A 72,089-nucleotide genomic window follows, 5' to 3' on the forward strand; every position below is an offset into this window, starting at 1 on the left:
TCAAGGAAAAGTCCGGCCTCCTCCCCTCAGAGGCTCCGGCCCTTCACCAGGGTCAGAGGCCAGAAGCTTAAAGTCAGAGCCAGGCAGGATGGGGCAGCTGCTCCTCTAGGTAGTGCAATGATGCAGGCTGCCAAAATGTTCCCCCATCTTGTCCTTGTACTGGCTGGGGGTTCCGGGGCTGTGGCTGCTCCTCAGTTCCCTGCCGCCCTTCGACAACTCACAGACCTTAAGAGCCGCTCAGGTGCGGGTCCTGCTCCAGCTAGATTCAGAGGCCTTTCCTCGGGGGCCGACCCCGTACTGACAAATTCTCTCCACCGACAAGAGTCTTTGCAGCCCTCCCTCAATACTTAACTTAAGCACATTTCCATTTGCTCTTACTCTGCAGATCACTGTCTGGCTTCAATCCCTAGTGATGGGCTCAGAGTGGCTGCTCCTTCTTAGGTCTCTGCCACAGATTGGCCATTCTCTCATCTACCCAATCTCATTAGGAACTGAAAAGAGAAAGAGAGAACACTTTTAAGCTAGGCCACCACTGGTGCATGTGTCTTCTGCTCATTGGAGCCCCGTTCTTTATTCCTCTCCAGCCCACCCAGGGCCTAAAACGCTCATCACTCCCAAGGAACTACAGACCTCCAGGAAAGGGACAATCCCAGACAATTACCAGCCACAGGCAGAGCTGTACCTTCCCCAGGACACATCCCATAGAAATGAGAAGCATCTCTCTGTTCTCAAGGAGGCACCTCACTATGTAGATATTGGAGAGAGATATTTCACAAACACACACCTCCTCCTCCAACATCACAAGAGACCTCCTCAGCTCCACTGCCAAGTGAAATGTCTAGATTGTGCAGGTCCACTTCCTCCAGATGCTCCTCCTCTGTCTGGGGCTGCTGCACGGGCCTGGAGCAGGCCTCTGCAAGAACAGCAAACCACCTATGGAAGAGCCATCGCTGCCAGAAAGGCTATAGGTGCATGAGATCTTCCAATACCTGCCTCCCTCTCCCATCCGTACTACATCACCTCCATTGCAGTAAAAGACACGGACTGAACACTGATGGGTCAAATGGCCATTTACGCCCCCCTTTTGCCAGCTCTAACATGCTTTCCCGCCCCCATCCTGCCGGCTCTTGACTCCAAGACTGTGAGGATACACAAACAGCACCCGTGCCCAATTTCTGTGAAGGGAAACAGAACCAGAAGAGGCAAGAAGAGGGAGCATGCATGTCTGTGTTGGTCACAGAAGACAGAGAGAGCGAGAAACATGGGAGGAAGAAAAGCATCTCACTGTCTGGACTGACCTCCTGAATCCAACCTTCTGCTGGGGAGAACACTCCACTCCTGGTCAGAGAAAAAAGCAGCCCCTGAAAATAAGAGCCTTGTCTCCCTCATAACCAGAGCTAATCTTGAATCTCTTCCTACACACCAAGCGCCAGCTAACGAAAAGTCCCAGCCCGGAGCCAGGTGGACCGTGGCAGAGTCCTCACAGCTTGCCTTCGCTTTCCCTCCCATGAGGGGAGTGGACTCTGACCCGCCACTTTTCCCTTGGTACTAAACCCAACACAAGAAGGGGACAGTAAAATTAGCATCTCAGTTGGCAACACTGCTCTTCTTGCATCTCCCACACTCCAGGGTTCTGCCCTCAACCCCCCTTGCACTATGCCTTTATAACTACAAATAGAAAACACCTGTTGCAACGGCACCTGAAATAGTGACTTTGCGGAGGAGACTTGCCTCTTCCTCAGCCTTAGTCCCACAGATTCCCAAGCCCAATGAGGAAGCTCACGGCCTGTGAAGAAAACTAGAGTGAGTACAGAATGAGGAATTCAAAGCATTGACTGCTTACTCACAGTCAGTTATGCGGAAGGCAGAAAGCGGAGGACTGATAATCTTCGCTTACAAGAATGTCCAGGCTGCTCAGGTCCACCTCTGCCAGCGTCTCCTTCAGCTGCTGCTCGACGATTCCTCTGCAAGCACCACAATTAAGCCAAGCAGGAGCCATCACTCCACAAAACTCAATTGGTGTGCAAAACCTTGCCCTCATCCCTCCCATCCCATCTACATCGGCCCCGCTTGATGAACAGAGACTCAGTCAACGCTGACAGCGACGCTCCACTCTCCAGCGCACTCCGCCGAATGATTTTTGTACCCTCCTACTTCTTCATGGCTCCCGAGACCTAGCCAATGGGGATACACACTGAGCATGTCTGCCCGTGTTCTATGAAGGGAGACCAAACAAGGAGAGACAAACACAGACAGACAAAGTGTGTCAGCCGACACACTACAGTAGCGAAGAGAGAGAGAAACATGGAAAACATGGAAGGAAGGCAAGAAACTCACCAGCTACAGTCATCCTCCTGGATCCAACCTTTTGGTGCAGTGGACACACCTCTCCTGGCCAGACAGATGAGCAGCCCCTGATAATGGGAGCCTTGTCTCCCCCGTAGCCACAGTTAGTCAGGAACCTTTTCTTACAAACACAGATCTAGCGAATGGCATGTCCCTGCCTGGAGCCAGGTGCGCCGTGACCAGACTCCTCACCAAAGCAGACACTTATCTTACTGACAGTGATGGCTGCTCTGCTTCCAACTAGACGGCATCATAATAGCCTGGCATCAACAATGCTCACTGTCTCATGGCTCTTGTACACTTTCCATCTCACAAGGGGGGTTGGCTCTTACCCTTGACACTAAGCACAACACAAGAGGGAAAAACAAAAGTTATCATCAGAATCTGCAATGTTGTGTCAGTTCTTCTTCTCCCTGTCCCATTACACCTTCACAGATACAATTAAAAAGCACATAACATACACTCAACCTGTGGAATTGCTGGCCAGAGAATGCTGTGAAAGCCAAGATTATAATAGGGTTCAAAAAAGAACTAGGTAAATTCATGGAGAAAAGGTACATCAATGGCTATTAGTCAGGATGGGCAGGGATGGTGTCCCTAGCCTCTGTTTGCCAGAATCTGGGAATGGGCGACACAGGATGGATCACTTCTCGATTACCTGTTCCATTCATTCCCTCTGAAGCACTTGGTATTAGCCAGTCAGAAAACAAGATAGTGGGCTAGATGGACCTTTGGTCTGACCCCGTATTGCCATTCTTACGTAAACCCACACTTACTCACAAAATAGGGAAATTCTCCTCCCACACCCAGAACAAGGAGGAAAACTTTTATGAGAAACCAAGCCTCACCTAAAGGGAAGCAGCCGTCTGTACTCAGGCTCTACCATGCATTTATCTAAGCCCTGGTCTACACTGGGGCATGGGGGGGGAGATCAACCTCAGATATGCAACTTCAGCTACGAGAATAGCGTAGCTGAAGTCGACGTATCTTAGGTCAACTTACCTCGGCGTCTTCACGGCATGGGGTCGACTGCCACCACTCCTCCGTCGACTCCGCTTGCACCTCTCGCCATTGATTTATCGTGTCTAGACTAAAATTGACCCCCGATAGATCGATCACTACCCGGTGATCCGGCGGGTAGTGTAGACATACCCTTAGGCTTCAGCCGTGCTGCTAAAAGTCGTGAAGTGTAGCCGCTGTTTGTCATCTCTCCTGCCAACAAAAAACTTCTACTTCCAACGAGCAGCATTTGCATTGTGAGCAGGAGAGCGCTCCTGCCAACAATGTGTGGTTCACACTGGTACTTGTAGTGGCAAAACTTTTGTCTTTCGGGGGAAGGTGGGGGGGATTAACACCTCTGAAAGACAAAAGTTTTGTCCTTCAATGCCAGCATAGACATACCCTTACAGGCAACTCAGCCTGCAGCTGCCCTGGAACAACAGTAACACCGGGTGGAAGGGCGGGATTTTCCCCATAGAGCAACAGTGACACTGCGTGACCACGGCGTAATCCAAAAAACATTTCCCTCATGGAGAAACAGAGACACCGGATGGCCACTCCGGTTAATACACACAGCACTTATCTCATGGAGCAACAGTGACACTGGGTGGCTAATCCAGGTAATGCACAAAGCATTTCCTTCATGGAGCAACTGTGGATTACCCTGAGTGATCACCCACTGTCACTGTTGCTCCATGAGGGAAATGCTGTGTGCATTACCTCGAGTGGCCACCTGGCGTCACTAAAATATTTCCCTCATGGAGCAAGAGTGAAACCAGGTGGCCAATCCAGGTAATGCACAAACCATTTCCCTCATCAAGGGAGAGAGACAACAAGGGGCCACTCGGGCTAATGCACAACGCATTTCCCTTATGGAGCAACAGTGACAATCATAGAATAGCAGGGTTGGAAGAGACCTCAGGAGGTCATCTAGTCCGACCCTCTGCTCAAAGCAGGACCAATCCCCAACTAAATCCAGGGCTTTGTCAAGTCCGACCTTAAAAACTTTTAAGGGAGGAGATTCCACCAGCACCACCTCCCTAGATAACGCATCCCAGTGTTTCACCACCCTCCTAGTGAAAAAGTTTTTCCTAATATCCAACCTAAACCTCCCGCACTGCAACTTGAGACCATTACTCCTCGTTCTGTCATCCGCTACCACTGAGAACAGTCTAGATCCATCCTCTTTGGAACACCCTTTCAGGTAGTTGAAAGCAGCTATCAAATCCCCCCCTCATTCTTCTCTTCCGCAGACTAAACAATCCCAGTTCCCACAGCCTCTCCTCGTACATCATGTGCCCCAGCCCCCTGATCATTTTTGTTGCCCTCTGCTGGATGTTTTCCCATTTTTCCACATCCTTCTTGTAGCATGGGGCCCAAAACTGGACTCAGTACTCCAGATGAGGCCTCACCGATGTCAAATAGAGGGGAACGATCACGTCCCTCGATCTGCTGGCAATGCCCCTACTTGTACATCCCCAAATGCCATTGGCCTTCTTGGCACCAAGGGCACACTGCTGACTCATATCCAGCTTCTCGTCCACTGTAACCCCTAGGTCCTTTTCTGCAGAACTGCTGCCAAGCCATTCGGTCCCTAGTCTGTAGCGGTGCATGGAATTCTTCCGTCTTAAGCGCAGGACTCTGCACTTGTCCTTGTTGAACCGCATCAGGATTTCTTTTGGCCCAAACCTCTAATTTGATTAGAGCCCTCTGTATCCTATCCCTATCCTCCAGTGTATCTACCTCTCCTCCCAGTTTAGTGTCATCTGCAAACTTGCTGAGGGTGCAATCCACACCATCCTCCAGATCATTAATGAAGATATTGAACAAAAACGGCCCGAGGACCGACCCTTGGGGCACTCTGCTTGATACCGACTGCCAACTAGACACAGAGCCGTTGATCGCTACCCATTGAGCCCGACGATCTAGCCAGCTTTCTATCCACCTTCTAGTCCATTCATCCAGCCTATACTTCTTTAACTTGCTGACAAGAATACTGTGGGAGACCGTGTCAAAAGCTTTGCTCAAGTCAAGGAACAACACGTCCACTGCTTTCTCCGCATCCACAGAGCCAGTTATCTCGTCATAGAAGGCAATTAAATTAGTCAGGCATGACTTGCCCTTGGTGAATCCATGCTGACTGTTCCTGATCACTTTCCTCTCCTCTAAGTGCTTCAGAATTGATTCCTTGAGGACCTGCTCCATGATTTTTCCAGGGACTGAGGTGAGGCCGACTGGCCTGTAGTTTCCCGGGTCCTCCTTCTTTCCTTTTTTAAAGATGGGCACTACATTAGCCTTTTTCCAGTCGTCCAGGACCTCCCCCGATCGCCATGAGTTTTCAAAGATAATGGCCAATGGCTCTGCAATCACATCCACCAACTCCTTTAGCACTCTCAGATGCAGCGCATCTGGCCCCATGGACTTGTGCTCATCCAGCTTTTCTAAATAGTCCCGAACCACTTCTTTCTCCACAGAGGGCTGGTCACCTCCTCCCCATGCTGCGCTGCTCAGTGCAGCAGTCTGGAAGCTGACCTTGTTCGTGAAGACAGAGGCAAAAAAAAGCACTGAGTACATTAGCTTTTTCCACATCCTCTGTCACTAGGTTGCCTCCCTCATTCAGTAAGGGGCCCACACTTTCCTTGACTTTCTTCTTATTGCTAACACATCTGAAGAAACCCTTCTGGTTACTCTTAACATCTCTTGCTAGCTGCACCTCCAGGTGTGATTTGGCCTTCCTGATTTCACTCCTGCATGCCCGAGCAATATTTTTATACTTTTCCCTGGTCATTTGTCCAATCTCCACTTCTTATAAGCTTCGTTTCTGTGTCTAAGATCAGCAAGGATTTCACTGTTAAGCCAAGCTGGTCGCCTGCCATATTTACTATTCTTTCTACACATCGGGATGGTTTGTCCCTGTAACCTCAATAAGGATTCTTTAAAATACAGCCAGCTCTCCTGGACTCCTTTCCCCCTCATGTTATTCTCCCAGGGGATCTTGCCCATCAGTTCCCTGAGGTTGTCAAAGTCTGCTTTTCTGAAGTCCAGGGTCCGTATTCTGCTGCTCTCCTTTCTTCCTTGTGTCAGGATCCTGAACTTGACCATCTCATGGTCACTGCCTCCCAGGTTCCCGTCCACTTTTGCTTCCCCTACTAATTCTTCCTCGCTTGTGAGCAGCCGGCCAAGAAGAGCTCTGCCCCTAGTTGGTTCCTCCAGCACTTGCACCAGGAAATTGTCCCCTACACTTCCTGGATTGTCTGTGCACCGCTGTATTGCTCTCCCAGCAGATATCAGGGTGATTGAAGACTCCCATTAGAACCAGGGCCTGCGGTCTAGTAACTTCCGTTAGTTGCCGGAAGAAAGCCCCGTCCACCTCATCCCCCTGGTCTGGTGGTCTATAGCAGACTCCCACCACGACATCACCTTTGTTGCTCACGCTTCTAAACTTAATCAGAGACTGTCAGGTTTTTCTGCAGTTTCATACTGGAGCTCTGAGCAGTCATACTGCTCCCTTACATACAATACTACTCCCCCACCTTTTCTGCCCTGCCTGTCCTTCCTGAACACTTTATATCCATCCATGACAGTACTCCAGTCATGTGAGTTATCCCACCAATGGGCAGCCTCTTGGGAGAATGCACAAAGCATTTCCCTAATGGAACAACAGTGACACTGGGTGGTCACTCGGGGTAATGCACAGAGCATTTCCTGCAAGTACATTACTTGAACAAGAAAACTTCAGAAACAGACTTCAAAGAGAAACAGCAGAACTAAAATTCATTTGCAAATTTAACACCATTAATTTGGGCTTGAGTAGGGACTGGTTGGCTCACTACAAAAGCAGCTTTGCCTCTCCTGGAATTGACACCTCCTATCAATTATTGGGAGTGGACTACATCCACCCTGATCGAATTGGCCGTCAACACTGGTTCTCCACTTGTGAGGTAACTCCCTTCTCTTCATGTGTCAGTATATAATGCCTGCATCTGTAATTTTCACTCCATGCATCTGAAGAAGTGGTTTTTTACCCACAAAAGCTTATGCCCAAATAAATCTGTTCATCTTTAAGATACAGCTGGATTCCTTGTTGTTTTTGTGGATACAGACTAACACGGCTACCCCCTGATACTTGACACCCAGTGTCACTGTTCCTCCAGGAGGGAAATACTGTATGCATTACCCCAAGTGGCCATTTGGTATCACAAAGCATTTTCCTCATGGAGCAAGATTGACACTGGGTGGCCACTCGGGTTAATGCACGAAGTATTTCCCTCATGGAGGAACAGTGACACCAGGTGGCCAGTTGGGGTAATGCACAAACCATTTTCCTTATGAAGTGACAGTGATAATGGGTGGCCAGTCTGAGTCATGCACAAAGCATTTCCCTCAGAGCAACAGTGACCTGTCAGAGTAATGCACAAAGCGTTTCTCCCACAGCGTTACAATGACATCCGCTGGCCAGTTAGGGCAACGTACAGAGAGAGCCCTCGAGTAGCAGCGAGCACAGGGGTTAGGACCCAGGAGCCTGAGCTGGAGCAAGTCAGTCCAGAGTGCTGTGCATAGCCCTGGACCCTCCACATGCCCTGGGTGATGCAACCTGGTGAGTGGAGACACAGGCCGAGGGCTACTCTCAGCCCCCTGCTCACATCTTCTACTGAATATGGCCTGCTTCAGAGAGGAGGACGAGACTGGCATGACCACTGATGTAGAAGGAAGACTCCTGAGGACGAAGCATCTCTTGTTACAGTCAAGTTGCTCTCCACGAAGTTACTGGACTTCAGGAAGATTCCATAGCACCTGACAACTCCTTGGGAGGGCACAAAGGATTCCCCCACGCTTATCGTGCCCCAGTTAGATGCAGAGGTCTTTTCTGAGGGGCCCACCCTGTGACGGGTTTGACCCCCATTCTGGGATGCCACCTGATGTACTGGGATTTCACTGAGCCTGCCTGCTGCACTAGCCTGGCCTCCCTCTCCCTGTTTTGCTGACTTAGGCTCTCCAGCCTCTGGTAGCACACACACACAAGCTGTAGAATCACACAGAGTCTGTCAACAGCTCTCTATGAGAAGACTCAGCTAGGAAATCACCCAGCACTCAAGTGCAGTTCCCCTCTGGAAAGTACACCCAAAATAATATTGTCTTGGGCTGTAGAGAAATCTATACAACATAAGCTCATAAATTCACCCCCTCCCTCAATGTGGAGGAAGATATGTACAACTGTTGCCCCCCAGTTAGAAGTTGCACAAACTGGGTTTAATAAACTTGTTTTTGTTTATTATTAACTATAGGGAAGATTTTAAGTGATTATAAGGGATAGCAAACAGAAGAAGGCAGATTACTAAGAAAATAAAACAAACATGCATACTAAACCTAAAATCTTAAAGAGACTGGATTCAAGAAGTAATTTCTCACCCTAAATGTTGTTTTTAGGCAAGTTGCAGGGTTTCTGGAGCTGAGATTTCCAGTTATTTCTCTTTACAGACCAGACTCCTGTCTTAGTCTGGACTCAGCCCTGGACTTTCCCCCACTCAGTTCCTTTGTCCCTTCAGGAACTTTTAGCAAGCTTTCTACTTGGACAGGAAAGCAATGGAGAAGAGACCTGTTTGCGTTACTCCCCAGCCTTAGGTAAGATTTACATAAGGCGGGAATCTTTTGTTTCCCAGTCTTGACCTCCCCCTCCTTTCAGTGGAAAATTACTACAAGTCCAAGATAGTGTTTAGTACCAGGTGACAGGACCACCTGACCTAGTAGCGTCACAGCTACATCCCAGCACGCATCTCAGGAAGGAGAGAGATTAGTGTCTTCAAAGTCTTATTGTTTCTTCCTAATGGCCCAGCAAGGCTGATGGCATGCTGTCTGGTGGGAGTTTCCCAAGTATACACCTGGTTTTAATTGTTACATAGTCAATATTTCCAACTTTAGATACAGAAATGATACATGCATACAAATTGGATAATCACATGCAGTAAATTATAACCTTTCCAATGATACCTTAAAAGACTATCTTGCATAAAATATATCACTTATCTCACTGACAGTGGCAGCTGCTCCACTCCTAAATGTATGGCTCCTGCCCCATTTCAACAAGGCTCACAGTCTCCCTGCCCTCGCTCGCTTTCCATTGCATGAGTGGAGTAAACTCTGTCATTTGACTTCTTTCCCCTTGGTACCAAACCCAGCACAAGGGAGAAAAACAAAGAAGTTAGCATCTCAGTCAGCAATGTGGCATAAGCTCTTCTTCTTGCATCTAACACACCCCAGGGCTCTGCCCTCAACCCCCCTCCCATTACACTACAAGTAGAAAGCACCCCGGCAATGATACCCGAAACAGTCACTCTGCATAGCAGACTCTGGTCAAACACACCAAACCTGTAGGGAAAATGCAGACATTGGGCTTGTTTTTTGCTTAACTGGCTTGAGAGTTGCTTCTTGGTGAGTTTTTGGCTGCTGGCTTGTTGCTTGTTTACCTTGCAGCTTGTTACTTTTTTTTTTAAAAATCGGCTCCTGGCAAGCAGGGGCAAGCAAGGGCACGGGGCAAGGAGAGGCAAAGTAGGGGAGAGAGTCAGGGGTGCACAGTGGGCCCACCACACTCCCAGACTGCACGCCGGGGGGATCTAGTCACAGAGTGTTCAGGTTCTTACAGATTCCTTGTTTTGAAATGGGATTAGCTTGATTTTTGGTTTATTGTGAAAGTCGGGGTGCTTATTTACCCCGTGAAAGATGGCAGCTGTGAGTGTGATACCTTCCCCAGCCTTAAATACCAGAGAGCCACGTATCCAATAAGCAAGCACACTGCCTGTGACGAAAACAACTACAGAGGAGGAATTCCAATCACTGACAGCTTACGCAGAGGCAGAAAGGGGAGGACTGTTCATGTCTCCTTAGAAGGATGCCCAAGCTGCTCAGCTACACCTCTGCCACGGCTCCTGGACAATTCCTCTGCAAGAGCAGCTGCAAAAGCCAAGTATGAGCCATCACTACACAAAGCTCTATCGGTGCTTGACATCTTTCCCTCAGCCCTGCCTCCCTTTCCAAACCCATCTACACTGGCCCCACTTGACAACCAAGTCAACACCGACTACCACGCATGATTTTCATCTGCTCCAACTTCTCCAGGGCTCCCGAGACCTCACCTGTCGGGATGCAAACCTAGTATCCCGCCTGCGTCCTAAGAAAGGAGACAACACGAGGAGAGGAGAGAGAGAGTTGGCCAACACACGAGAGTAGAGAGAAAGAAAGACAAAAACATGGGAGGAAGGCAAGCAACTCAACACCTGAAGTCATCCTCCTAGATGCAACCTTCTGCTACGGAGGACACACTGCTCCTGGCCAGAGAAAATGAGCAGCCCCTGAAAATGGGGACCTTGTCTCCCTCATAACCACAGCTAGTCAGGAACATTTTCTTACAAACCCAGCCTTAGCTAAAGGAGCATCCATACCTGGAACCAGGTGGGCCCTGAGCAGAGCAATCACCAGAACAGACACTTATCTCACAGAGTGGCAGCGGTTCTGCTCCCAGTTGGACGGCTTTTGCGTGGCATCAACAATACTTGTGGTCTTGTCACTGTCGCTCGCTTTCCATCGCATGAGGGCAGTAGACTCCGGCACGCGACTTCTTTTCCCTTGGGACTAAACCCAGCACAAGGGAGAAAAACAAATCAGTTACCATCTCAATCGGCAACATCTCGTTGGCCCTTCTTTTCCCCTCTCCTGCATGGCGGGGCTCCGCTCTCAACCCTCTTCCCATTACACCTTTAGCATTACAACCAAAAAACACCCCTTGCAATGGCACCCCACATAGTCACTCTGCACAGCAGACATGGCCCCTCCTCAGCCTTAATACCACAGAGCCTCGTACTCAACAAGGAAGCACACGGCCTGTGAAGAATACTACAGAGAGGACAGATGAGGAATTCCAAGCACTGACCACTTACTCACAGCCAGTTAAGCGGGAGGCAGAAAGCAGAGGACTGTTCATGTCTGCTTAGAACAATGTCCAAGCTGCTCAGGTCCATCTCTACCACTTTCTCCTCCGGCTAGGGCTCCTCAGCAATTCCCCTGCAAGAGCAGCAGCAGAAGCCATCGCTACACAAAGCTCTATTGGTGCCTGAAATCTTCCTCTCATTCCTGCCTCCCTCTTCCATTCCATCTACATTGGCCCCACTTGATGAACAGAGACCAAGTTAATACCGACAGTCACCGCTCCACTCTCGCACCCACTGCCCTGCATGATTTTCGTCCCTTCCTACTTCTTCATGGCTCCCAAGACACAGCCTGTGGGGATGCACACCTTACACACCTCCCAGTATCCTATGAAGGGAGAAGGCACAAGGAAAGGTAAGGACAGAAAGGTAAGGGGGAGGGTGTGTGTTGGCCAACATATTAGAGAAGAGAGAGACACACAGAGAAAAAACATGGAAGGAAGGCAAGCGACTCACCACCTGGAGTCATCCTTCTGGATCGAACCTTCTGCTGCAGAGGACACACCGCTCTTGGCCAGAGAAATGACCAGCCCCTGAAAATGGGGACCTTGTCTCCCTCGTAACCACAGCTAGTCAAGAACATTTTCTTACAAGCCCAGCCCCAGCTAAAGGGGCGTCCCTACCAGGAGCGAGGTGGGCCGTGAGCAAACCAATCACCAAAACAAACACTTACCTCACCGAGGGTGGCGGCTGTTCTGCTCCCAGTTGGACGACTTTTCCGTGGCATCAACAACGCTCACAGTCTCGTTGCTCTCTTTCCATCGCATAAGGGCAGTAGACTCCGACGCTTGACTTCTTTTCCCTTGGGACTAAACCCAGCAGAAGAGGGAACAACAACAAAAATTAGTATCTCCGTCTGCAATGTCGCGTTGTCTCTTCATTCTATGTCTGCCGTATCCCAGGGCTCTGCCCTTAACTCATCTCCCATTACTACTTTAGAACTGCAACTGGAAGATACCCATTGTAACGGCACCCAAAATAGTCACTTTGCTCAGGAGACTCTTGTCCCTTCCCCAGCCATAATCCCAGAGCCTCGTACCCAACGAGGAATCACATGGCCTGTGAAGAAAACTACAGGGAGTACAGATGAGGAATTCAAAGCACTGATCTCTTACTCACAACCAGTTATGCAGAAGGCAGAAACATGAGGACTATTCATGTCTCCTTAGAAGGATGTCCAGGCTGCTCAGGTCCACTTCTGCCACCTTCTCCTCTGGCTAGGGCTTCTGGACGATTCCTCTGCAAACTAATAAAGCTAAGCAAGAACCATCACTACACAGAGCTCTATCGGTGTGTTTAATCTTGCCCTCATCCCTGCCTCCCTCTCCCATCCCATCTACACTGGCTCCACTCAATGTACATAGACAGTCACCGCTCCATTCACACACCCACTGCCCTGCATGATTTTCGTCCCCTCCTACTTCTTCATGGCTCCTGAGACCTAGCCTGTGGGGATGCACACCTACCCATGTCCTGTGAAGGGAAATGGCACAAGGAGAGGAAAGGAGAGAGTCAGTCCATGGGGCTGATTCATGAACAAGTTCAGTAGGCAATTTGAGGTATGCACATCAGTGGCTTAGTCGTATGAATGACTGTCTATCATAAAATATCAGGGTTGGAAGGGACCTCAGGAGATCATCTAGTCCAACTCTCTGCTCAAAGCAGGACCAATCCCCAACTAAATCACCCCAGCCAGGGCTTTGTCAAGCCTGACCTTAAAAACTTCTAAGGAAGGGGATTCTACCACCTCCCTAGGTAACACATTCCAGTGTTTCACCACCCTCATAGTGAAAAAGTTTTTCCTAATATCCAACCTAAACCTCCCCCACTGCAACTTGAGACCATTACTCCTCGTTCTGTCATCTGCTACCACTGAGAACAGTCTAGATCCATCCTCTTTGGAACCCCCTTTCAGGTAGTTGAAAGCAGCTATCAAATCCCCCCTCATTCTTCTCTTCCGCAGACTAAACAATCCCAGTTCCCACAGCCTCTCCTCGTACGTCATGTGCCCCAGCCCCCTGATCATTTTTGTTGCCCTCCGCTGGATGTTTTCCAATTTTTCCACATCCTTCTTGTAGCGTGGGGCCCAAAACTGGACTCAGTACTCCAGATGAGGCCTCACCGATGTCAAATAGAGGGGAACGATCACGATCCTCGATCTGCTGGCAATGCCCCTACTTATACGTCCCCAAATGCCATTGGCCTTCTTGGCACCAAGGGCACACTGCTGACTCATATCCAGCTTCTCATCCACTGTAACCCCTATGTCCTTTTCTGCAGAACTGCTGCCAAGCCTTTCGGTCCCTAGTCTGTAGCCGTGCATGGGATTCTTCCGTCCTAAGTGCAGGACTCTGCACTTGTCCTTGTTGAACCTCATCAGACTTCTTTCGGCCCACTCCTCTAATTTGTCGAGCGCCCTCTGTATCCTATCCCTACCCTCCAGCGTATCTACCTCTCCTCCCAGTTTAGTATCATCTGCAAACTTGCTGAGGGTGCAATCCACACCATCCCCCAGATCATTTATGAAGATATTGAACAAAACCAGCCCGAGGACCGACCCTTGGGGCACTCCACTTGATACCGGCTGCCAACTAGACATGGAGCCATTGATCACTACCCGTTGAGAAGCCCCAGAGAGGAAGGCAGGGGAGGGAAAACTTTTTGGCCTGAGGGCCACATTGGATTTCCAAAATTGTATGGAGGGCTGGTTCGGGGAGGCTGTGTCTCCCCAAACAGCTAGGCGTGGCCTGGCCCCTGCCTCCTATCCAACCCCCCTTCTTCTTGCCCCTGATGCCCGCCCCCCCGCCCCCTCCAGGACTCCTGCCCCATCCAACCCCCCCGTCCCCTGACCACCCCTGAACCCCACACCCCTGACTGCTGCCTGCCACCCTATCCAACACCCCTCCCATTCCTGACTTGCCCCCGCAGGACCCCTGATCCCCGACTGCCCCCCGCTGCCCCATCCAACCCCCTCTCTCCATCCTGACTGCCCCCCCAGGACCCTTGCCCCCATTCAACCCCCCCATTCCCCACCCTCTGACCACCCCGACCCCTATCCACACCCCTGCCCCTGACCACCACCCCCAAATCCCCTACCCTCTGTCCAACCGCCCCTGCTCCCTGCCCCCTTACCGCACTGCCTGGAGCACCAGTGGCCACCCAGAGTGTCGCACCGGAGTGCACTAAGGCTGCGGGGGAAGGGGAACAGCAGGGGAGGGGCCGGGGACTAGCCTACCAGGCCAGGAGCCAGGCAGGAGGGTCCCTCAGGCCTGATGTGGCTCACGGGCCGTAGTTTGCCCACCTCTGGAGTAAGGGCAGGGTGGACGGGGGTTGGAGGTCCCCACGGTGGCTGGGAAGGGGAACCCGGCAGATTTGAGAGGGAACAGGAATTGGAGAGGGAAACCTGGCAGGCTGTGGATGGCGTGGTGGAGTGCGGAGCTGGGAAAGTGGGGCCCAGCAATGGAGAACTAGGTTGGAGGGGGTTGGGGTGTAGGGATGGGGTGTCATGGAGGATGTTGGGGTGCCCTGAGATGGAGAAGCAGATGGGGTGGATCAGGAGGGCCAAGGGAAAGTCCAGGTAAAGGGGTCAGCTTGAGGTGGGGTGAGCGGAGTGTTGGCAAGCCTGGGGATGCGGGAGCAGGTTGGAAGATGTGGAATGGGTCCTGGTGGGGAGCACTGAAGGAGATGCTGTGTGCATCCCACCTGGGGTCACTAAGCATTTCTCGCTTGGAGCAAGAGTGAAGCCAATCCAGGTAACGCGCAAACCATTTCCCTCATCAAGGGACAGTGAAACCAGGTGGCCACTTGCTGTAATGCACAAAGCATTTCCCTTATGGAGCAACAGTGACATTGGGTGGCCATTCCGGGGAATGCACAAGTGTTTCCCTCATGTTGCAAGAGTGACACTGGGAGAGGCGAGTGAGGGAGTTGGCCAACACATTACAGGAGAGAGAGGGAGGGAGGGAGGAAGTAAAACATTGGAGGAAGGTAAGTCGTCCTACTAGATCCAACCTTTTGCTGCGGAGGACACATGACTCCTGGTCAGAGAAATGAGCAACCCCTGAAGTTGGGGACCTCGTCTCCCTCGTAACCACAGCTCGTCAGGATCCTTTTCTTACAAACCCAGCCCCAGTCAATGTGGCTTCCCTACCTGGACCCAGACTGGTTTGGTGATTGCTCTGCTCACAACCTGACACTTATCTCACAGAGTGGCGGCTGTTCTGCTCCCAGATGGACGGCTTTTGCCCGGCATCAACAATTCTTGCGGTCTTGTCGCTCTGGCTCCCTTCCCATCGCATGAGGGCAGTAGACTCTGATGCGTGACTTCTTCTCCCTAAACCCAGCACATGGGGAAAAACATTTAAGTTACCATCTTGGCAACTGGGGTTGGGGTGTAGGGATGCAGTGGCACCCCTAGTGGCCTCAGCTGGGCACAAGGCAATGGGTGTGCTGTGGCTTGGGGGGGGAAGGGGACCGGGGGATGAGCAGAGGGATTAGGGCTCCCTGCACTGCTGGGAGGGGGAGTTGGGGTGAGGCCCAGCTGGGGTGAAGTGGGGGCAGGTCGGTTTAGTACCCGCCGAGGGGACCTGGGCAGGGGCAGGAGGGTTGCAGGGGCAAGGGTAGATGAGGGGATTTTGGATGAGGAGGATGGGGGGTGCAAGATGGGGGGTGCAGGTGTCCCGGGGAGAGGGAATGAGAGGGGTCAGGGGTCTTTATCTAGTGCCTGGGGTGGGGTAGGAGCAGGAGGTGACATGGTTTCAGAGGAGGAAACTGAGACACATAAGCCAAGGGGGAGAATGGCTAAGGCTGCCCCCCTGTAACCGACTGTCCCCAGTCCTGGGGGGAGGGTCACCCATCCCCCTCATCGAGAGGTTGGCTGCACCCCCGGGCAGCACAGCTCAGGGATGCTCCCTCGGTGACGTGCTGTTGCACACACTGGGGGCACTTCTCAGAGCAGCTTGTGCTTCCCCCCACCCCTGAGCAGCTAGAAATTTCTGGCTCCTCACTCCACGGTGGAAGACAGCACAAAACGCTCCATCTCCACACCACCTCCAAAGTCCAAGAAGCGAGGTAGGCGAAGACACCCTACATCTCTCACAGTGCACCCCTGGACCCCTTTCCCCTCGATCCAACCCCCTGCTTAGTGCCTTGCCCCTGCTGTGACATCTCAGTAAAGAGCTGGGGCAAAAGGGGACCTGCAGAAGTCCTGGGCTATCTCCCCTCCAGCACGGTACAGGTGGTTCAGAGTGAAGGGAAAGGGGAGGAACCTGCCCCCTCTTCCCACATGTTTAGTAGTTTGTGATGTAACAATCCTGCTGTGAAGATACACATGGAGAAACAGATCTTTCTATACATGATCACAGAGATTCAATGCCCATGACCTGTCCATGACTTTTATTAAAATAACCATGACAAAATCTTAGCTTAACAATGATGGGTCAACTTGCCACCCCTTCTCCAACACTTTAGTCCCCTGTAGCAAACATGAACCTACCCCTCCCTAGGGTCCTACTGACACTAAAATGACCTAAAAACCCCTACTTATAAATCACTATTGGTTGGCACTCCATTGCCACCCGCACTTCTATGCTGCTGCTGGCCAAACTCTCCCCCCAAAATATAAACCCCAACTCCACCCCCTACCCAGAACCCAAATGGAACCAAACTGGAACCCTTACCCTATAACCTGGTCACCAACCCTAAACCCCTTAACCAACCATAGCCCAATCCTCACCCTAACCCTAAACTCTAGCTCTGAACCCAGCCCCTCTAAGCCTGACACCGCTTTAAGCCAGAGGCCAGTTCCCCATTCCCACCCTGTGCAACAACAGTGCAAACACCCCAGGAATCGTGCTTCTTACGACCACTGGTTTTGAAATGAACCTTTTCTTCCTTTGCATTCCAAAAACCTTCATTGGCGTTGGATGGGTTATTTAGTGACAGGGGTTTACACAATGTAACTGTTTGCTATTAACTTACTGTATCCTGTTATAGTGTTTCAGGACATTTAAGCACCCAATACACTTCTACATTTAACAATCGCTTTGATCTATACTAATACACACATCAATTGGCCTGAATACACTGACATAACCTGCCCTGCCAGCGTCACACCTTGTACAAACATTACTGCAATAGTGTGTAGGGCAGCGTGACCCCCGGGGGTCTGTGAGCTGGTTTCAGGAGGTCTTCAGGGCCTTGCGGATGAAGCCCAGAGCCCACACGCCTCCCGCAGGAAAGAAGCCTGGAGTCCCAATGCTCTCCACAGGGCAAAAGCCCCGAGCCTCCACGACCCAGCAGCTGTAGCTCAGAGACCCGAGCTGCCTGCCTACCCCAGCTGGGCCTTGGAGTTTTTATAGCACGTTGGGGGGGGGCTCAGAAAGAAAGAGGTTGAGAACCCCTGGTGTAGGGTGTGAACATGGGTGTTAGTCTGTCACGAGAGCCTCTTTCAAAACTACCTTGGGAAACAAATACATGGGCCTTTTGCCCAGTTCTTTGTTACTTACTGTGGAATTCTCTCCCCAGATCATGAGACAATACTGACCTAAAACAAATCGAGCAGCAGTGTGATTGTGTGCAGTCACTTCAGTTAGTTGCACAAGCTGGGGTGTGGTCTAGTTCGCCATTTCAGACTGGAGATTTCAAAACAGTTGGTAGCACGTCCAATAGCTTGGAGTAGTCTCTCCTGTTGATTGAACTGCACTTGAAGTTTCTCCATGTCACCATGGAGGGAGCAGAGAAAAAGCAAAAATAAAATAAGAAATGACTATTTCAGTAAATAGTCACTTTCGCAAAGTCCCCAGGAAATCTGAGCTACAGTCTGCCAAATAAAATAAACATCTGATTTTGTGACCAAATGTCCTGGAAGAGGAAAAACCCACATCACACAAGATACATCCAGTTTCATATAACTAGAAATTCCAGAGCAGGTTAAACATGATGACTGTGGCCTGATTTAGGGTATGCTAATATAAAATAAATTAATTAAATTAATGTTATTTTATCTTATTAATTAACAATATTAACAGTATTGGTTTTAGGCTTGCCAATTTGTTTGAATAGAAGATAAAAGTTTTTGTTCCAAATTAGGCTTCACGGAATTTACTAAGGACACTCGGGGGTATGACAGAAAGCTCACACTGAGACAGATATAGGCTTAAAGAGCTTTTATTAAAATTTATGATAGTAAGTAACTGGTAAAATACCCAGAGTTACAAAGTTACAATTGCATTACTGCTATTCAAAAGATACATATGATAATATAGTACTATATGCTACAAATCTTTGGTCAATACACTCACACCCTTCCTTGATAACCTGGGGGTAAGAGACACAGGTCCAGCCTTGCAGTTCAGGTTTCTCAATTCTTGATGCAGAACTTAGAAAAACTAATGCTAAGAGCTAACTTAGGGTTTACTTGACTAACTTAAACCCTAATAAAAGAAAACTAAGAATAAAAGCTTAGGGAAACCAAGCTTAGCCTAGTTCCTTTGAAACTTAAAAGTTTAAAAAGAACAAGTATAGCCTACCAATAGTAGTAGCCATTGTAGATAGAATAGATAGAGTGAGTGTAAGACAGAGTAAGTGAAAATGATGAAGTGGAGTGGAGTGAAGTGCTCTAGCGAGGTGGGTGACCTCTTTTACAGGGCACAAATGCCGGAAATCCTCCCTCCTATGCCCAAATTTTATTCCTCACCCACAAATATTAGGGTACACTTACCCCATAGGCTAGTAGGTTTGTGCGTATTGATGACACGTATATACGCATGTTAAGTTTCCTTGTGATGTACCTGTTAAGTCTGTGGGTACATTAAAAAAAACCCTATGCCATTCTTCATTATCTGTTGGTCTAGATAGAAGGTTATAGACATATGTGTGAATACTTATTTATTTAGGTAACAAGATATAGGTTAACTTTATTTTTCTGGGTAAATGATCTTAATATAGATGTGTTAACTGTCCTTAGCTTAACATACAGGATACGGCCTTTACGTCTCTTGCGTTACAGCCAAGCTTACTTTAATATAAATCTCTAAACCTATTACAATAAACCAAATACTTAAACATATACGAAAAAAAATATATCTATGCAAGCAAGCAGGTTAGTCCTATTGGCTACACGACTCAGAATCAGGACAAGAGATTCTCCCATTGCATTCTCCTGAGCCATTCAAACCTCCTTCACTCATTAGTTTTGAGTCATATTATTTACAAAAGTTCTAGTATTGTCGTAATGGAAAAAAACAAAAAAACAAACAAACCAGCCAGCCTCTCCATCTGCAAACAATCCCATCTCAGTAGGAAAAGTCCTACAACAGGCTTTGCAAACAGTTGGAAACTGGGATTTAAACTCCAAATGATCTCACTGTATTTCAGATCCATTCAAATTCCCCATCCAGGTCTGAATGTATCCGATGAAGTGAGCTGTAGCTCACGAAAGCTTATGCTCAAATAAATTTGTTAGTCGCTAAGGTGCCACAAGTACTCCTTTTCTTTTTGAGAATATAGATTAACACGGCTGCTATTCCATCGAGGTCTGTGATACTTCCATCTCAGGCCCTAAATTACTGTTTTAGGAGCAAAGAAAACAAACTGTGATCCACAAACAGAGGGCTGAGAACCCTGGATCATAGGACACATTGAGCGGTGGAACTGTAGAGAGTGGAGATCAGTTCTACATGGCTCAGAAAGAGGAAACGCTGCTGGGCTAATTCGGAAGGTGGGAATCCCTCCGACTCCCCACTTCAGGTGTCACAGAGCTTGAAAACACACACTCTCCCCTCAAGTCAGAGTCACCAGGCGATGCTCTGGAACTACTCCATATGAAGCCAATCAGGACTTTGGGGGAGCATGTCTCCTCTCTCTCAGCACACTGTCACCAGGGCAAGAAGCTGACACAACTTCGACCTTCCTAGGTCTGACCGCGAAGTATTCAGCATCCCCTTCCACACCATGTGCTTCCCGCAGTGAGTCCGCCCGGACGGGGCTCCTGGGGAAGCCAGAGGGCCCTGCACCCGAGCTCCACAGTGACGCTCAGCCAGCCGGTAAAACAGAAGGTTTATTATTCGACAGGAACACAGCGTAGAACAGAACTTGTTGGCACAGAAATCAGTGACTTTCAGCCAAGTCCATCTTGGGGAGTCATGGGCCAGATGCCCTGGACTCCCCCTCTTCCAGTCCCCCCAAGCAGACTGCCAACTTCCAGCGACCCGAAGTCAGACACCCCCATTGCTCCTCCTCCTTGTTTTTGTCTCTCTTCCTGGGCAGAGTCACCTGGTTGCTTCCCATTCCTGGGTCTCAGGTTACAAAGGGCACCGTGTGACTGGTTCAGTCACAGATGCCCCCTTGGGACTGTCACCTGACATCTGAAATTACCTCAGAGCCTGTTTTCCCTGCTAGCTTGGGACTTCCAGAACCCTATCTTGTTGAGCCAGACACGCGAGCCTGCTGCAACACAGACCCAGGGTCTGAACCACGCCCCAAAACTGCAGGTTTTAAGTGAAAACGGGGGGGAGTGATAGCTTAGTGGTTTGAGCATTGGCCTACTAAACCCAGGGTTGGGAGTTCAATCCTCGAGGGGGCCAGTTAGGGATCTGAGGCAAAAAATCTGTCAGGGACAGTACTTGGTCCTGCTAGTGAAGGCAGGGGACTGGACTCGATGACCTTTCAAGGTCCCTCCCAGCTCTATGAGATAGGTATATCGCCATATAAAAAATATATATAAAAACAAAAACAAAAGTGATGTTATTAAGTATGAAAAGTAGGATTTAAGTGGTTTCAAGTAATAACAGACAGAACAAAGTAAGTCACCCAGCAAAATAAAGAAAAACATGCAAGTCTAAGCCTAATACATTAAGGGCGGGTAGCGATCCATCTATCAGGGGTCGATTTATCGTGTCTAGTCTAGACACGATAAATCGATCCCCAAGCGCTCTCCTGTCAACTCTGGCACTTCAGCACCGCAAGAGGCACAAGCAGAGTAGACGGGGGAGCGACAGCAGTTGACTTGCCACCCCATAAAGACGCCGAGGTAAGTCAACCTAAATACGTCAACTTCAGCTACGCTATTCCTGTATTCTTAGGTCGATCCCCCCCTTAGTGTAGGCCTGGCCTAAGAAACTGATGACAGGTAATCTCCCCTCCTCAGAGATGTTCCAATAAGCTTCTTTCACAGATTAGACTCCTTCCTCGTCTGGGCCCAATCCTTTCCCCAGGTAAAAAGAAAAGGTGGCACCTTAGAGACTAACAAATTCATTAGAGCATAAGCTTTCGTGAGCTACAGCTCACTTCATCCGATGCATACATTGGAAAATATAGTGGGGTGATTCTCTCCCCGATGAAGTGAGCTGTAGTTCACAAAAGCTTATGCTCTAATAAATTTGTTAGTCTCTCAGGTGCCACAAGTCCTCCTTTTCTTTTTGCGAATACAGACTAACACGGCTGCTACTCTCAAACCTTTCCACAGGTAGTGTTAGTTCCAGCAGACATCTCAGGTGGTAAGCAGGGGATTTCTCTGGCCCTCTTTGTCCTGCTCCACCCCCTTCTATAGCTTTGGCACAAGGCGGGAATCTTTTGTCTGTCTGGGTCCCCACCCCTCCTTCTAAATGGAAAAGTACCAGATTTAAGATGGATTTCAGTACCAGGTGACATGGTCACATCACATGTCACTGTAAGACCCCTAGTCTCCATTCCCCATGGGCTAGCCCACACGTACACAGGAAAGCTTTCAAGTAACTAAGGCCATTTACAACTGATTGTTTCTGGAACACACTTAATGGCCTCTACTTAATATGTTTACATCAGTGATACAATTTTATAGCTTATTCTCCTAGCTCCAGATATAGAAATAATACATGCAAACAAATAGGATGAACACACTTAGTAGATTACAAGCTTTCTAATGACACCACACAAGGGGTATTTAGCGTAAAGCATATTCCAGTTGTCATATTAATAAGCATATTTCCATAAAGCCTACAGACTGCAATGTCACACACTGGTCATAGCACAGGTGCAGGCAGCTGGAGCAGCCTCACCTCCCCAGAGGTCTCAGCAAAGTCACACATCCCTATTCCCACTACCGAGGTATTGGTGCAGCACACAGGAAAACTGAGGCACATGCAGTATTCATGCAAAACAGTAAAACTCACATAGGCTCAACAGTAAGACTCACATACAACATAACAAGGGAAAATCCACACTTCGTGACACCCTCTGTCCCTGCACCTTCTCTGTTATATTTACATTGAGAACATAGCTAATATAACGCCAATATTTAATAATAGCCTTTGACAGGTGATCCTTGCAATTACAGACCAGTAAGTCTAATGTCAGTACCGGGCAAATTAGTTGAAACAATAGTAAAGAATAAAATTGTAAGACACATAGAAGGACATAAATTGTTGGGCAAAAGTCAACATGGTTTCTGTACAGGGAAATCACGAAAGCTTATGCTCAAATAAATTGGTTAGTCTCTCAGGTGCCACAAGTACTCCTTTTCTTTTTGCGAATACAGACTAACACGGCTGCTACTCTGAAACTAATCTACTAGAGTTCTTTGAAGGGGTCAACCTGAGCCTGAGGGGGAGACTGAATTTACTAATGTACATTGCCAAAGAGCCACAGTAATATGTCAGCAGCCCCGCCATCAGCTCCCGCCTGCTCCCAGTGCCTCCCGCCCACCAGCTACCCTGCCCATCAGCGCCTCCCCATCCCTCCCGATCAGCTGTTTTGTGGCATCCAGGAGGCTCGGAGGGGGAGGGAGAGGAACGAGGGCATAGCAGGCTCATGGGTAGGGGTGGAGTGGGGGCACATTGGAAAGTTGGCGCCTGTAGCTCCAGCCCCAGAGTCGGTGCCTATACAAGGTGCTGCATATTAACTTCTGAAGAGCTGCATGTGGCTCCGGAGCCACAGGTTGGCCACCCCTGTACTAATCTATTAGAGTTCTTTGAAGGCTCAACAAACATGTAGACAAGGGGGATCCAGTGGACATAGTGTACTTAGATTTCCAGAAAGCCTTTGACAAGGTTTCTCACCAAAGGCTCTTACGTAAATTAAGCTGTCATGGGATAAGAGGGAAGATCCTTTTATGGGTTGAGAACTGGTTAAAAGACAGGGAACAAAGGATAGGAATAAATGGTAAATTTTCAGAATGGAGAGGGGTAACTAGTGGTGTTCCCCAAGGGTCAGTCCTAGGACCAATCCTATTCAACTTATTCTTAAATGATCTGGAGCAAGGAGTAAACGGTGAGGTGGCAAAGTTTGCAGAGGATACTTGTCATGGAGTCCAGGGGTGATGCTCTGGAACTGCTCCCTACGAAGCCAGTCAGGACTTGGGTGAAGTCTCCCCTCTGTGAGCAGCCTGTCCGAAGGGCAAGAAGCTCACATGGCTTCCACCTTCCTGGGTCTGACCTCGGAGCATTCAGCATCCTCTGCCTCTCTGTGTGCTTCCCACAGCGAGTCCGCCCAGGCAGGGTCCTGGGGAAGCCAGAGGGTCCTGCACCCCAACTTCACAGTCAGACGTGACTCTCAGCCAGCCAGTAAAACAGAGGTTTATTAGATGACAGGAACATGGTCTAAAACAGAGCTTGTAGGTACAGAGAACAGGACCCCTCAGCCGGGTCCATTTTGGGGGGCAGTGAGCCAGACAACCCCGTCTGCACTTCACTCCATGTTCCCAGCCTGCCCAAACTGAAACTCTCTCCAGCCCCTCCTCCTCTTTGTCCCTTTCCCGGGCCAGGAGGTCACCTGATCTCTTTGTCTTCAACCCTTTAGCTCTCACCTTGCAGGGGGGAAAGGCCAGGCCACCAGTTGCCAGGAAACAGGGACATACCCCTGCACACACCTCTAGGGCTCTGCAATGATCATACACCCTTATCCCACCACCTAGATACTTAAGAACTGCATAGGGGAAACTGAGGCACCCCCACAATATTCAGAGGAAACATTAAGAATTGTCCCACTTCGTCACAATACAATACAAACTGCTCAAGAAAGTACAGACCCAAGCAGACTGTGAAGAACTTCAAAAAGATCTCACAAAACTAAGTGATTAGGCAACAAAATGGCAAATGAAATTTAATGTGGATAAGTGTAAAGTAATGCACACTGGAAAAAATAACCCCAACTTTACATTCGATATGATGGGGGCTAATTTAGCTACAACTAATCAGGAAAGAGATCTTGGAATCATCGTGGATAGTTCTACGAAGATGTCCATGCAGTGTGCAGCAGCAGTCAAAAAAGCAATCAGGATGTTGGAATCATTTAAAAAGGGATAGAGAATAAGACAGAAAATATCTTATTGCCCCTATATACGTTCCTGGTACGCCCACACTAGAATACTGCATACAGATGTGGTCTCCTCATCTCAAAAAAGATACACTGGCATTAGAAAAGGTTCAGCGAAGGGCAACTAAAATGATTAGGGGTTTGGAACGGGTCCCATATGAGGAGAGATTAAAGAGACTAGGACTTTTAAACTTGGAAAAGAGGAGACTAAGGGGGGATATGATAGAGGTATTTAAAATCATGAGTGGTGTGGAGAAAGTGAATAAGGAAAAATTATTTACCTGTTCCCATAATATAAGAACTAGGGGCCACCAAACGAAATTAATGGGCAGCAGGTTTAAAAACAAAAATAAAAGGTAGTTCTTCACACAGCGCACAGTCAACTTGTGGAACTCCTTGCCTGAGGAGGTTGTGAAGGAGAGGGTTATAACAGGGTTTAAACGACAACTAGATAAATTCATGGAGGTTAAGTCCATTAATGGCTATGAGGTAAGGAATGGTGTCCCTGGCCTCTGTTTGTCAGAGGGTGGAGATGGATGGCAGGCAAGAAATCACTTGATCCTTACCTGTTAGGATCACTCCCTTTGGGGCACCTGGCATTGGCCACTGTCAGCAGACTTTAGAGGAACAGCCGTGTTAGTCTGTATTTGCAAAAAGAAAAGGAGTACTTGTGGCACCTTAGAGACTAACCAATTTATTTGAGCATGAGCTTTCGTGAGCTACAGCTCACTTCATCAGATGTTTACCGTGGAAACTGCAGCAGACTTTATATACACACAGAGAATATGAAACAATACCTCCTCCCACCCCACTGTCCTGCTGGTAATAGCTTATCTAAAGTGATCAACAGGTGGGCCATTTCCAGCACAAATCCAGGTTTTCTCACCCTCCACCCCCCCACACAAATTCACTCTCCTGCTGGTGCTAGCCCATCCAAAGTGACAACTCTTTACATAATCAAGTCGGGCTATTTCCTGCATAGATCAAGGTTTTCTCACATCCCCCCCACCCCCATACACACACAAACTCACTCTCCTGCTGGTAATAGCTCATCTAAACTGACCAGATACTGGGCTGGATGGACCTTTGGTCTGACCCAGTTTGGCCATTCTTATGTTCTTATGAGAAAAATGGTACAAAACCCAACTGCTATTCAGCAGACCCCAGGGCAACGTAGGAACAACTGGGAACAGGGCAATCGGTCCCTAATGGGGGAACCTGGTGACTAACAATCATAGAATCAGAATATCAGGGTTGGAAGGGACCTCAGGAGGTCATCTAGTCCAACCCCCTGCTCAAAGCAGGACCAATCCCCAATTTTTGCCCCAGATCCCTAAATGGCCCCCTCAAGGATTGAACTCACAACCCTAGGTTTAGCAGGCCAACGCTCAAACCACTGAGCTATCCTTCCCCCCAAAAATCAGCCCCCTCCTTTTGCAGTGGGAGGAAAAGTATAAAAGTGATGCTCCAAATTTGGTTAGACTAGGAAAAGCGATGGAGGTTGTGTCCAGTGGTGAGGAAATTTGCTACGTTACCTTGGACGCTATATGGGCTATTTTCTTTATTGAAAACATAGTTGTGTTTATATCAGGATCACTAACTCAATTTAGTTAACTCCATGAAAAACCCTAGTGGAGTCAAAGCCCAGGTAGCTTTAACCTCCATGTACCGAGTAGAGGTCACTCCTGGTTCCCCCACCTGGTACTGATGGGCACTCCTGTTGGAGGGACGCACACGTCCATGACACAGGACAAAGGAGTTGATGAAAAACACTGTGCTTCAACTCCAAGGAAGGGTGAGCTGCAAAAGGGAAAAGCAGACAACTCACCTGAAGGAGCTGAGATGTCACAAATGCTGCCCTAAAGTTCGCTACTTGGGAATTAGGAAAAGGAAAAAACAATCTTTTCTGAGCCCTAGACAAGATTTTCATGGTGTTTATCTCCCTTGCAGCTTCTCTGGTGATAAATAAGAGAAGAGCTGCGATGGAAGAATTTCCCGCACTCACAGCATTCATAGGGTTTTCTCATCTGTGTGGCTCCTCTGATGCGTAATAAGCTCTGACCTCCGAGCGAAGGTTTTCCTACACTCACAGCATTCAAAGGGTTTCTCCCCTGTGTGGATTCTCTGATGGCGAATAAGGTCTGAGCTCCGAGCGAAGGTTTTCGCGCAATCACAGCATTCATAGGGTTTCTCCCCTGTGTGGCTCCTCTGATGTGTAATAAGGCCTGAGTTCCAAGCAAAGGTTTTCCCGCACTCACAGCATTCATAGGGTTTCTCTCCTGTGTGGCTCCTCTGATGTTTAATAAGGCCTGAGCTCCGAGTGAAGGTTTTTCCGCACTCACAGCATTCATAGGGTTTCTCCCCTGTGTGGCTCCTCCGATGTGTAATTAGGTCTGAGCTCCAAGCAAAGGTTTTCCCGCACTCACAGCATTCATAGGGTTTCTCCCCTGTGTGGATTCTCTGGTGGCGAATAAGGGTTGAGCGCTCAGTGAAGGTTTTCCCGCACTTGCAGCATTCATAAGGTTTCTCTCCTGTGTGGCTCCTCTGATGTGTAATAAGGCCTGAGCTCCGAGTAAAAGTTTTCCCGCACTCACAGCATTCATAGGGTTTCTCTCCAGTGTGGATCCACTGATGGTGAATAAGGGTTGAGCGCTCAGTGAAGGTTTTCCCGCACTCACAGCACTCATAGGGTTTCTCTCCTGTGTGGCTCCTCTGATGTGTAATAAGGTCTGAGCTCCGAGCAAAGGTTTTCCCGCACTCACAGCATTTATAGGGTTTCTCTCCTGTGTGGCTCCTCTGATGGCGAATAAGGGCTGAGCTCCGAGCGAAGGTTTTCCCGCACTCATAGCATTTATAGGGTTTCTCTCCTGTGTGGCTCCTCTGATGTGTAATAAGGTGTGAGCGCCTCCTGAACTTTTTCCCGCACTCACAGCATCCATAGGATCTTAATCCGGTGTGGATTCTCTGATGGCGAATAAGGTGTGAGTGCCTCCTGAACTTTTTCCCACACTCAAAGCCTGTATTATCTCTCTCTCCCGTCAGGATTCTCTGCTGGGCCGTGGTTTCCTTGAGGCCTTTGAGAGTTCCCAGATAGTTAACAGATATTCCAACTTTCTGCACTGGCTGGTTTCCCTGCTGCTTCTCTGGCCTGTGCTGCCCCTGAGAGCCTTTTCCCTGCTCACAACTCCTGGTCACACTCCCTGTGCATCTTTGCAATAACGCCTCATGCAGTTCCGCTTGCTCATCTTCCTGCTGAGGATTCTGTTCCACGGTCTCTCTCACCATCCCATCACCTGCAAGGACAGAGAAAGAAAAACCTCAGAAACCGGAAGGGAAAAAGAGGAGAACAAACCAAGAGAATAGCTGAAGATGGAAAAAAACTAGGTACCGAATTTACCCAAACTCTTCCCCAAAGGGGCGAGAGGAGGGGATCAATTCTGAATCCAGTTCCCATCCAAACACTCCCTAGGGAGAAGGGAGTTTCGGGAGGGAACTACTGCCAGGAGTTAGGATGGGTAGGGAGCCATGAACAGTATCTGCCCTGAGGATATGACACCTGCTGGGGACCATCCTGAACCCAGAGACCTCACAAGGTCTTTGTTGGGAATCCCAGCTGTTTCCTTCAAGCACTGAGTAGGTTTAATCATCCCTCACCCATGCGGCTGCCTCTCAGGATCTCTCTTTCCTCTGAGCCCCAGAGATCTGGGGCCCATGTCTCTTCCCCTCGTTCCAGCTGGGAGACGACATCGGGTTTGGAAACTGGGAACCCTGCTCAGGGGAAAGACGACCAGTGAGATCAGGTAACAGCAAAAGAAGAAATTACTCAACTTGTGCACCAACGATGCTTCTTTGAGATGTGCCTCCCTATGGTGCTCCACTGTAGGTGCTAGCCGATTAAACACAGCTGTGTAGATCGGTGTCTTTCCATACTACTGTGCCCCTTCCACGAGTCCGATTTGTCTTGCAAATTACACCAAGTTACACCTCATTTAAAAACTACTTGCTTATAAAATCAGACATAAAAATACAAAAGTGTCACAGCACACTGTGAATTGCTGACTTGCTCATTTTTACCATATAATTATAAAATAAATAATCAGAATATAGATATTGTACATACATTTCAGTATATAGATCAGCATAAGCAAGTCATCGTTGGAAATTTTACTTTGTAGTGTCTTGGCTAGTGATTTTTCCGTAGCAACTTTGGAAGACATTTGCGTACCCCAGGGGTACATATACCGCTGGTGTAGACATTTCAGCTCAGGCTTAAGAGACTGAGCTCCAGACCAATCTGCAACATATACGCAATAATATACAGCCCGCCAAGGCCAGTCTGGGTACCCAGGCTGGGAGGGTCTCTCCCAGAGGCAGCACAGACATCCCAATAGGTGCTACTTCCGAGGCTTTGCTTTTCAAAAGGGCGATCCCCACAGCTCCACCACTCTGAGACAGGCCATTCTGGAGGCAGCATCTGTGTGTGTCATGATGACACCTCAGCGAGTCCCACTGATTTCAGATTCCTCATAAACATGGTCTCTCCTGGAGTGCTGCAGCCAGCAGGTATTTTCAGCAACACAAGAGAGGCTTTTCAGAATCAGACTGCATTGCTTAGGCAACGGGAACACGGGATTTACAGATCCCTTGGTCAGTTTGGGAAAGCAAAACTGAACTCTACATTCATTTTGGAAGTTTCATCTGCCTGGCTTTTTCAAAGCCTCCTTGATTTCATCTCTCTCTCTGTTGCCTTGTCTCAGTCTTTTTGCCCCAAAGAGCAGCAAACTGAAGCCCAGTCTGTTTATACCCTAGTTCCTGTGTCCCAAAGTGCAGTGTAGTTGTGTTCCCGTTTTCTGCTTCCCTCGGACCCAGTCATTACACATTAACGTCCAGTCTGCTTCATACTATGCGGACAGTTCTTGATAGTGTTTCCATGTAAATGGAGACAGGCCTATGTTACTTCAACAGGAATTACATCCCCATCCCAGAAAAGGAATTCATTCCTTCACACCCAGTGGCTAACAAAGCAAATTGAGAGGGAAGCTGACCCATGCATATTTTTCATTAAAAAAAACCCCTACTAAATAAAGCCCCCATTCTCCAGAGGGAGACAAGGTCAAAGTGAAGGACTAGGATAATGAATCATAAAATCACAGAAACTCAGGGGTAAAAGGACCTCAAGATGTCAGCTAGTCCATCCCCTCCAGCCCTGAGGCAGGACCAAGTATACATAGACCATCGGTCTAACCTCTTCTTAAAAATCTCCAATGACCAGCGTTCCACAACCTCTCTTGGTAACATATTCCTGTACTTATCTATACTCACAGTAGGACAGTTTTTTCCTAAAATCCAACCTGAACATCCCATGCTGCAGAACCTGCCAGTTACTACTTCTCCCTACCCTAACCAGGAGAGGATAAGGGAAGATCAGATTTCAAGACGACGACCATGGTCAGTGGTGTCAGACAGCTGACAAGTCAAGGAGGAGGAGGGGGATGGAGTGCTGGTTCTGAGCTTCGCCTAGGGACAGGTGATTAGAGACTTCAGCAAAAGCAGCCACAGTGAAGTGCTACAATCTCTGACTCCCTGAATCCTTCCCTTCCTACCCCCACCAGATCCTCCTGTGATGGGTTGAGTCAGAGAGACCACCTTGGGACTGTCCCCTGATGTGCTGGAACTACCTCTGAGCCCATTGCTCCGTCAGTTAGCGATGTGAAAAATCGCATCCCCACCTGACATAAATTGCAGCAAAAACTGTAGTGTCGACACAGTTATAGTGGCAAAGAAGTCCATTAAACAGAAAAACAAGGAAATTAAAGGCCCATAAAGTTCATTAAGCAGAGTTAAGGATGCCTAGCACTATCTTGTGCCCTTCCAGCATGGGGATGGTGGTGAAAAATAAAACCTCTGAAAACCAGGAAATGAAGAATTAAACTACACACCACCAGTGATTTCCCTAGACCCCCCGCCCCTCGTTTCATGCAGTGTTGCCAACTTAGTTGTTGGTTGGAAATCTGAATTGAAATTCAAACATTAATACACACTTTAAAAGCATACACAGTATATGAGAAAATACTTGTCCCTGAGAAAGCATAATGGGTTTGGAAAATATGAACAGAGACTAGCCTCCTCACATGGCTATTATTTATGACAATGTCAGCACATTTGTTTCAGCAATGTTGGCCTACCTTATAATTTAAGGTTATGATTTGTAAGCAAGATCTGAATGAGCTCTCCCCTGACAGCTAGTGATGAGCCAGGGGTGGGTGTAAAGGTTTCAGGACCAGACTGTATTTACATGAACACACCTACTCTGCCTAGGTATCCAGCAGACAGAGCTGTGCTGCCCAACTGATCAATTTTGGCTGGTGTTGGCTTACAAATCCCTGTAGTATTCAATGTGGGGGTCATGAAATTTTGTTCTCCGCATTGTAGGAGTAAAGGGCAGCAGACCTGTGCTGAGCCTGCCTGACTGAGGGGGTCTCCCTCAGTGCTTAATTTGTGCTAGGGCTTGCCAGGACTGAGCCCCAGCACCTCCAGGCTCGGCTGTTCAGAGCCCTGGGACCTCTGGGCTTGTCACATCCGTTATGAAAGTAACAAACTTGCTTGAACCCCGGCACCTCTTTCATTACAAATTAAGCACTGGTCACCCTCAACTGAACTGCACTCCCTAAGCAGGAGGTTTGGATGCCAGATCCCAGTGAAGAGAGAGAGGGTGGGGACAGGTGTTTTGGGTGGTGTGGGCTCTGCTTAAGAGTTATAGGCACTAGTTGACCTGTCCCTCTCTCCTGTTTAGAGAGAGAGCTGATTAGGCTTCATAGAGAGTCTTTTGGTTTGTTAAATGACCACTAGAGCTGAAATCATTGAGAATCAGGTCGAAGTGCTTAGACCTGCTGTAGAAGAGAAAGCCCAGCCTGCACGAGCAGCAAGGTTCCCGCACTAAGAGCTGAAATCACTGAGAGCTGGCGGAACCGTGAGAGACCAACTCACAGAGGTCACAGTGGCAGATGGCAGCAGAAGGTGACAGTGCAGGGCCATTGGAGACAGAGTGGTAGAATGACCAGTGGTAGAACAAACAGTGGCCAGAGCATTGGACTACATTTTAGTGACTTCGTTCCAGAATGCTAGATTTATGACTGGGAAACTTATATAAATATACATTTCCTAGTAGGCCAAGATTTTTAAAATGCATTATTTGCCAAGGTCATTATCTCAAGAGGTCATTATCTGGGGAGTTTCTGAACTAAACTTTTTGATTATAATAATTATTTTTTATATAAGAATGGAGTACTGGGTCAGACCAATCATCCATCTATCCCAGTATTCTGTCTTCCAACAGTGACTATTCCAGGTGCTTCAGAGAGTCATAGAGTGATCCATCCCCTGTTGTCCACTCCCAGCTTCTGGCAAACAGAGGGTAGGGACACTCGGAGCATGGTGTAGCATCCCATCCTGGCTAATAGCCATCGATGGACCTAACCTCCATGAACTTATCTAGTTCTTTTTTGAACCATGTTATAATTTTGGCCTTCACAACGTCCCTGGCAAAAAGTTCCACAGGTGACTGTGCACTGTGTGAAGAAATACTTCCTTGTGTTTGTTTTAAACTTGCTGTCTATTAATTTCATTGGGTGACCCCTGGTTCTTGTGTTAAGTGAAGGGATAAATAACACTTCCCTATTCATTTTCTCCACGCCAGTCAAGATTTTATAAGCCTCTATCATATCCCCTCTTAGTCATCTCTTTTCCAAGCTGAAAAGTCCCAGTCTTTTTAATCTCTCCTCACATGGAATCTGTTCCATACTCCTAATCATTTTTGTTGCCCTTCTCTGAACCTTTTCCGATTCCAATATATCTGTTTTGAGATGGGGTGACCAGATCTGCATGAGGTATTCAAGATATGGGCATACCATGGATTTATATAGTAAAAGTGGAGAAGCCTGGTTTGCCAGACTGATCAGCTAAGCCAATTGTGACAACCTATATGAAAAGGCTGCAAAACACCATGCCTCGGGACTGCATCAACATGCAGAAAGCCTTATAAGCCAGTTACTGTCAAAGCCAATTTTAGAAGAATTTAATGAGGCTTTTAAGAATGCTCGAGACACAACTCAGTTTATTTGAACCAACATAGCTGTTGCACCATATTTTCTATTTAAGTAAGAGATACCACACACTACAAACTTGAGGCCAGTGTTAAGTGCATTGTCACTTGTTTGAAACCAGTGTCCACCTTCAGGATTAACAAGACTGGCAAATGCTCGCTTCTCTTTCTGAAAAAACTCAGCGGACTCTCTAGAAGCATGCAGTGCAACAGTGAAAGACTCAGCAGTTGAAAAAGTGAAGAACTCTCTCACCATTTTCAAAATATGTGCACACATGGCTGATGAAGCACCAATGCAAATAGGCATCAGGTCATTGCATATGTTATCTTGATGTCCGTGGTAGGCCAGTCGATGCATTCTAGATGTTCAGATTATAGAAGACTCATCAGCTGCATCTGTGACATCTTAGAACAGTTAAATGCTTGTAAACTGAACCCCAAACAGATGGATGCTTGTGCATTTGATGGAGCTACAAACGTCTTTGGAAGACATGGTGGAGTACAAGCTTTGCTCAGGGAAAAGTGTATCCCTAATCTCTCCTATACACACTGCAAAGGCCATATCATATGATGAATTAATGAAGATTTAACTTCAACTTCTTTCTCATCACTAGTGGTTCAACCCCATCTTTGTGCTATGTTTCCTGGGATAAAAGAAGTAGGAATTCATCTCTTGCTACTCCCAGTCACAACAGCTACAGTTGAGCGTTCTTTTTCCTCAATGAATCAAAGTTTGTGTTCTGAAAGAAGTCGCTTTCTGCCTGACCATGAGCATATCATGAAGGCCTGGAAGTAACAGACACACAAGATGACACCAAAGAGTGCAAAATTACAACAAGAAACCAAGACAGATGTAGTGCTTTGTAGCAGGACTGAATAGACAACTTGAATTTGTGTGATGATTTTAAAACAGGAGTTAAATCTAATAAAATGGTCATGAAACATTTTTCAGTTTTTACTATGGTGCCATACAGCCCACGTTCGCCCTCACAGTCTCAACCCTCATCAGCCCTTACCCCCCAGAATATTCCAACACCCCCTCTAATTTCAATTTCTGGGGAAAACACTGCACGCCACCCCTGCAACGCAACCTGAACTCTGCCCTTACCCCCAAGCTCTGGAGCTGGCAAACGTCACTGGAAATAGGTCAGTAAGGGTGGGGCAAAGGTTAACCAACTACGCAAGGAAGGGGCCAGTTTTCCATCTCTTGAAGGCTTCAAGTCAGGACACGATGCCTTTCTGGAAGATGTTCTCATCAAACACAAGGTATTCAGCGCTCTACAATGGTAACTGGATGAAACTCCATGGTCCGTGGTACACAGGTGGTCAGACTAGATGACCTAATAGTCTCCCCTGGCCTTAAAATTTATTGATTGACAGAAGTGTTAGGATATAGATGTTCAGGGCTATCTGTAAAGGCCTATACTCTAAGAATTTAGGTCTGTTCTTATCACTTGGCTAGTTATAGAGATATAAAAGAAAGAATCAAAATCACTGTCTGCCGGTGTAAGAGCCTTCTCTTTCTGTGACAGTCTGAGGCCCTGTTCTTAGGCTAAGGCCTTTGGCTAAGCAGCAGAGGCAGCCATAAGCTGGGAAGTAAACGGTCACACCCTCACATTCCAAACTAGTCACATTGAAATAAGGTGCTATTGGGCTGTTAGGAATACAATCCTGTCCTGATCATGCCTATCGCCTCCAGAGAAAGGAAAGTGCCTTGAAGACGTAAAAGAAAACTTAGTTTGATAGCATCTTGTCTGGCAAGATCTCACTTATCAATAGCTGGGATGTGAAATCCTCATTTGTGTCTTTGTTCCATCACTGTAGTCCCCATTTCCCTATTGTTTGTCTGCATAATCTCTGTCTGGTTCTGTGATTGTTCCTGTCTGCTGTATAATTAATTTTGCTGGGTATAAACCAATTAAGCTGGTGGGATATAATTGGTTAAATAATCATGTTACAATATGTTAGGATTGGTTAGTTAAATTTCAGGAAAATGATTGGTTAAGATATAGCTAAGCAGAACTCAAGTTTTACTATATAGTCTGCAGTCAATCAGGAAGTGAGTGGGTGGGGGAAAAGGGGTGGGGAAATTGGAATCATGTTTTGCTAAGGGGGGGGGAATGGGAACAGGGACACAGGTAAGGCTCTATGATGTCAGAGCTGGGAAGGGGGACACTAAGGAAGGAAACTGGAATCATGCTTGCTGGAAGTTCACCCCAATAAACATTGAATTGTTTGCACCTTTGGACTTTGGGTATTGTTGCTCTCTGTTCATGCGAAAAAGACCAGGGAAGTAAGTGGGTGAAGGAATAAGCCCCTAACAAGAAGTAAGGACTAAGAACATGCCACTGTGTGTTTTATGTTCCTCAGATTTGAACAGCAGCATTTCTCCGCAGGCACTCCAGCAGCGTGCACTGTGCCAGCTGTAGCTTTAAATGAACGGTGGAGGGACTAGTTGAAGCAGCCTGGCAGAGCTATGACCTGAAGAGAGGTGCACGTGAAACTGGAAGGAACAGGTAGTCCTCATTTCAGTGCTGAGTGGTGTAGGCAGCGTCAATAAAGGTGCACAAGGGCGTGTTCTTGCCACAAGGATTGTCAACAGGCTGGTGCCGTACATGCTAGGGGGTCTCCAGGGCTCAATGAAGGCAACAACTCAGAAGGAATCCTCATCGGAAGGATAAAGGGTTGGTGACATTATGAAAGTCTGAGATGTGCTGTAGACTCAGTGTCTGAGTGCAGGCCAGGGGTAGGCAGCTTCTGTTCCCTACATCAGACCTAACCCCAAGTTTTGTTTTAGCAAAGAGACAGTGTTAGCGTTTGTGCTGTCCTGCGCCTGTGCTCTGCTCCCAAAATGTTCTGTAGCGGGGAGGGTCGAGTGCGAAGTCTGTGTGTCATTGGCCTGTAGGGGTGTTGCTGAAACAAGGCAAAACTGAGGGTGCAATGTGAACCTTAACTCTTCATTTCCCCTTCTAAGAACCGAGGGGACAAGAATCCTTACCCAGCGAGGTGACATTCTCATAGTTCTTCTGCATGACTTCTCCATAGAGGGCTCTCTGAGTGGGGTCCAGCAGAGCCCACTCTTCCTCGGTGAAATACACAGCCACCTCCTCGAAAGTCACCGGCCCCTGAAAGAGCAAGAGACCCCAACTCTGCACCTGCTGCCTAGTGACAACCCCACCATTCACAGGGGAGGAGGGTCAATCACATGGAATCTCTGGGAGGCAGGCAGGAAACCACCCCCTCCACATCAGAGCAGCCAGGAGGCATCAGGGTGAGGGGAGAAAGAGAGAGAGCCCCAACCCCTTCTACCAGACAGAGATGGCTAGGGTCTTCACCTACCAGTCAGAAGTGGATACAGGAGATAGAGCCCCCAGGAGGGTCCAGGGACAGCCAGTCCCCTGGTAGGAATCCCAACCCCCTCCCCAGTGCCAGCAGTTGGATGGGAAGGGATGGGGTGTCTTCCCCGGGCCTCACTGGGGGTTGCCCTCTGGCTAGTAGGTTCAGACTCCAGTACTGGAGTCTGGTACATTTCCCCAGCCCAGTCCGGGGGGGGTGTTTTCTGCTTGACAAATTAGGGAATTTCCACTCACAAACCCCATGGGTCTGTTGCTCGAATCTAGGCCCCACCGTAAACAAATCCCAGCAGGTTTGTCACACCCTGTCTCCCTCCCTTTCTCCACCCTGTGTATTTCTTGGCCCCTCCCACCTCCCGACCACCCCAGAAGCACCCATCTCCTATGTATTTACTGCCCTTCTCCTGCCAGCAGGAGCCCCACCAGCAACTCCCCGATGACCCCTACCTGAACAGGATCCATGGCAGCCATTTCCTTTCCCTGGTTCCTGGAAGGACGGGACATAACGCTGCAGCCTGTCAGGGCAAGAAGGGGACGTATCAGAACAGGACAGTAACGTCACATCACAATTCCCCCCGGCTCTTTCCCCGCAGACTGATGATCTCGACTCTACCATGCAAATAACAGAAATATTCAAAACACTATTAGTAATGGGGAGGGGACTTTAACTTCCCAGACACCTGTTAGAAAAGGAATTCAAAACAAACTCAAAGTGTCCAATAAGTTCTTGGAATGTGTTGGGGACATCTGTTTGCTTCAGAAGATGGGATGTAGTAACCGGAGGGACGGGCTGTAACGACGCTGGTTCTGGCGGGACCCAACTGAGAGTGCCAATTCAGGACAAATTGCTTCAAGCAGGGCAGTTACAGCCCAAGGCAAACCAAACTAGCCAAACAGAGAAGACTTTGGTTTTACCCCACTGGCTAACCACAAGTCACACAGGCAATTCCCTTAGACACTCCAGTTTCCCAATATCACCACCAGTGCCACTCGTTATGGGGACAAATTGTTATGAAAACCAATATCCCAGTAAAAGAAAAAAGATCCTTCTCTCGATCCCAAAGGACCAAACCCCAGACCCAGGTCAATAAACAAGTTAGATCTTACCCACAAATCACGCTGTTGCCAATCTTTTAGAATCTAAAATCTAAAGGTTTATTCATAAAAGGAAAAAGATAGAGATGAGAGCTAGAATTGGTTAAATGGAATCAATGACATACAGTAACGGCAAAGTTCTTGGTTCAGGCTTGGAGCAACGATAGAATAAACTGCAGGTTCAAATCAAGTCTCTGGAGTACATCCACAGCTCGGATGGGTCTTTCAGTCCTTGGTTCAAAGCTTCAGTGTAGCAAAGTCCCTCCAGAGGTAAGAAGCAGGATTGAAGACAAGATGGAGGAGCTGCAGCAGCTTTTTATATTCTCTTGAAATGTGGTCTTTCTTTCTTTGTTCCAAAGACAAGCTGTCCATCACATGGCACGGAAACACCTCAGAGTTCTGTCCATAGGCATGTCCCTGCACATCTTGCTGAGTCCCAAGGCGTGTCTGCCTTCTCTCAGTAGGTCAGTTGTATAGCTGATGGTCCTTAATGGGCCATCAAGCAGGCTAGGTAGAGCTGACACCAACTTCTCTGTGGTGTCACCCAGAAGCATAGCACAAGTTTGAACTACAGACAGTACAGAGCCAATATTCGTAACTTCAATTACAAAAATGATACACACATATAGACAGCATAATCATAATCAGCAAGCCATAACCTTGTCTTAGAGACCTGATTTGACCCCTTTTATATAAGATTTGGTTCCACTACAGGACTTTGGTTGCAACTATGATCTATACAGTCCCAGATTATGTCATTGACGTCACATGGGCATTTTAGGGTTGATTCTGACTAACAATCGGGAGTTAGTTAGGAAATGGAAGGTGGAAAGCAATATGGGCGAAAGTGTTCACGAAATGCTGATTTCGTGATTCTAAGAGAAGGAAGGCGTTAGAGCAGGAAAATAAGGACAACGGACTTCAAAAAAGCAGACTTCAACAAACTGTGAAAACTGGTATGTGAGTGTGACATTTCCCTCCATATTCTTTATGAAAACATGCTTATGAAATGAATAGGAGATAACTGAGATGTACTCTGTGCAAGATGGGTCTTGTAAGATATCATTGGCAAGACCCATCTTGACTATGATTATCCAATTTGTGTGCACATATCATTTCTGTATCTGAAGTTGGGAATATTGACTATGTATCTGTATTTCAACTATGCTACTTTGGGTAACGCCCACTGCTAACACTTCAGGTACAACAATGGAAACCCAGACAGGGCGGATGGGCCATCAGCAAGAACAATGGACTGTGAAAAGGCTCCATACTGCCACTGACTCCTGGATGCTGTGATACTACAGAGTCAGGTGGTCTTGTCACCGGATTCTCAACATTACCTGGGACTTCTTGTAATTGTCCACTGGAAGGGAAGGGGGGATCAAGTTTGGGAAACAAAGGATTCCCACCTTATGTGAATCCTATTTAAGGGTGGGGAGGTAGGCAAATAAAACGACTCCTCTCCAAGGCCTGTCTACCCAAGAAGAAAGACTGTTAAAGCCACCTGAAGAGAAGACTGGGGGGGACGGAAGGGGGGAGCAGTCCAGACTGAGACAGGGGTCCAGTCTGAAAAGAAATATAACTGGAACTCTGAAACACAGAAACATTGCAACGTGCCTAAAATAACATTTAGAGTAAGAAATTACATTGTGTAACCTGTTTTTAAGTATATTGAGCTTAGCTTGTGGCACCTTAGAGACTAACCAATTTATTTGAGCATGAGCTTTCGTGAGCTACAGCTCACTTCATCAGATGTTCACGAAAGCTCATGCTCAAATAAATTGGTTAGTCTCTAAGGTGCCACAAGTACTCCTTTTCTTTTTGCGAATACAGACTAACACGGCTGTTCCTCTGAAACCTGAGCTTAGCTTGCGTATTTTGCTTTATTTGGTCAGTAATCTGATTTGTTCTCTCTCTTATATTCACTTAAAATTCACCTTTTGTAGTTAATAAACTTATTCTTGTTTATAATTTAACCCAGTTTATGTCATTTCTACCTACAGGGGGCAAGAAATTGTGCATATATCCCTCCACATTGAGAGAGGGGGCAAATTTCATAAAACCTTTGAGTCTGTACAGCTTAAAGGGAGTGGGCACCAGAGTGCTAGGGCAAGCCCCTAAGGCTGAGTATTTCCAGAGTGGATCTCTGTCTTTCTGTGCAGCTGGGCATGGCCCTGCCCATGTGCTTGGCTGGAAGAGGCTTGTGAGCCTAACCCAGCCAGGTAAAGGACACCGAGGCTGGTAGAATAGGCTGCCTCAGTGGCACCCCAGCACATCAGGTGACACCCCAAACGACCCAAACCTGTCACAGTGAAGTCCCATGGGAATAAGATTCTAAGAAGACTAAAGCTCAGGAGAGCTGGCCGTTGCTCCGTTAATGCTGTCTATGAGAAACAGCAAACTATCCCAATGGGAAGGAAAGACAGAAAGAATAGTAAGCTTCTTTTACAACAGGGTTACACTTTTGACTCTCATTTAGCTTGTGATCCACTATGACCCCCAGATCTCTTTCCACAGTTCTCCTCCCTAGGCAGTCATTTCCTATTTTGTGTGTGTGCAACTGATTGTTCCTTCCTAAGTGGAGTACTTTGCATTGGTCCTTATTAAATTTCATCCTATTTACTTCAGACCATTTTGTCCAGATCATTTTGAATTTTAATCCTATCTTCCAAAGCATTTCCAACCCCTCCCAGCTTGGTGTCGTCCACAAACTTTATAAGTGTATTCGCTATGCCGTTATCTAAATCACTGATGAAGATATTGAACAGAACCGGACCCAGAACTGATCTTGGTGGGACCCCACTTGATATGCCCTTCCAGCTTGACTGTGAACCACTGATAACTACTCTCTGGGGAAAGTTTTCCAACCAGCTATGCACCCCCCCAATGGTACTTCAATCTCAGGGTTTTTTTTTCTAGTTTATGAGAAGGTCATGCAAGACAGTATCAAAAGCCTTACTAAACTCAAGATACACCACATCTACCGCTTCCAATCTATCCACAAGCTTGTTACCCTGTCAAAAAAAAAAAAAAAGCTTTTAGGGTGGTTTGACATGATTTGCTCTTGACAAATCCATGCTGTTATTTATCATCGCCTAGATGTTTGCTAACTGATTGCTTATTTGCTTGTTCCATTATCTTTCCGGGGAATTAAAATAAGCTGATTGGTCTGTAATTCCCCGGGTTGTCCTTACTCCCCTTTTTATAGATGGGCACTAGATTTGCCCTTTTCCAGTTCTCTGGAATCTCTCCCATCTTCCATGACTTTTTGAAGATAATCGCTAATGGCTCAGATATCTCCTCAGTCAGCTCCTTCAGCATTCTAGGGTGCATTTCATCAGGCCCTGGTGACTTGAAGACATCTAACCCAAGTAATTTTTAACTTGTTCTTTCCCTATTTTAGCCTCTGTCCCTACCTCATTTTCATTGGCATTCATTAAGTTAGATGTCCAATTGCTACTAAACTTTTGGATGAACACTGAAACAAAAGCTATTTAGCACTTCTGCCATTTCCACATTTTCTGTTACTGTTCCTCCCCGCCACCAAACACACACACACACTCTCATTGAGCACCATGAGCATGTGGGGACAAAATCAGAAAGATTAACTCTCAAAATAAGTTACACCTAGCAAGGGATGTAGTAAGATGGGTCCCTGACACACAAATCCTTGTATCAGAGGCCCGGTTTGAGGCCTAAGGCCTGAACTAAAGGAATGGTCAAGACCTCGCTAACATGAAGCAAAGTTGTGCTGTGAGTTAGAGGCAGGCTCTGCTCACAGAAATTGGCAAGGAGAAGCTGCTAAAAGCACGTAAACACATATAAACACTAATAATATGTACATGTGCCAGGATGGCACCAGAACCCCCTGTACTAGAACATTCCACAGAGATAATAAGGAACAGGCAGACCCATCCTAAAGACAGGGCCAAAAGGACAATATGATGGATAGACTTGTTTGTTCGAACGAACACGCACCGGGGCGAGGCAGCATCCTAATGCGTTGAGGGACTGTACCTCACTGTGTCAGGAGCGATGTGTAACCTGCTTGTACCTGTGCATAAGAATGCATCCCTGAGTGGACATCTTTGTCCGGCCTAGGGGGCAGTGGAGAGTCCTGCCACTGACTAAGCTGGTCACTGTCAGTGGGCACATATTCGTAGTATGTCCTATAGAGTCTGCGGGAAATTACTGTGCTTCATTTGACAATAAACCTGGCTGGGTGCCTTCATGCCTTATCAGAATCTGTGGTCATTGGGGGTTCTCTCAGGGTCTGCTGTGTCAGCTATTTGAGCAGAGCCGGGGCAGCACACAGAGGGAACACAAACCACACACGGCCGACTGTTATCACCATCGAACAAGAGCAGAGCACTACACTGGTAGCGTCTGACAACAAGGGACATAGAAGGCAATAAGTAGGATACTACTTAAATCATGGGGGTGGGGAGAGGGGGAATCATACAATTTTCAAGGGTTGGTCATGGCATAAATAGTGAACTTCATGGATGTGTTACACACCAGCAAAAATGTGCTACTTATGTAGTGAGTAACCCATATGCTACCCAGGTGGGCAGGTGGCGTATGTGTGCATTCAGTGCAAGGAGCTCCTGGCCCTCAGAGACCGCGTACAGGCTTTGGAGGCCAGGGTGGCGGAACTGGAGGAGCTAAGGGAGACAGAGAGGTATGTTAATGAGGCTTTCCGGGACACTGTACATTTGTCCCACCTCTGGTCAGACAGCCTCTGTGCTGCTGAGGAGGATGAAAGGCCCAAGGAAGGAGAGCAGTCAACAGGAGCAGAGGGAAACCTTCCCACAGTTGGGACCCTCCTCCCAGATAGTGTTGGGGTATCCTCTTGCACTGAGGTTGCCTCGCCGTGGGAGGGAACTCCAGTCATCAAGAAAAGGCAGGTGTTAGTAATGGGAGATTCGATCATTAGAAACATAGACAGCTGGGTTTGTGATGACCAGGAGAACCGTATGGTGACTTGCCTGCCTGGTGCAAAGGTTGCGGATCTCTCAAAGCATCTAGATTAGACTTGTGTGTAGTGCTGGAGAGGAGCCGGTGGTCTTGGTACATGTAGGTACCAATGACATACGGAAGGGTAGGCGAGACGTCCTGGAGGCCAAATTTAGGCAGCTAGGAAAGAGACTGAAATCCAGGATCTCTATGGTGGCATTCTCAGAAATGCTTCCAGTTCCATGTGCAGGGCCAGGTAGGCAGGCAGAGCTTCAGAGTCTCAATGCGTGGATGAGACGATAGTGTAGAGAGGAGGGGATTAGATTTATTAGGAACTGGGGAAACTTTTGGGATAGGGGGAGCCTACAAAGGAAGGATGGGCTCCACCTAAACCGAAGTGGAACCAGACTGCTGCTGGCACTAAACTTTAAAAAGGCTGTAGAGCAGTTTTTAAACTAAGAGATCATAGAATCATAGAATATCAGGGTTGGAAGGGACCCCAGAAGGTCATCTAGTCCAACCCCCTGCTCAAAGCAGGACCAATTCCCAGTTAAATCATCCCAGCCAGGGCTTTGTCAAGCCTGACCTTAAAAACCTCTAAGGAAGGAGATTCTACCACCTCCCTAGGTAACGCATTCCAGTGTTTCACCACCCTCTTAGTGAAAAAGTTTTTCCTAATATCCAATCTAAACCTCCCCCACTGCAACTTGAGACCATTACTCCTCGTTCTGTCATCTGCTACCATTGAGAACAGTCTAGAGCCATCCTCTTTGGAACCCCCTTTCAGGTAGTTGAAAGCAGCTATCAAATCCCCCCTCATTCTTCTCTTCTGCAGGCTAAACAATCCCAGCTCCCTCAGCCTCTCCTCATAACTCATGTGTTCCAGTCCCCTAATCATTTTTGTTGCCCTTCGCTGGACTCTCTCCAATTTATCCACATCCTTCTTGAAGTGTGGGGCCCAAAACTGGACACAGTACTCCAGATGAGGCCTCACCAATGTCGAATAGAGGGGAACGATCACGTCCCTCGATCTGCTCGCTATGCCCCTACTTATACATCCCAAAATGCCATTGGCCTTCTTGGCAACAAGGGCACACTGCTGACTCATATCCAGCTTCTCGTCCACTGTCACCCCTAGGTCCTTTTCCGCAGAACTGCTGCCTAGCCATTCGGTCCCTAGTCTGTAGCTGTGCATTGGGTTCTTCCGTCCTAAGTGCAGGACCCTGCACTTATCCTTATTGAACCTCATCAGATTTCTTTTGGCCCAATCCTCCAATTTGTCTAGGTCTTTCTGTATCCTATCCCTCCCCTCCAGCGTATCTACCACTCCTCCCAGTTTAGTATCATCCGCAAATTTGCTGAGAGTGCAATCCACACCATCCTCCAGATCATTTATGGAGATATTGAACAAGGTGGGAAAATGGGGAAAATGGGGATGGGGAAAGCCGATGGCTCCAGAGGTGCATGTGGATTGGACAGAGACCTCTCTTAGAGGAGAGTCGAGTGATAGAGATTCTCTAGTTTTTAGTCAGGAGGAGAGGATGGAAGAGGATAAAGTAGGGGTCAGATCAGACGAGAAGCATTCACATATAAAAGAATCTGACATCAAAAAAGGGCAGACAAATAAACAGTGATAAGTTTTTCAAGTGCTTGTACACAAACGCTAGAAGTCTAAATAATAAGATGGGTGAATTAGAGCATCTCGTGTTAAAGAAGGATATTGATACAATAGGCATCACAGAAACCTGGTGGAGTGAGGACAAATCAATGGGACACAATCATTCCGGGGTACAAAATATATCGGACGGACAAAGCAGGTCGTACTCGGGAGGGAGGGAAAGAGCGGCACTGTATGTTAAAGAAAATGTAGAATCAAATGAAGTAAAAATCTTAAATGAAACCACATGTTCCATAGAATCTCTATGGATACTAATTCCATGCTCTAATAAGAATACAAGAGTAGGTATCTATTATTGACCACCTGACCAGGGCAGTGATAGTGACGATGAAATGCTAAGGGAGATTAGAGAGGCTATGAAAATAAAGAACTCAATAATGGTGGGGATTTCAATTCTCCCCATATTGACTGGGTACATGTCACCTCAGGAAGAAATGCAGAGACAAAATTTCTTGTGACTGCTTCTTGGAGCAGCTGGTACAGGAAACCACAAGGGGAGAGGCAACTCTCGATATAGTCCTGAGTGGAGCACAGGATCTGGTCCAAGAGGTAACTATAACAGGACCGCTTGGAAATAGTGATCATAATATAACAACATTCCGGTGGTGGGAAGAACACCGCAGCAGCCCAATACTGTGGCATTTAATTTCAGAAAGGGGAACTATGCAAAAATGAGGGGGTTAGTTAAACAGAAATTAAAAGGTGCAGTGACTAGAGTGAAATCCCTGCAAGCTATATGGACACTTTTCAAAGACACCATAATAGAGGTCCAACTTAAATGTATACCCCAAAATAAAAAACATAACAAAAAAACTAAAAAAAAAAGAGCCACCGTGGATTAACAACTATGTAAAAGAAGCAGCGAGAGATAAAAAGGCATCTTTTAAAAAGCGGAAGGCAAATCCTAGTGAGGTAAATAGAAGGGAGCATAAACACTGCCAAATTAAGTGTAAAAAGTAATAAGAAAAGCCAAAAAGGAGTTTGAAGAACAGCTAGCCAAAAGCTCAAAAGGTAACAACAAAATGTTTTTTAAGTACATCAGAAGCAGGAAGCCTGCTAAACGACCAGTGGGGCCCCTGGACGATCGAGATACAAAAGGAGCACTTAAGGATGATAAAGTCATTGCGGAGAAACTAAATGAATTCTTTGCTTCAGTCTTCACAGCTGAGGATGTTAGGGAGTTTCCCAAACCTGAGCCTTCTTTTGTAGGTGACAAATCTGAGGAAGTGTCACTAGAGGAGGTTTTGGAATTAACTGATCAACTTAACTGTAACAAGTCACTGGGACCAGATGGCATTCACCCAAGAGTTCTGAAAGAACTCCCATGTGAAATTCCAGAACCATTAACTATGGTTTGTAATCTGTCCTTCAAATCAGCTTCTGCACCCAGTGACTGGAAGATAGCTAATGTAACGCCAATATTTAAAAAGGGCTCTAGAGGCGATCATGGCAATTACAGACCTGTAAGTCGAACAGGCAAATTAGTTGAAACAATAGTAAAGAATAAAATTGTCAGACACATAGAAGAACATAAATTGTTGGGCAAGAGTCAACATGGTTTCTGTAAAGGGAAATCATGTAATCTACTAGAGTTCTTTGAAGGGGTCAACAAACATGTGGACAAGGGGGATCCAGTGGACATAGTGTACTTAGATTTCCAGAAAGCTTTTGACAAGGTCCCTCACCAAAGGCTCTTGCATAAATTAAGTCATCATGGGATAAGAGGGAAGATCCTTTCTTGGATTGAGAACTGGCTGAAAGACAGGGAAAAAAGGGTAGAAATAAATGGTAAATTTTCAGAATGGAGAGGGGTAACTAGTGGTGTTCCCCAAGGGTCAGTCCTAGGACCAATCCTATTCAACTTATTCTTAAATGATCTGGAGCAAGGGGTAAACAGTGAGGTGGCAAAGTTTGCAGAGGATACTAAACACCAAAGCAGACTGTGAAGAACTTCAAAAAGATCTCACAAAACTAAGTGATTGGGCAACAAAATGGCAAATGAAATTTAATGTGGATAAATGTAAAGTAACGCACATTGGAAAAAATAACCCCAACTATATACACAATATGATGGGGGCTAATTTAGCTACAACTAATCAGGAAAGAGATCTTGGAGTCATCGTGGATAGTTCTCTGAAGACATCCACACAGTGTGCAGTGGCAGTCAAAAAAGCAAACAGGATGTTAAGAATCATTAAAAAGCAGATAGAGAATAAGACGGAGAATATCTTATTGCCCTTACATAAATCCACGGAGTGCCCACATCTGGAATACTGTGTACAGATATGGACTCCTCATCTCAATAAAGATATACTGGCCTTAGAAAAGGTTCAAAGAAGGGCAATTAAAATGATTAGGGGTTTGGAACAGGTCCCGTATGACGAGAGATTAAAGAGGCTAGGACTTTTCAGCTTGGAAAAGAGGAGACTAAGGAGGGATATAATAGATGTATATAAAATCATCAGTCGTGTGGAGAAAGTGAATAAGGAAAAGTTTCAGAGTAGCAGCTGTGTTAGTCTGTATCCGTAAAAAGAAAAGGAGTATTTGTGGCACCTTAGAGACTAACAAATTTATTAGAGCATAAGCTTTCGTGAGCTACAGCTCACTTCTCAGATGAATAAGGAAAAGTTATTTACTTGTTCCCAAAATACAAGAATGAAATTAATGGGCAGCAGGCTTAAAACAAATAAAAGGAAGTTCTTCTTCACACAGCGCACAGTCAACCTGTGGAACTCCTTGCCTGAGGAGGTTGTGAAGGCTAGGACTATAACAGGGTTTAAAAGAGAACTGGATAAATTCATGGAGGCTAAGTCCATTAATGGCTATTAGCCAGGATGGGTAAGGAATTGTGTCCCTCGCTTCTGTTTGTCAGAGGGAGTGATGGATGGCAGGAGAGAGATCACTTGATCATTACCTGTTAGGTTCACTCCCTCTGGAGCACCTGGCATTGGCCACTGTCGGTAGACAAGATACTGGGCTGGATGGACCTTTGGTCTGACCCAGTATGGCCATTCTTATGTTCATGAAAAAGTGTTATTTCTCCACAGCGTTTCTCAAACTAGGGGCCCAGACCCAAAAGGGGGTTGCAAGCCTACCATGGTATTGCCACCCTTACTCCTGAAAAAAGAAAAGGAGTACTTGTGGCACCTTAGAGACTAACAAATTTATTTGAGCATAAGCTTTCGTGAGCTACAGCTCACTTCATCGGATGCATTCAGTGGAAAATACAGTGGGGAGATTTATATACATAGAGAACATGAAAAAATGGTGTTGCCATACACACTGTAAGGAGAGTGATCACTTAAGGTGAGCTATTACCAGCAGGAAGGCGGGGGGGGGGGGGGGGGGGAAGAGACCTTTTGTAGTGATAATCAGGGTGGGCCATTTCCAGCAGTTGACAAGAACAGGAACAGTGGGGGGGGGGGGGGAGGCAGGGGGGATAAACAATGGGGAAATAGTTTTACTTTGTGTAATGACCCATCCACTCCCAGTCTCTTTTCAAGCCTCAGTTAATTGTATCCAGTTTGCAAATTAATTCAATTTAGCAGTCTCTCGTTGGAGTCTGTTTCTGAAGTTTTTTTGTTTAAGTATTGCCACTTTTAGGTCTGTAATCGAGTGACCAGACAGATTGAAGTGTTCTCCAACTGGTTTTTGAAATTTGTCAACTGTGTCCACATAGCTATACAGGGGACACCATCACAGGGCCTAATCACATCAGCCACACTATCAGAGGTTCGTTCACCTGCACATCTACCAATGTGATATATGCCATCATGTGCCAACAATGCCCCTCTGCCATGTACATTGGGCAAACTGGACAGTCTCTATGTAAAAGAATAAATGGACACAAATCAGACGTCAAGAATTATAACATTCCTTTTCTTTTTGCGAATACAGACTAACACGGCTGCTACTCTGAAACCTTACTCCTGAGCTGAGTAAGAGAGTGGTGCATGCTGGCCGGTGCCCAGCTCTGAAGGCAGAGAAGTAGGGGTGGCTTAGAACTGCCACCCTTACTTCTGTTCTGTGGCAGCGCTGCCTTCAGAGCTAGGCAACCTGTCGGCAGCTGCTGCTTTCCACTCTGCCTTCAGAGCTGGGCAGCCGGAGACCAGATTTCATGGTCTGTGACGCAAATGTCCGCACTCATTTTTCTGCCCCATTTTTCTACTCCCCAGCCCCACTTTGTACCCTTGGTTTCTGTCCCACTCACCCCACCCTAGTTATGGCCCTGTAGCTGCACCAAATTGTCTGGTTACCAAAAAAATTCACAGGCGTAATGTAATAGTTGATTGTTTATATTATTCCAGCAGATTTTTCTTAAACATATAGGTCTGCTGTGGCTTTTCCAAATTACAGCATTTAATAAAGGTCCATTATTACTTTTCTGCAATTTTCCAAGCCTCCTTTAAACTCAGCTGCAATTATTTGAAGATCATCCTGTGATTCAGGTAGGGTCTTAATTATTATTAACCAACAGGAGAAAGAAACAGAAACCACAATAGGGAAAGAACAAGTTAAAAATATGTACACGTTAGATATGTTAAAGTCAGCCATAAAATTCATTTTAGGGCACTCAAGGAATTAGCTGAGCCAGCATGGATTTGCAAAAACAAATAATGCCAAGTCAATCTAATGTTCTGCTTTCACAGGGATACTGGACACTGTAGACACGACATATCTTGATTTTAGTCAGGCTTTTGACACAGGCCCCCATGACATTCTCATAGTGAACAAGGGAAATGTGGTGTACATGAAAGAGCTATAAAATGGGTGAAAATGTTGTTGAAAGGCTGTACTCAGATAGGAATCATTAGTGGTTCGCTATCCAACTGAGAGGATGTATGCATTGGGGTGTCCAGGGGCCAGTCCTGGATCCGATATATTCAATATTTTCACTAATTACTTGGATAACTGACTGGAGAGCATGCTGTTTAAATATGCAGATAATAGCAGTTGCAAGCACATTGGAGGACAGGATTAGAATTCAAGGTAACATTTACAAATTGGAGAAGTGGGCTGAATGAATGAGATGAAATTCAATAAAGACGAGTGCAAAGTACTAGACTTAGGGAAGGAAAACCAAATGCACAACTATGAAGCGGGTAATAGCTGGTTACGAGGTAGTACTACTGAAAATGATCGGGGGTTATAGTGGATCACAAATTGAATCTGAGTCAACCACGTGACTCAATTGTGAAAAAAATATGATTAAGCACTGGAATAGACTAGCAAGAGAGGTGGTGGAATCCCCATCATTGGAGGTTTTTAAGGACAGGTTGGACAAACACCGCAGCGCTGGGGGCTGGACTAGATGCCCTCTCATGTCTACGACTCTATGCTAGGGAAATGTTTGGTCACTTGATTACAGCACTGACCGGCCCCACCCACTAGCACTAAACCACCGAGACATTTTGAAACCCTCCCAGTAACAAAGTCTGGGAACCGAATGGGAGAGAAGAGCAGAACAAAAGGAGTGACATTGGGGGATTCCCCCTGACATTGTCCCAAGGGCAGCACATTCCTACAGCAGGGGGTACAGGGAGAGTCAGGAGCTGGTTTTTCCTCCCCCTGCACCTCACCTTGTTCATAGCAAAGTGAGTCTGCCCAGGGATGCAGCAATAAGTGTGCATGGGCCTGTCAGAAATCTGGGAATCTCTCTCCCCAATTATTTCTCCCACTGCCCTTTTCAGTCTCTCTCTCCTTTTTCTCCTTGTGTCTCCCTTCCCCTGTCTCTGGCTGGCAGCCAATCCTGGGGGTTCGGTCTCCTGTCGCTGGATCAGCTCCTGCAACTGCTGAGGGGTGGAGAGATATGGGGTGAGGAGGGGCTGTTTGTGCAGATTTCAGAGGAACAGCTGTGTTAGTCTGTATTCGCAAAAAGAAAAGGAGTACTTGTGGCACCTTAGAGACTACCCAATTTTTTTGAGCATGAGCTTTCGTGAGCTACAGCTCACTTCATCATCAGATGCAGAGTCACTTTCATGCCCATTCCCTGCACATTCCCTGAGGTCTCTATCAATCATCCGGAGTCTCTGGCTCAGATGTTGTTGTGGGCAGAGCCTTGGGTTGACCTATGCGGCTAATTACAGCTGGAGAAAATCCTCACCTTGGCTGGGCACAGAGGAAGCTTTACTCACGGTCACTCCCCAGCCCCGATCCCGCTGGGGGAGCAGCAGCTGCTCAGCCTGGGCTCCCAGATCACAGTCGAGGCAGCAGCGTCTGAACCAGGAAGCTCACCCCAATATCCTGAGCAGAGAAAGAGAAACTGAGTAACTTTCCCCCCTTTCGCAACAACTGAAACCCCCTCCCCAGAGGGACACACCCTGATCGTAACTGCCCCCCATGTTAATTTGGAGTCACTCCCTGTTCTGCCTTGCAGTGACTCCGGATCAACACGCGTCTCAGCGAGACCAGAAACGTGGCTCAGGCAGAAGGGGACCAGACTCCTTTTAAACGGATTGCAGCGGGGAATCGAACCTCGCTCCCCATGTGCTGAGAGGGATTCACAGCAACAGTTTTCCACCCCCCCACCTAACCCGCCCTTCACACCCTCTGCCCCCCCCGGCTGATTTTCCAGCCCCCCCCGACCCCCTGCTTCTCACCATCTGCCCCTCCTCCGGCTCCGGGAGTCTCTCTCTGCGCGGCTGCCCCTGTGGTCTCTCCGCCAATCAGCGAGTGGGGCGCCCTCACGCGCACCGTTAACGGCCTCCGCCCGTCAGTTCGGGCAACGTCATTTCCAGTCTGAGGTGCGTCAGGAACTACATCTCCCAGCCTGCCCTGGGGCGCTGCTGAACTCTCAGGCCCAGCTCGTACAGACCTCCCCCTTCATACAGACCCCTCCGCCCCGCCGTACCTGGCCTATCAGACGCCGTGACAAGGGTCAGACCCGGGAGGCGGGTTTGCCGGCGATGGGCCCCCGCGCGCGCTGGCTTGGACTGAATATGCACATTGAGCACGGAGGGCGCATGCTCAGTACTAGCTGCTGAAGCCGCTGCGCCCTCACTCTGCCCTGACTTGGCCCGAAACTCCCCTGCGGGGCGGGGGGGCGGAGTCTGGGCGGGGGGCAGACACTGACTGTGCGGAGCGTGGGGGGGTCAAACAGCTGGAAGCGGGGACAGGGGAGCGGGGGGGGCAGAAACCCGGCACAGGGAGTGACTGGGGGGGGTCTTTTTTTAATCCCCCCCACCGACAGTCCAGCCCCCGTGTTATGTGTTTCAGAGCAGCAGCCGTGTTAGTCTGTATTCGCAAAAAGAACAGGAGGACTTGTGGCACCTTAGAGACTCACCAATTTATTTGAGCATGAGCTTTCGTGAGCTACAGCTCACTTCATCGGATGCACACCGTGGAAACTGCAGCAGACTTGTTATGTGTGTGTGTGACGGGTTGTGTGGCTGTAGTGTGTGCGTCGTCCAGCGTGTGTGTATGACGTGTTGTGTGTGTGTCTGTGTGTTGTGTTGTGTGTGTGACGTGTTGTGTGGGTGTGATTGTGTGAGGCGGGTTGTGTGATGGGTTCTGTGTGTGTCTGTGTCTGTGTGTCGTGTGTCTGTGCCAGTGTCGTGTTCTCTGTGTGTGTGACGTGTTGTGGGTCATGTTCTCTGTGTGTGTGTCTCGGTGTTGTGGATGTGATGTTTTGTGTCCCCTGTTGTGTGTGTCTGACGTGTTGTGTCCCCTGTTGTGTGTGTGTTGTTGTGTGCCTTTGTCTGTCCTGTTGTGTCTGACGTGTGTTGTGTTGTGTGTGTTGTCTTGTGTGCCTTTCTGTGGGTGTGATGTGTTGTGTGTGTGTCGTGTGTGACGTGTCGTGTGTGTGTCGTGTGATGTGTTGTCTGTCGTGTATCTCGAGTGTTGTGTCGTGTCATGTGGAGTGTGTGTGGGTCGTCTTGTCCATGTGTTGTGTGTCGTCTAGTGTCTGTGTGTGAAGTTTTGTGTGTCGTGTGACGTGTTATGTGCCGTTGTGTGTCGTGTGTCCCGTGTTGTGTGTCGTGTTGTGTGTCCCATTTTGTGTGTCGTGTGACGTGTTGTGTGTCCCGTTTTGTGTGTCGTGTGACGTGTTGTGTGTCCCGTTTTGTGTGTCGTGTGACGTGTTGTGTGTAAGACGGGTTGTGTGTGGGGTTTGTGTGTGTGACGTGCTGCGTGTGCGTGCGAAGTGCAATGTGCTGTATCTGCGCATGACATACGACATGTGACGTGCTGTGGACAACGTGCGGCGCACAGTGTGCTGTGTGTGCGATGTGTGACGTGTTGGGTCCGGGTTGCAATGTGCCACATGTTGTGTGTGCGACGTGCGACATGCCACATTTTGTGGGTGACGTGCGACATGTGTGCGACATGCCACGTGTTGTACGCAACATGTTTTGTGTGTGTGACCATACAACATGCGACGTGCTGTGTGTGCCACATGCGATGTGCGACTCGTGAGGTGTCATGTGTGTGTTGTGTTCTGCCATCTTGTGTGTGTTTGTGTGTGTGTGATGTGTTGTGTGTCATGTTGCATGTGTGTGTGTCGGTGTTGTGTCTTGTGTATGTTTTGTGTGTCTGTTGTGTACCATTTTGTGTCGTGTGAGGCGTGTCGTGGTGTGTGTGATTTGTGTCATGTGTGCCATTGTGTGCGTCGGTGCCGTGTGTTGTGTGTGTGTGTGAAGTTTTGTGTGTGATGTTTTGTGTGTTGCGTTGTGTGTGTTGTGTTGTGTGTCATGTTGCATGTGTCGGTGTCGTGTCTTGTGTATGATGTTTTGTGTGTCTGTTGTGTGCCATTTTGTGTCGTGTGAGGTGTGTGTGATTTGTGTGTCATGTGTGCCACTGTGTGTCTGTGACGTTGTGTGACATGTTGTGAAAAGGGTGGCATGTTGTGTGTTGTGTGTGTGGCGTGTTGTGAAAAGTGTGGTGTGTTGTGTGTATGTGTGGCATGTTGTGAAAAGTGTGGTGTGTTGTGTGTATGTGTGGCATGTTGTGAAAAGTGTGGCATGTTGTGTCCTGTTGTGTGTGTGAGTATGATGTGTTTGTGTGACGTGTTGTGAAAAGTGTGATGTGTTGTTTGTGACGTGTTGTGTGTCGTGTTGTGTGTGATGTCTTGTGAAAAGTGTGACGTGTTGTGTGTCATGTTCAGGTGTTGGGATGTGGGTGACATGTTGTGTGTCAGGTTGTGTGTGTGGGTGGTGTTGTGTGTCATGTTTGTGTGAGATGGGTTGTGTGTCGTGTTCGGTGTGTCAGACGGGTTTTGTGTGTTGTGTGTGCGACATGCTGTGTGCGTGTGCGATGTTATGTGCGTGTGCGAAGTGCGATATGCTCTGTACAATGTGCGATGCGATGTGTGTGCGACGTCCTGTGTGTACCACGTGCGAAGTCTTGGGTCTGCGCTTGCAACGTGCCACGTGACGTGCTGTGTACGTGCGACGTGCCAAATGTTGTCTGTGTGACGTGCTGTGTGTGCGACGTGTTGTGTGTGCAACATGTGATGTGTTGTGCGTGACGTACGACGTACTCTGTGTGCGACGCGTGAGGTGTCGTTGCGTGTGTGTGTCGGTGTCGTGTCGTTGCGTGTGTGTGTCGATGTCGTGTGTCATCTATGATGTTTTGTGTGTCTGTTATGTACCATTTTGTGTGTCATGTGAGGCGTTGTGTGTCGTTGTGTGTGTGTGTCAGTGTCCTGTCTTGTGTGTTATTTTTGTGTGTCGTGTTGTGTGCCGTTTTGTGTCGCGTGTTGTGTGTGTCGGTGTTGTGTGTGATTTTTGTCTGTTGTGTTGTGTGCCATTTTGTGTGTCATGTGACGTGTTCTGTGTCGGTCTTGTGTCTTCTGTGCCGTTTTGTGTCGTGAAACGTTTTGTGTCGTGCCGTTTTGTGCGTGACAGATATTCTGTGTGTCGTGTTGTGTGTGTGAGGGGTGTTTGTGTATGTGTGATGTGTTGTTTGTGTCGATGTGTGTTGTGTGTCATTTTTGTGTCGTGTTCTGTGCTGTTTTGTGTGTTGTTCAATGTGTTCTGTGTGTGACATGGTGTGCGTCATGTGCGATGCACAACGTACGTGCGACGTGCTGTGTGTGTGACGTGCTGCGTGTGCAACATGTGTGTGTGACATGCAACGTGTGACATGTTGGGCATTACATGTGACGTGCTACGTGTGCGACATGTTCTGTGTGCCATGCGACGTGCTGCCTGTGCGATGTGTTGTGTGCCATGCGATGTGCTGCGTGTGACATGCAATGTTCGACATGTTGGGCTTTACGTGCGACGTGCAATGTGCTGTCTGCGCCATCTGTCATGTTGTGTGTCATGTGTGACGTATGTCGTGTTTCTGTGTGTGTGTGACGTGTGTCGTGTCGTGTGTGTTTGTGTGTGATGTGCGTCATTTCGTGTGTGTGTACATGTTGTGTATTGTGTGTGATTTGTATGTCATGTGTGCCGTTCTGTGTGTCGTGTGATGTGCTGTCTGTGTCATGTGTCTGTGTGACGTGTTGTGTGTGCATGTGCACGTGTGATGTGTTGTGCGGGTGAAGGTGCGAAATGTGACTTGTGCGTGACGTGCAACTGCTGTGTGTTTGACATGCAACATGCGATGTTTTGTGCGTGACGCGCGGGGTGCGACGTGCGGCATGCTGTGTGTGAGATGCGTTGTATGTGTGACATGCAATGTGCGACGTCTTCTGCATGACAAGCGACGTACAACGTGCGTGTGACGTGTTGTGTTTGTGACATGCAACATGCGACCTGTTGTGTATGACGTACGACATGCGGTGTGTGACGTGCGAGTGATCTGCGAGAGCGACGTGTGACGTGTTGTGTGCATGACGCATTCTGTGTGTGACACCAGGTGGCCAGTCAGTGTAATGCATAAACACTTTACCTCATGGAGAAATAGTGACACTAGGTGGCCACGCAGGGTAATGCACAAAGTATTCGCCTCACGGAGCAACAGTGGCACTGGGTGGCCACTAATTACACCTGACAGGTCACGCACAAGAACTGCTACGAATTATACCCGACAGGTCATGCACAGGAACTACTGCGAATTATACAGGACAGGTCACGCACAGGAACTGCTACGAATTATACCCGAAAGGTCACGCACAGTTCGAGTCTCGGCTGACGCACACGAACAAAGTCCACAACTGCAGAGTTCCCAAAGATACTAAGTTTATTACACTCAAGGGTGGTGCCCCCTGCTAGTCAGGAGGGGACCCCGAATGCAGGTTATACAGAGATTATATACCTTTTAGCAAAGCATGTTGCCCTCGTGCATCGGAAACCTTAGCCAATAGACAAACCCTTCCCTTATCTACCACCTATCCCTGCTAGGTACATTCCCCGTGCTAGACCATTACTTCAGCTACACAACATGGTCCTAAAGCAATGCACCAGTAGCCTTTCTTCTCAGGATGGGAGGCTCACCTCAAGGCCAGGAGCCAGGGAGTTAGGAACAGACAAAGAACAGAAACCGGGAGTCGAGACAGGCTGGAAACAAGGGGGAGGGTTTTCACAGGAATGCAGTATCAAAGGAACACTCTTCCTGGTGCATGATGTGCTTGTTTTTAGACAATGGTGGGCCCCAAACCAAAATGGAGTCACATATGCTAACTTTTCCTTAACAACACAAATAATTTCCCTCATGGAGCAAATGTGACGCCACATGGGCACTTGCACTAATGCACAAAGCATTTCCCTCACACAGCAACAGTGACACTGGGTGGCCACTCAGGGTAATGCACAAAATGTTTTGCCTCATGGAACAACACTGACACCGTGTGGCCAATCCAGGTATTGCACAAAGCACTTCCATCAAGGAACAGTGACACCGGGTAGCCAATCCACTAATGCACAAACCGTTTCCTTTATGAAGGGACAGTGAGGATGGGTGCTGAATCCCAGTTATGCACAAAGCATTTCCCTCAGAGCAATGGTAACACACGGTGACCTGTCAAAGTAATGCACAAAACCTTTCTCTCACAGCACTGCTGTGACATTCGGTGGCCATCTGGAGCATTGCAGGGGGTGTCTGCCTTGGAGCAGGAGTGACACCCGGTGGCCAGTGGGGGTAACGTACAGAGAGAGCCCTCTGGGGGCAGTGAGTCCAGGGGTTAGGACCCAGGAGCCTGAGCTGTAGCAGGTCAGTCTGGAGTGCTGTGCAGAGTCCTGGACCCTCCACATGCCGTGGGTGGTGCTACCTGGTGAGTGCAGACAAAGGCCGAGGGCTACTCTCAGACCCCTGCTCACGTCCTCTGCTGAATGTGGCCTGCTTTAGAGAGGACGACGAGACTGGCATGACCAAGGAAGCTCACCCAGTGATACAGAAGGAAGAGACACTTGAGGACTAAGCATCTCTTGTTACAGTCAAGTTGCTCTCCACGAAGTTACTGGACTTCAGGAAGATTCCACAGCACCTGGCAATTCCTTGAGAGGGCAACAAAGGATTCCCCCACATTTATCGTGCCCCAGTTAGATGCAGAGGTCTTTTCTCAGGGGCTCCACCCTGGGAGAGGTTTGACTCCCTGCTGGATGCCATCTGATGTACTGGGATTTCACTGAGCCGGACTGCTCCACTAGCCTGGACTCCCTCTCCGTGTTTTGCTCACTTAGGCTCTCCAGCCTCTGGCAGCACACGCACATAAGCAGGGACGCAGCAGCTGTAGAATCACACGGAGTCTGTAAACAGCTCTCTACAAGAAGACTCTGCTAGAAAATCGCCCAGCACTCAAATGCAGTTCCCCTCTGGAAAGTACACCCAAAATAATACTGTCTTGAGCTGTAGCAAAATCTATACAACGTAAGCTCATAAATTCAATGTGGATGAAGATATGCACAACTTCTTGACCTCCCCCATTCAAAGTTGCACAAACTGGGTACAATAATAATAATAAACAAAAAAAAGTTTCACTATAAAAGGTAGATTTTAAGTGATTATAAGGGATAGCAAACAGAAGAAGGCAGATTACTAAGCAAATACAAATACAAATACACACGCATACTAAGCCTAAGATCTTAAAGAGACTGGATTCAAGAAATAATTTCTCATCCTAAATTTCTTTTGGAAAGTTGAAGAGTTTCTGCAGCTTAGACTTTCAGTTGTTTCTCTTTACAGACTAGACCCCTGTCTTAGTCTGGACTCAGCCCTGGACTTCCCCCTTCTCAGTTCCTTTGTCTCTTCAGGTACTTTCAGCACCCTTTCTACTGCCCTGCATGATTTTCGTCCGCTCCAACTTCTTCATGGCTCCCAAGACCTCACCTCTTGGAACGCACACGTACCCCTGTCCTACAAAGGGAGACGGCACCAGGAGAGGAGAGGAGAGAGAAACTGAGAAAGTTGGCCAACACACTAGAGAAGAGAGAAAAACATAGGAGGAAGGCAAGCAACTCACCAGCTGGAGTCATCCTCCGAGGTGCAACCTTCTGCTGCGGAGGAGACAGCGTTCCTGGCCAGAGAAATGAGCAGCCCCTGAAAATGGGGACCTTGTCTCTCTCGTAACCACAGCTGGTCAGGAACCATTTCTTACAAACCGAGCCCCAGATAATGGGGCGTTCCTACCTGGAGCCAGGCGGGCCATGAGCAAAGCCTTAACCAAACCAGACACTTATCTCACTGACATTAGCGACTGCTCCACTGCCAACTGGATGACTCCTGGCTTGCATTAACAATGCTCGTGGGCTCACTGCTCTCGCTCGCTTTCCATCCGATGTGGGGAGGAAACTCTTTGTACTAAACCCAGACCAAGGAGGAAAAAGAAATAAGTTACCATCTCAGTAGGCAACATCGCGTAGGCTATTCTTTTCTCCTCTCCCACATGGCAGCATTCTGCCCCAACCTCCCCCCCATTAGGCCTTTAGTACTACAACTAGAAAGCACCCCTTGGAATGGCACCCGAAATAATCACTCTGCACAGCAGACTCTGGCCCCTCATCAGCCGTAATCTCACAGAGCCCCATACACAAAGAGGAAGCAAACGGCCTCTGAAAAATACTGCAGCCAGCACAGATGAGGAATTCAAAGCACTGAGCCCTTACTCACAGCCAGTTATGCGGGAGACAGAAAGCTGATGACTCTTCATGTCTGCTTAGAAGGAGTTCCAAGCTGCTTAGGTACACCTCAGCCACTTCCCCTCTGGCTAGGACTCCTGGACAATTCCTCTACGAGAGTAGCTGCAAAAGCCAACCATGAGCTATCATTAAACAAAGCTCAATTGGTGCTAGAAATCCTGCCCTCATCCATGCATTGGCCCCACTCGATGAACAGAGATAGGGTTAACACCGACAGTGTTAACAGGGTCCCACACTAGCACGGACTTCCCTGCATGACTTTTGTCCGCTCCTACTCCTCCATGGCTCCTGAGACCTCACTTGTGGGAATGCACACCTACCCGTGTCCTATGAAGGGAGACGGCACAAGGAGAGAAGAGAAGATGAGAGAAAGAGAGAGTTAGCGAACACACTAGAGAAGACAGAGAAAGCCGAGTGTGATTTTTGTGAGCCGTGTGTGATTTGTGTGTGCGCACGCCGTGGGCGATTTGTGTGCGATTAGTGCGTGCCGTGGGCGATTTGTGTGCAATTTCTGTGCACCGTGGGGGAGTGTGCGCGCCGTGGGCGATTTGTGGGCGCACCATGGGCGACTTGTGCGCGATGTGTGGGCGCGCCGTGGGCGCGCCGTGGGCGACTTGTGGGCGACTTGTGCGCGCGATGTGTGGGCGACTTGGGGGCGACTTGTGTGCGCGATGTGTGGGCGACTTGGGGGCGACGTGTGGGCGCGTGGTGGGTGCGCCGTGGGCGCCGTGTGGGCGCGCCGTGGGCGACTTGTGTGCGATTTGTGTGTGCCATGGGCGACTTGTGGGCTATTTGTGGGCGATGTGTGGGCGACTTGTGGGCTATTTGTGGGCGATGTGTGGGCGACTTGTATGCGACTTGTGGGCGATTTGTGCGCTCCGTGGGCGCGCCTTGGGCGATTTGTGGGCGCGCCTTGGGCGATGTGTGCGTGCGCCGTGGGTGATGTGTGGGCGCGCCGGGGGCAATGTGTGGGCGCGCCAGGGGCGATTTGTGGGCTATTTGTGCGCGCGCCGTGGGCGATTTGTGGGCGATTAGTGCGCGCCGTGGTCGATTTGTGTGCAATTTCTGTGCACCGTGGGCGATTTGTGGGCGCGCTGTGGGCGACTTGTGGGCGTGACTTGTGGGCGACTTGTGGGCGCGCCCTGGGCGACTTGTGGGCGACTTGTGCGCGCGCCGTGGGCGCGCCAGGGGCGATTTGTGGGCTATTTGTGCGCGCGCCAGGAGCGATTTGTGGGCTATTTGTGCGCGCGCCAGGGGCGATTTGTGGGCTATTTGTGTGCGATTAGTGGGCGCTGTGGGCGATTTGTGTGCAATTTCTGTGCACCATGGGGGAGTGTGCGCGCCGTGGGCGATTTGTGGGCGCGCCGTGGGCGACTTGTGGGCGATTTGTGCGCGCGACGTGTGGGCGCGCCCTGGGCGACTTGTGGGCGACTTGTGTGCGATTTGTGGGCGACTTGTGTGCAATTAGTGGGCGCCGTGGGCGACTTGTGTGCGATTTGTGCGCTCCGTGGGCGATGTGTGGGCGTGCCTTGGGCGATGTGTGGGCGCGCCGGGGCCAATGTGTGGGCGCGCCAGGGGCGATTTGTGGGCTATTTGTGGGTGCGCCGGGGGCCATTTGTGGGTGCGCTGGGGGCGCTCCGTGCATTCTTTTTGTGCGCCGTGTGCGCTTTCTGTGTGTCATTTTGCGTGCCATTTGACGTGTTCTGTGTCTTGTTGCGTGCGTGTGACGTACGTGAAACGTGCTGTGTCTTGTGTCTGTGTCGTGTCATGTGTGACGTGACGTGTCGTGTGACGTGATGTGTGACGTGTCGTGTTTTCTTGAGTGTTCTGTTTAGTGTGTGTGTGACGTGTCCGGTGAGAGTGTGGTGCCGTTTTGTGAGTCGTGTGTGAGTGTGTGATTTGTGTGTCCTGTTGTGTGCCATTTTGTGGGTCGTCTGACGTCTTGTGTTTGTGTGAGATGTGTCGTGTGAGGCATATGTCGTGAGAGTGGTGCCGTTTTGTGAGTCGTGTGAGTGTGTCATGTATGTCATGTGTGAGTGTGTCGTGTGTGATTTGTGTGTCCTGTTGTGTGCCATTTTGTGGGTCGTGTGACGTGTTGTGTTTGTGTGAGATGTGTTGTGTTTTGTGTGCCCTTTGTGTGTCGTGTTGTGCGCGCCATTTTTGTGTGTCACGTTGTGTGAGGCGGTGTGTCGTGTTGTGTGTGTCGCGTTGTGTGTCATGTGAGGCGGTGTGTCGCTGTCGTGTGTGCCGTTTGTGTGTCGTGTTGTGTGAGGCGGTGTGTCATGTGTCGCTGTCATGTGTGATTTGTGTCGTTTTGTGTGCTGTTTTGTGTGTCATGTGACGTGTTGTGTGTGTGACGTATCATGTGCCGGTGTCATGTGCCATGTGAGGTGTTGTGTGTCGTGTTGTCTGCTGTTGTGTGCCATTTTGTGTGTGACGTGTTGTCTGCCGTTGTGTCGTGTGACATGTGTTTGTGTATGTGCGACGTGAGATGCGCAACATGCCTGCGATGCGCGACGTGCTGTGTGTGAGACGTGCGATGTCTTGTGCGATATATGACATGCGGTGTACAACCTGTTATGTGCTGGGTGTGCCACCTGCAACGTGCTGTGTGCAACGTGTTGTGTGTGTGCGATGTACATGCGACGTGTGCCACATGCGACGTGTGGTGTGTGTGTTGTGTATGATGTTTTATGTGCTGTTTTCTGTCATGTGACGTGTTGTGTGTGTCGTGTTGCGTGCGTGTGCCATGTACATGCGACACGTATGTGCGATATGTCATGTGAGGTGTTGTGTGTGTGTGTGGGTATTGTGTGTCGTGTGCGATTTTTGTGTCGTGTTGTGTGCCGTTTTGTGTGTCATGTGAGGTGTCGTGTGTCATGTTGTGTGTGTGATTTTTGTGTCGGGTTGTGTGCCGTTTTGTGTGTCATGTAGTGTGTGTCACGTGTCGTGTGTGCGCGCGACGTTTGTGTGCGTCCACGTGTGCGATGTGTTGTGCATGTCCGTGTGGGAAGTGCAAAGTGTGATGAATCAACTTGCCACCCCCTTCCCCAACACTTTAGCCTGCTCGTAAACATGACCCTACCCCCTCCCTAGGGTGTTACTGACACTAAAACGACTTAAAGGCCCCCGACTTATCACTACTGGTTGGCACCCAATTGCCACCAGCACTTCTATGCTGCTGCTGGCCAAACCCTCTCCCCAAAATCTATACCTCACCCCCTACCCTGAACCCAACTGGAACCCTTACCCTATAACCTGGTCCCCAACTCTAAACCCCTGACCCAAAACTGTAGCCCAATCCTCACCCCAACCCTAACCTCCAGCTCTGAACCCAGCCCCTCTAAGCCTGACACCACTTTAAGCCAGAGCCCAGTTCCCCATTCCACCCTGTGCAACAACAGTACAAACCACACCCTCCTACCCCCCCCCCCCCCCCGCCCAGGAATCCTGCTTCTTACCACCACTTGTTTCGAAATTAACTTTTTTTTCATTTGCATTCCACAAACCTTCATTCTCATTTGATGGGTTATTTAGTTACAGGGGTATACACAATGCAACTCTTTGCTATAACATTGTAACAGGACACAGATAAGTGAAAACAGTGCAAATAACATTCCACTAGTTTTCAGGAGGTTTAAACACCCAATACATTTGAACATTTAACAATTATTTTGCTCTATACTAATACACACATCAATTGGCCTGAATACACTCTGACATAAGCTGCTCTGCCAGCATCACACCTTGTACAAACATTACTGCAATAGTGTGTAGGGCAGCGTGACCTCGGGGGCCTGTGAGCTGGTTTCAGGGGGTCTGCAGGACCCCACAGCTGAAGCACAGAGCCCCCACACCTCCCTCAGGGCAAAAGCCCGGAGCCCCAATGCTCCCCACTCCTCAGGGCAGAACCCCAGAGCTGCCCCCCACCACAGCTGGGTCCTGGAGTTTTTATAGCATGTTGAGTGGGGGTGGGGGGAGTGAAGTGCTCTAGCGAGGTGGGTCACCTTTTTTATAGGGCACAAGTGCCGGAAATCCTTCCTCCTATGCCTATATTTTATTCCTCACCCACAACTGTGCATACTGATGACACGTATATACGCACGTTAAGTTTCCTTGTGATGTTCCTGTTAAGCCTGTGGGTACCACCTTAAAAAAACCCCCTATGCCATTCTTCATTATCTGTTGGTCTAGACAAAAGGTTATAGACTTATGTGTGAATACTTATTTATTTAGGTAACAAGATATAGGTTAACTTTATTTTTCTGGGTAAATGGTCTTAATATAGATGTGTTAACTGTCCTTAGCTTAACATACAGCATATGGCCTTTAGGTCTCTTGCGTTACAGCCAAGCTTACTTTAATATAAATCTCTAAACCTATTACAATAAACCAAATACTTAAACATATACGAAAAAAAATATATCTATGCAAGCAAGCAGGTTAGTCCTATTGGCTACACGACTCAGAATCAGGACAAGAGATTCTCCCATTGCATTCTCCTGAGCCATTCAAACCTCCTTCACTCATTAGTTTTGAGTCATATTATTTACAAAAGTTCTAGTATTGTCGTAACGGAAAAAACCAAAAAACAAACAAACCAGCCAGCCTCTGCAGCCCATCTGCAAACCAGCCAGCCCAATCTGCAGCCCATCTGCAAACCAGCCAGCCTCTGCAGCCCATCTGCAAACAATCCCATCTCAGTAGGAAAAGTCCTACAACAGGCTTTGCCAACAGTTGGAAACTGGGATTTAAACTCCAAATGATCTCACTGTATTTCAGAACCATTCAAATTCCCCATCCAGGTCTGTGATACTTTCATCTCAGACCCTAAATTACTGTTTTAGGAGCAAAGAAAACAAACTGTGATCCACAAACAAAGGGCTGAGAACCCTGAATCATAGGACACATTGAGCACTGGAACTGTAGAAAGTGGAGAAGATCAATTCTACATGGCTTAAAAAGAGGAAACGCTGCTGGGGTAATTCGGCAGGTGGGAATCCCTCCGACTCATCACTTCACTTGTCACAGAGGTTGAAAACACACACTCTTCCCCCCACCCCCCAAGTCACAGAGTCACCAGGCGATGCTCTGGAACTACTCCATATGAAGCCAGTCAGGACTCTGGGGGAGCATGACTCCTCTCTCTCAGCACACTGTCACCAGGGCAAGAAGCTTACACAACTTCGACCTTCCTGGGTCTGACCTCGAAGTATTCAGCATCCCCTTCCACACCGTGTGCTTCCCGCAGCGAGTCCGCCCGGATGGGGCTCCTGGGGAAGCCAGAGGGCCCTGCCCCCCAGTGACTCTCAGCCAGCCGGTAAAAAGAAGGTTTATTATTCAACAGGAGCATGGCGTACAACAGAACTTGTTAGCACATAAATCAGTGACTTTCGATCAAGTCCATCTTGGGGAGTCGTGGGCCAGATGCCCTGGACTCCCTCTCTTCCAGTTCCCCCAAGCACACTGCCACCTTCCAGCAACCCAAATTCAGACACCCCCATTGCTCCTCCTCCTTGTCTTTGTCTCGCTTTCTGGGCAAAGAGTCACCTGGTCGCACCCCATTCCTGGGTCTCAGGTTACGAAGGGCACCGTGTGAGAGGTTCAGTCACAGAGACCCCCTTGGGACTGTTACGTGATGTGCTGAAATGACCTCTGAGCCCGTTTTACCTACCAGCTTGGGACTTCCAAAACCCTGTCTTGTTGAGCCAGACATGCTAGCCTGCTGCAACACAGCCCCAGGGTCTGAAGCATGCCCCCAAAGCTGCAGGCTTTAAGTGAAAACAGCTCAGCAGCTTCCTTGTCTCCAGCACCCAGACAACAAGTTCCCAATGGGATCCAACCCCCAAATAAATCCATTTTACTCTGTATAAAGCTTATACAGAGTAAATTCATAAATTGTCCACCGTCTGTAACACTAATAGAGAGATCATAGAATATCAGAGTTGGAAGGGACCTCAGGAGATCATATAATCCAACCCACTGCTCAAAGCAGGACCAATCCCCAATTTTTTTTGCCCCAGATCCCTAAATGGCCTCCTTAAGGACTGAACTCACAACCCTGGGTTTGGCAGGCCAATGCTCAAACCACTGAGCTATCCCTCCCCCAGATATGCACAGCTGTTTGCTCCACCAGGTATTCATCACTTACTCTAGGTTTATTAGTAAACAAAAATGATGTTAAGTATAAAAATCAGGATTTAAGTGGTTTCAAGTAATAACAGACAGAACAAAGTAAGTCACAAAGCAAAATAAAGCAAAAACACGCAAGTCTAAGCCTAATACATTAAGAAACTGATTACAGGTAATATCTCACCCTCAGAGATGTTCCAATAAACTTCTTTCACAGATTAGACTCCTTTCTAGTCCGGGCCCGATCCTTTCACCAGGTAGTGTTAGTTCCAGCAGACATCTCAGGTGGTAAGCAGGGGATTTCTCATGACTGGCCCCCTTTGTCCTGCTCCACCCCCTTTTATAGCTTTGGCACAAGGCAGGAATCTTTTGTCTCTGTGCATCCCCACCCCTCCTTCTAAATGGAAAACTACCAGGTTTAATATGGATTTCATTTTCAGGTGACAGTCACATGTCACTGTAAGACCCCTAGTCTCCATTCCCCATGGGCTGGCCCACACATACACAGGAAGTCTTTCAAGTAACTTAGGTCATTTACAACTGATTGTTTCTGGAGCACCCTTAATGGCCTCCACTTAATATGTTTACATCAGTGATACAAGTTTATATCTTATTCTCCTAGCTCCAGATATAGAGATAATACATGCAAACAAATAGGATGAACACTTTGTAGCTTACGAGCTTTCTAATGACACCACACAAGGGGTATTTAGTATAAACCAAATTCCAGTTCTGTTATATACATAAGCATATTTCCATAAAGCATACGGACTGCAACATCACACAGCCTCACCAGCCTCAGATGTCTCAGCCAAAGTCATATACCCCTATTTCCACCACTGAGGTATGGGTGCAGCACACAGGAAAACTGAAGCGCACACAGTATTCATGAAAAACAGTAAAACTCACATAGGCTCGACAGTAAGACTCACAAACAACATAAGGGAAAATCCCCTCTTAGTCACACCCTCTATCCCTGCAACTTCTCTGTTATATTTATATTGAGAAAAATGGTACAAAACCCATCTGCTATTGAGCAGAAACCAGTGCAATGTGGGAACAACTGGGAATGAGGCAATCTGTCCCTAATGGGTGAACCTGAAGACTAACCATCACTTTGTAGTAGGAGGAAAAGTATAAATGTGATGCTCCAAATTTGGTTAGACTAGGAAAAGTGATGGAGACTGTGTCCAGTGCTGAGGAATCACAGAATCATAGAATATCAGGGTTGGAAGGGACCTCAGGAGGTCATCTAGTCCAACCCCCTGCTCAAAATCAGGACCAATCCCCAATTAAATCATCCCAGCCAGGGCTTTGTCAAGCCTGACCTTAAAAACTTCTAAGGAAGGAGATTCCACCACCTCCCCAGGCAACGCATTCCAGTGTTTCACTACCCTCTTAGTGAAAAAGTTTTTCCTAATATCCAACCTAAACCTCCCCCACTGCAACTTGAGACAATTACTCCCTGTTCTGTCATCTGGTACCACTGAGAACAGTCTAGATCCATCCTCTTTGGAATCCCCTTTCAGGTAGTTGAAAGCAGCTATCAAATTCCCCCTCATTCTTCTCTTCTGCAGACGAAATAATCCCAGTTCCCTCAGCCTCTCCTCATGAGTCATGTGTTCCAGACCCCTAATCATTTTTGTTGCCCTTCGCTGGACTCTTTCCAATTTTTCCACATCCTTCTTGTAGCGTGGGGCCCAAAACTGGACACAGTACTCCAGATGAGGCCTCACCAATATCGAATAGAGGGGGACGATCACGTCCCTCGATCTGCTCGCTATGTCCCTACTTATACATCCCAAAATGCCATTGGCCTTCTTGGCAACAAGGGCACACTGCTGACTCATATCCAGCTTCTCGTCCACTGTCACCCCTAGGTCCTTTTCCGCAGAGCTGCTGCCTAGCCATTCGGTCCCTAGTCTGTAGCTGTGCATTGGGTTCTTCCGTCCTAAGTGCAGGACCTTGCACTTATCCTTATTGAACCTCATCAGATTTCTTTTGGCCCAATCCTCCAATTTGTCTAGGTCCCTCTGTATCCTATCCCTGCCCTCCAGCATATCTACCGCTCCTCCCAGTTTAGTATCATCCGCAAATTTGCTGAGAGTGCAATCCACACCATCCTCCAGATCATTTATGAAGATATTGAACAAAACCGGCCCCAGGACCGACCCCTGGGGCACTCCACTTGACACCGGCTGCCAACTAGACATGGAGCCATTGATCACTACCCGTTGAGCCCGACAATCTAGCCAACTTTCTACCCACCTTATAGTGCATTCATCCAGCCCACATTTCTTTAACTTGCTGACAAGAATACTGTGGGAGACCGTGTCAGAAGCTTTGCTAAAGTCAAGAAACAATACATCCACTGCTTTCCCTTCATCCACAGAACCAGTAATCTCATCATAGAAGGCGATTAGATTAGTCAGGCATGACCTTCCCTTGGTGAATCCATGCTGACTGTTCCTGATCACTTTCCTCTCATGTAAGTGCTTCAGGATTGATTCTTTGAGGACCTGCTCCATGATTTTTCCAGGGACTGAAGTGAGGCTGACTGGCCTGTAGTTCCCAGGATCCTCCTTCTTCCCTTTTTTAAAGATTGGCACTACATTAGCCTTTTTCCAGTCATCAGGGACTTCCCCCGTTCGCCACAAGTTTTCAAAGATAATGGCCAATGGCTCTGCAATCACAGCCGCCAGTTCCTTCAGCACTCTCGGGTGCAACTCGTCCGGCCCCATGGACTTGTGCACGTCCAGCTTTTCTAAATAGTCCCTTACCACCTCTTTCTCCACAGAGGGCTGGCCATCTATTCCCCATGTTGTGATGCCCAGCGCAGCAGTCTGAGAGCTGACCTTGTTCCTGAAGACAGAGGCAAAAAAAGCATTGAGTACATTAGCTTTTTCCACATCCTCTGTCACTAGGTTGCCTCCCTCATTCATTAAGGGCCCACACTTTCCTTGGCTTTCTTCTTGTTGCCAACATACCTGAAGAAACCCTTCTTGTTACTCTTAACATCTCTCGCTAGCTGCAGCTCCAGGTGCGATTTGGCCCTCCTGATAACATTCCTACATGCCCGAGCAATATTTTTATACTCTTCCCTGGTCATATGTCCAACCTTCCACTTCTTGTAAGCTTCTTTTTTATGTTTAAGATCCGCTAGGATTTCACCGTTAAGCCAAGCTGGTCGCCTGCCATATTTACTATTCTTTCGACACATCGGTATGGTTTGTCCCTGTAACCTCAACAGGGATTCCTTGAAATACAGCCAGCTCTCCTGGACTCCTTTCCCCTTCATGTTAGTCCCCCAGGGGATCCTACCCATCCGTTCCCTGAGGGAGTCGAAGTCTGCTTTCCTGAAGTCCAGGGTCTGTATCCTGCTGCTTACCTTTCTTTCCTGTGTCAGGATCCTGAACTCAACCAACTCATGGTCACTGCCTCCCAGATTCCCATCCACTTTTGCTTCCCCTACTAATTCTTCCTGGTTTGTGAGCAGCAGGTCAAGAAAAGCTCCCCCCCTAGGAAATTTGCTGCGTTACCCTGGCCACTATATGGGCTATTTTCTTTATTGAAAACATAGTTGCGTTTTTACATCAAGATTGGTAATTCAATCTAGCTAACTCCATGGAAAAGCCTAGCGGAGTCAAGGCCCAGGTAGATTTAACCTCCATGTACCTAGTAAAGGTCACTCCTGGTTTCCCCACCTGGGACTGATGGGCATTCTTGTTGGAGGGATGCACACTTCCATGACACAGAACAAAGTAGCTGATGAAAAACATTGTGGGCTTCACTACAAGGAAGGGTGAGCTGCAAAAGGGAAAAGCAGAGAACTCACCTGAAGGAGCTGAGACGCAAAAGTGCTGCCTTAAAGTTCACTACTTGGGAATTAGGAAAAGGAAAAAAAAATCTTTTCTGAGCCCTAGACAAGATTTTCATGGTGTTTATCTCCCTTGCAGCTTCTCTGGTGATAAATAAGAGAAGAGCTGCGATGGAAAAATTTCCCGCACTCACAGCATTCATTGGGTTTTCTCTCCTGTATGGCTCCTCTGATGTGTAATAAGGCCTGAGCTCTGAGCAAAGGTTTTCCCACACTCACAGCATTCATAAGGTTTCTCCCCTGTGTGGATCCTCTGATGTGTAATAAGGCCTAAGCTCTGAGCAAAGGTTTTTCCACACTCACAGCATTCATAGGGTCTCTCTCCTGTGTGGATCCTCTGATGTATGATAAGGCCTGAGCTCTGAGAGAAGGTTTTCGCACACTCGCAGCATTCATAAGGTTTCTGCCCTGTGTGGATCCTCTGAGGGTGAATAAGGTGTGAGCTCCGAGCAAAGGTTTTCCCGCACTCACAGCATTCATAAGGTTTCTGCCCTGTGTGGATCCTCTGATGGACGATAAGGCCTGAGCTCTGAGAGAAGGTTTTCCCACACTCACAGCATTCATAAGGTTTCTGCCCTGTGTGGATCCTCTGATGTGTAATAAGGCCTGAGCTCAAAGCAAAGGTTTTCCCGCACTCACAGCATTCATAGGGTTTCTCCCCTGTGTGGATTCTCTGGTGGTGAATAAGGGTTGAGCGCTCAGTGAAGGTTTTCCCGCACTTGCAGTATTCATAAGGTTTCTCTCCTGTGTGGCTCCTCTGATGTGTAATAAGGCCTGAGCTCTGAGTAAAACTTTTCCTGCACTCACACCATTCATAGGTTTCAGAGTAACAGCCGTGTTAGTCTGTATTCACAAAAAGAAAAGGAGTACTTGTGGCACCTTAGAGACTAACCAATTTATTTGAGCATAAGCTTTCGTGAGCTACAGCTCACTTCATCTCTGGATTAAGTTTAGAAGTGTGTGCAACAAGAGTGATGTAGTGGTGGGAGTCTGCTATAGACCACCGGACCAGTGGGATGAGGTAGATGAGGCTTTCTTCCGGCAGCTCACGGAAGCTACTGGATCGCATGCCCTGATTCTCATGGGTGACTTTAATTTTCCTGATATCTGCTGGGAGAGCAATACAGCGGTGCATAGACAATCCAGGAAGTTTTTGGAAAGCGTAGGGGACAATTTCCTGGCGCAAGTGCTAGAGGAGCCAAATAGGGGGGGCGCTTTTCTTGACCTGCTGCTCACAAACCAGGTAGAATTAGTGGGGGAAGCAAAAGTGGATGGGAATCTGGGAGGCAGTGACCATGAGTTGGTTGAGTTCAGGATCCTGACGCAGGGAAGAAAGGTAAGCAGCACGATACGGACCCTGGACTTCAGGAAAGCAGACTTCGACTCCCTCAGGGAACGGATGGCCAGGATCCCCTGGGGGACTAACTTGAAGGGGAAAGGAGTCCAGGAGAGCTGGCTGTATTTCAAGGAATCCCTGTTGAGGTCACAGGGACAAACCATCCCAATGAGTCGAAAGAATAGTAAATATGGCAGGCGACCAGCTTGGCTTAATGGTGAAATCTTAGCGGATCTTAAACATAAAAAAGAAGCTTACAAGAAGTGGAAGGTTGGACATATGACCAGGGAAGAGTATAAAAATATTGCTCGGGCATGTAGGAATGTTATCAGGAGGGCCAAATCGCACCTGGAGCTGCAGCTAGCGAGAGATGTCAAGAGTAACAAGAAGGGTTTCTTCAGGTATGTTGGCAACAAGAAGAAAGCCAAGGAATGTGTGGGCCCCTTACTGAATGAGGGAGGCAAACTAGTGACAGAGGATGTGGAAAAAGCTAATGTACTCAATGCTTTTTTTGCCTCTGTTTTCACTAACAAGGTCAGCTCCCAGACTGCTACGCTGGGCATCACAAAATGGGGAAGAGATGGACAGCCCTCTGTGGAGATAGAGGTGGTAAGGGACTATTTAGAAAAGCTGGACGTGCACAAGTCCATGGGGCCGGACGAGTTGCACCCGAGAGTGCTGAAGGAACTGGCGGCTGTGATTGCAGAGCCATTGGCCATTATATTTGAAAACTCGTGGCGAACCGGGGAAGTCCCGGATGACTGGAAAAAGGCTAATGTAGTGCCAATCTTTAAAAAAGGGAAGAAGGAGGATCCTGGGAACTACAGGCCAGTCAGCCTCACTTCAGTCCCTGGAAAAATCATGGAGCAGGTCCTCAAAGAATCAATCCTGAAGCACTTGCATGAGAGGAAAGTGATCAGGAACAGCCAGCATGGATTCACCAAGGGAAGGTCATGCCTGACTAATCTAATCGCCTTCTATGATGAGATTACTGGTTCTGTGGATCAAGGGAAAGCAGTGGATGTATTGTTTCTTGACTTTAGCAAAGCTTTTGACACGGTCTCCCACAGTATTCTTGTCAGCAAGTTAAGGAAGTATGGGCTGGATGAATGCACTACAAGGTGGGTAGAAAGCTGGCTAGATTGTCGGGCTCAACGGGTAGTTATCAATGGCTCCATGTCTAGTTGGCAGCCGGTATCAAGTGGAGTGCCCCAAGGGTCGGTCCTGGGGCCGGTTTTGTTCAATATCTTCATAAATGATCTGGAGGATGGTGTGGATTGCACTCTCAGCAAATTTGCAGATGATACTAAACTGGGAGGAGTGGTAGATACGCTGGAGGGGAGGGATAGGATACAGAAGGACCCAGACAAATTGGAGGATTGGGCCAAAAGAAATCTGATGAGGTTCAATAAGGATAAGTGCAGGGTCCTGCACTTAGGACGGAAGAACCCAATGCACAGCTACAGACTAGGGACCGAATGGCTAGGCAGCAGTTCTGCAGAAAAGGACCTAGGGGTGACAGTGGACGAGAAGCTGGATATGAGTCAGCAGTGTGCCCTTGTTGCCAAGAAGGCCAATGGCATTTTGGGATGTATAAGTAGGGACATAGCGAGCAGATCGAGGGATGTGATCGTTCCCCTCTATTCGACATTGGTGAGGCCTCATCTGGAGTACTGTGTCCAGTTTTGGGCCCCACGCTACAAGAAGGATGTGGATAAATTGGAGAGAGTCCAGCGAAGGGCAACAAAAATGATTAGGGGTCTGGAACACATGAGTTATGAGGAGAGGCTGAGGGAGCTGGGATTGTTTAGCCTGCAGAAGAGAAGAATGAGGGGGGATTTGATAGCTGCTTTCAACTACCTGAAAGGGGGTTCCAAAGAGGATGGCTCTAGACTGTTCTCAATGGTATCAGATGACAGAACGAGGAGTAATGGTCTCAAGTTGCAGTGGGGGAGGTTTAGATTGGATATTAGGAAAAACTTTTTCACTAAGAGGGTGGTGAAACACTGGAATGCGTTACCTAGGGAGGTGGTAGAATCTCCTTCCTTAGAGGTTTTTAAGGTCAGGCTTGACAAAGCCCTGGCTGGGATGATTTAACTGGGAATTGGTCCTGCTTCGAGCAGGGGGTTGGACTAGATGACCTTCTGGGGTCCCTTCCAACCCTTATATTCTATGATTCATCGGATGCATACTACACTTTCCACAGTATGCATCCGATGAAGTGAGCTGTAGCTCACGAAAGCTTATGCTCAAATAAATTGGATAGCATTCATAAGGTTTCTCTCCTGTGTGGCTCCTCTGATGTGTAATAAGGCCTGATCTCAGAGTAAAAGTTTTCCCGCACTCACAGCATTCATAGGGTTTCTCTCCAGTGTGGATCCACTGACGGCGAATAAGGGTTGAGCGCTCAGTGAAGGTTTTCCCTCACTCACAGCATTCATAGGGTTTCTCTCCTGTGTGGCTCCTCTGATGTGTAATAAGGTGTGAGCGCCTCCTGAACTTTTTCCTGCACTCACAGCATCTATAGGATCTTAATCCGGTGTGGATTCTCTGATGGCGAATAATGTGTGAGTGCCTCCTGAACTTTTTCCCACACTCAAAGCCTGTATTATCTCTCTCTCCCGTCAGGATTCTCTGCTGGGCCGTGGTTTCCTTGAGGCCTTTGTGAGTTCCCTGATAGTTAACAGATATTCCAACTTTCTGCACTGGCTGGTTTCCCTGCTGCTTTTCTGGCCTGTGCTGCCCCTGAGAGCCTTTTCCCTGCTCACAACTCCTGGTCACACTCCCTGTGCATCTTTGCAATAACGCCTCATGCAGTTCCGCTTGCTCATCTTCCTGCTGAGGATTCTGTTCCACGGTCTCTCTCACCATCCCATCACCTGCAAGGACAGAGAAAGAAAAACCTCAGAAACCGGAAGGGAAAAAG

General features: G+C 48.1%; 1 protein-coding gene and 1 pseudogene across 1 annotated transcript; both read right to left on the bottom strand.

The window, feature by feature from the left end:
• Window positions 1–18,475: 18,475 nt before the first annotated feature.
• Window positions 18,476–50,545, bottom strand: LOC125626332 (uncharacterized). The gene is given in 7 exon segments (XM_075122045.1): window positions 18,476–26,635; window positions 26,637–27,907; window positions 28,269–28,382; window positions 35,714–35,840; window positions 36,516–36,583; window positions 49,904–50,043; window positions 50,400–50,545. Coding segments are annotated over 5 exon segments (1,677 nt in total). The 5' UTR covers window positions 36,573–36,583; window positions 49,904–50,043; window positions 50,400–50,545; the 3' UTR covers window positions 18,476–26,527.
• Window positions 50,546–67,816: 17,271 nt separating this feature from the next.
• The window catches only part of LOC125626477 (uncharacterized), a 4,685-nt pseudogene continuing 412 nt past the window's right edge, over window positions 67,817–72,089 (bottom strand).

Source organism: Caretta caretta, chromosome 21 (genome assembly GCF_965140235.1).
Source record: "Caretta caretta isolate rCarCar2 chromosome 21, rCarCar1.hap1, whole genome shotgun sequence".
Lineage (NCBI taxonomy): Eukaryota > Metazoa > Chordata > Testudines > Cheloniidae > Caretta > Caretta caretta.